The following is a 72,089-nucleotide window of genomic DNA, read 5'->3' as shown; positions in this document are numbered from 1 at the left end:
GAGCCAAAGGCCTTTATTGCATCTAACAACACTATTGCCAGTTCATCATCCCTTCCGTTCCCATGTTCAATGACTCTATGGAGCCTTCTAAGATTATTAGATATGTTTCTGTTGGGGACATAGCCAGTTTGATCCGGGTGTATCAGTTTGCTTATGACTTTTCTTAGTCTATTTGCCAAACAGCTGTCAAAATTTTACTGTCTTGATTAAGCATTGACAGGGGTCTGTAAGAACTGCAGCTGTGCTCTGGCTTATTAGGTTTAGGGAGCAGTATAATAATTGCTTCTCTGAGTGATTCTGGCAGACTGCCCCGCTCATGCGCCTCATTCAGCATGTCCAACAGTGGGGGGAGCACCTCATCTTTAAACACTTTATAAAACTGGCTTGGGAGTCCATCAGCCCCCGGGGTCTTACTCATTGGCAGCTGTCTCACTACCTCTTCAAGCTCCTCTAATGTAATCGGTACGTCCATCTCCTCCCTTTCTTCTGCACTAATTTGCGGCAATCCTATGTCCTCCAGGGTTTCCTCTATCATTGCGCGGTTATCCTCCCCGTCCTCTCCATACAACCGCCCATAATAGTTTGCAAACTCTTGATTAACTCCCTCTTGGGTATCCACCACCTCCCTTTCTATCAATCTGATGGGGGGTGTCACTTTTGTATAGCCATGCCAAAAGCCTACCTGGTTTATCACCTCCTGCATGTTGCCTCTCTATATACTTTTTGTAGTTAAGGTTACACAATCTTTCCCAATGCCCTGCACACTTCTGCTGCAGTCTCTGTATTAGGTCATTATCTTGATTGACGCTGTCTCCCCCGCTAAGTGCCCTCTCCAGTTCCCTCTCCGCTTCCTGCAGTTCCACCAGGATCCCCCCACCAATCCTTTAGATTTCGCAATAACCACTCCCCTCATCACAACCTTGAAGGCCTCCCACAAAATTCCTGCTGAGTCCACACTACCCGTATTCGTCTCAAAATAGCTAACTATCTCTTCCCTCATGTCTTCCCTAAAGAAGGGGTCCCTGAGCGCCTCTGCCCTGAGGCGCCACGTCGGAATTCTTGCTCTTGGGGGGCAATATTGCCATCCTAGGATCAGGGGCGAGTGGTCAGAGAGGACCCTCGCTTTGTATTCAATTTGCGTGACTTCTGACAGTATCTCTGAAGTGGCAAAGACATAGTCCAGCCACAAATAAAATATCATATCATATATCAAATATCAAAGCCTGCAGTACACTCCTCACTGCACTCTTGTCGCCACGCCAGTCGGGGCAACACCAAACTTAGATGTATGTGATTTCATCAAAACTATTTTACCTAATGGAGATATCACTGAATTCATTTCACTGAAAAATGAAATCTACTTTTTACCCCCGCAGCCACCCTCACCCCTCCCTACCCTAACGTATACCCTTACCCCACCTTTTATGCATTACACATATACCATTTCCCCTACCATTTTCGGTAAAATAAATTCAGTGAAATCTCATTAGGTGAAATGGTATTTGAAGACATCTACAGTAACAGCCAGATTCTAACATCGGTTGGGGATCCACACCGCCCCCTGCTATCCGCAGCAGCCAGTCTCAGCCACGCCACAGGCCGACCTAGCAAATCACACTCTCCTTAGTCCTAAAAGGTCTCTTCAGACCCCTGCAGCTCCCATGCCTCCCATCGATGGGAATTGCTCAGATCGAATCCTTGCCTGGAGTTTCTCTGATGCCAGGGGATCCTGCTGTGGCGGGTAATCCTCTAGTGCAGCCTTCACTCTGTGGGGCTGCGTAGCTCCTTCATGTAGCGCTTCTTTGGAGCAGGGACGTCGTTTCTCACCGGAAAAGCTGTTGACCCAGCTAACTTCAGCTCCACTACATCAATTAAGTCCAAATATGGACCAACTGCACTTCATTAATGGTGTGAGCGTATTCTAGATTCAGAACCACTCTTCGAGGTCTCTGGGGGGAGCTCAGATACCCTTTAGGCCCGTTGAGTCAGGAGCAGCAGTAACTAGGCTGCCATGCACTGCACGCCCCCTGGTGGTCTCTCACAAATCATTTTTAATTATTAAATGGTTATATGCTCCATGTCTGTCGGCGGGACCCATGGGTTCTAATCTGAGACCTTGAAAAAATAATAACTATTGTTTGCTTCTTACCAAACCAGCCTGGGCTTGTGGGACCTGCAATGTGTTGCCAGCCACTGCGGCTTTGTTGCAGATTAATAGAAAGTGAACACACGTTTGCTGCAAAGATATGCTATGAGGCCTATTTACTGTGTTATAGCCTACCTCTAAGTTTGGTTATACTTACCAGTGCCCCTGCAGTTCTTTTATATGTAAGTTACTTTTATTTTGGGCTTGGCTTGTGTAAAGATATAAAGATAAAGATAAAAAGGATCTCTCTCCCCTTTTACAGTGCTACTCCCGCAATTGATAAGTGCGCACCTTTTCACTGCGCAGAACTTTGAATTTTATTAGATACTTGACAGTACTGGGACGAAAAAGAGGCAACTAAGAGCCATGAAGACTATGCTCTTTTACCACTCTAGTACTGGGACGAGGAAGATGTGTCATGATTCATGCCCCCTGACACCCTCAAGCATAACAGCCCCCTGGTAACAGTGGTACTACAACTCTTAAAAGTGGCCCCAAGGGGATTCCAAAATGGCCGCCTGCGTAGGGAGTGGAGTCTGAATCGCGCTCTCGCCGGGCCGCTGAAAATAAGCACTTCTCTGAACAGATTCCGAGAAAGCTCGCATGAGAAAGTCAGCCGATTACCCCCAGAGGCAGCCGGCGCAGAAGTAAGGGGAGATTGCCCCCGTGGAGCCACCGGATGAGACGCAGCAGCAACGTGACACGGGCGCCCCTCCCCCTCAGTGAGCAGTGAGGCGAAGCAGTGGGGGACCGAGCAGGAGACGCGGGCGAGCCCAGAAGCAAGGAACTTGCGGATCTCCTCCGGAGGGAGGCGGCCAGAACACTCTCTGGCCCGTGGAAACCCCGCAGCCGCCACGGAACACCGCTGTTAGGGCTGGGAGGCCGGGTGGGCACCGCCGGGGAAAATGCAGAGGCTGCAAGGCACGGGCGACCCTCTCCCCCCCGGAGGAGTGAACGGCATAGCGCCGTGCGGAGGAGAGACCGGGGGCGGAGGGGAGCCCCAGGCAGGGACTCCAACAACATGGTGCGCGGCACCCGCAAGGCATGATACTCCGCACATAAAAGCCACGGAGACCCCGATTACGCTCCGGTGCTGCCCGACTGGGTTGGGAACGAGGAGGAGCACAGCGGGAGGAGGAGGCAGTGCTTCCCAAACGAATACTGTGAGGCACCGGAAACAGGCGGGAGGGGAACTTAAGGTGAGCGGCTCCCCACTTGGTCCCCCCCTCCCCACATCGCAAAGGGGACATAGGGGTGCATAATTCAGGTGGGGGACGTCCCCTCTGCCCCCCAACCCCCACCAAGTATCACATAAGAATCAGACCCTGAACTGGGGAGCAACCCCCCCTCATCCCCATCACTAAAACTATACGCAGAGGGGGGGCAGGGCAGATAAGAGTGGAGGAGCTATACTGTATATTGCCCGCAGATGAGAAGCTCAGGCCCGGAGGGGGCAGGAGAGACAATATATCCCCCCCACAGTGACACATAACTACAAAGCTTGCTACCCCATAGCTCGATCCCTATTCATCAGCGGGAGGAGGACCACAAAGGCTACACTCTGTGGACACAGCACAGTTGCCCCCCATAGGTCTTCAAGAAACCCTGCAGGATCACCACAACAATGGGGCAATGTCCAAGGCAAAGGGGAAAGGGGGTTTAAGCCAATCAATCTCACAATCTGCCAAACAAGACTCAAATTTGCTACAAATGTTGTCATCTGATACCCCGCTAAAAACCAAGGGAAGGCCATTGGAAGACCCCACAGCTGACGGAATCCCCCCCAACCCGTGCACTCTTCCCCCATCAAGGGATGACATGCATGCTTGGTTTGTGGAGCTGCAGGACAAGTTCATGTCAACGGTGCAGGACCAATTCACTACAATGAGGAACGAAATGAAGCAGGTAGTCCAGGAATTGAAGCTAGATGTGGCCAAATTGGAAGAAAGGACAGATACCCTAGAGAGAATAGTACAAAACGCAGAAGACGAAGCACGACAGAATAGTGAAACGCAGGAACACCTGGTATGGTTAACCCATAACTTAGAAATCCAATGTGAAGATTTGTAAAAGCGCTCCCGCAGATCAAATATCCGCATTAAGTATATGCCCGAGTCTGTGTTGGATAAGGATCTCAAGAGTGCGGTTCAGGAAGTGTTTAGAGACATTATGGAGGCGCAAGAAGCTAACAGCATTGGGATCGACAGAGTGCACAGAGTGAGCCCTAAAAGAACTGGCGCCCCAGGGGAAAGACCTAGAGATGTACTGGTGGCCCTCTCCTCATACACGCAAAAAGAACAAATCTTAAGGAGAGCGAGGCAGGCAGACCACATAAGGATGAACGGGGTGGACATTCAGGTATACCAGGACCTGGCATCGGTGAAACTATTAAAGGAGAGATGGCCCCACTTGTAAGAGAGCTAGTGGCGAAAGAAATAAGGTACAAATGGACGTTTCCATTCGGACTGCTGTTCGAGTGGGAAGGCAAACAAAGAAGAGTGACTACCTGTGAAGAAGGGCTCCACATAATGGACCTGCAAGTAGAGGAGGCAGTAACCAGGGGCACCAAGGCTAAGGGGGAACAGCAGAAGAGGCCGAGAGGATGGGAAGAAGTTTGCCAAAAAAAGAAACAAAATGGAAGAGGAAACACTAGGCAGACAGCAGTGGAGTAGTGGAGAAACTCAGACAAAATGATCGGTTAACAGTCAGTTCCCAAATACAGAAGGTTGGAGTGGTAATCATTGAAGGAGACTCGGAGAGCCTGATACCCAGCGGCCCGGCTGGGGACCAGGAACAGACAAGTAACAAGGTCTGAGGATGAAGCGGGGTTTAGGACTCCCTGCAAAGTTCACCTCAAGCTTTTCGAGGGCAGTGAGCGATAGGCGCAACACCCTAGCATCCTTAGGTACCCGGGCCCACCTCGGGTCCAAAGTTGGTTTAGTGTTATCATTTGGAGGGGAGTTAGGGAGTTTGGGTGGGGGGGACGAGGTGGGGTACTCCGGAAGAGAGATGGGATCACAGCACTCGGGATCTTAAGGCAGCCATGCTGGACTAGACGAGATGGGGAAGCTCAGAATTTTATCATATTATGTAAGGGGTCTGAATTCTCCAGTGAAGAGGAAAAAGGTAGAGGCTATGCTTAGGAGGGAGAAGCCGGACAACCTGCTGCTCCAAGTAACACACATAAGAGCCCAGGATAAAAGAAAGGTATGCCTCAGAGGGTACACTGTCTGGGCGCAAGTGAATGCTACGGAAAAAAGAGCCGGAGTATTGATAGCAGTAAAAGGGGAATGGACGTAACCCTCATAGACAAGCAGGCAGATAGGGATGGGAGGTTCGCATTTGGAAACGTTATGCGAGGGGGTCTTCGGCTCACCCTGGTGACAATATATGCACCTAACTCAGGGCAAGATGGCTTCCTGCGGGACACGGTGGGGAAATTAGAGGGGTTTGTGAAAGGAGAGGTAGTACTGGGAGGAGATCTGAATATGGCCTGGCAGCCACGTTTGCATAGGAGTGCGGGGGGAATCCAAAGCCAGGGTGCTCCATCCAAGCATTTCAAGCAAAAGATGGGTCAGACGGCGCTGTGCGATGCTTGGAGGGAGCTGAAGGGTCAAGCTAGTGGCTTCACATACTACTCGCACGTGCACAACACGATGTCGAGAATTGATTATTTCTGGGTGTCTGTGGGACTGATGGGCAAAATTCAAGGAATGGAAATAGGCCCTATAGCACTATCGGATCATGCCCCGCTATGGTTGGATGTTCTGACCCCAGGAAAGAAAGGGGGGAGGCCTCTGGCGGTGGAGGTTGCCACAAGATCTTCTTTCAGACCTGGTGACGGGAGAAGCAATAATGGACAAAATCATAGAATATTTTGAACAAAACGATACAGGGGATGTCCCATTGGGAACAGTATGGGAGGCTTTCAAGGCAGTGATCCGGGGACATATGATAGCTCTGAAGACCACCAAGGACAAGCAAAGGTACCACTGGGAAAGAGCACTGGAAAAGAAAATAACAGACATTCAAGGGGAGCTGGTGACTCACTCCACCAGAGGTCTCAAGAAGGCGTTGAGACATGTGCAAGGGCAGCTGGATATGCTTCGCAATAATAAAGGCAGAGAAATCCCTCCTGTATCTCAAGCAAAGATACTACATCAAAGCCAATAAGGCAGACGGATACCTAGCAAGACAACTCCGTGCAAAGCAAAAATCAATGACCATTCTAAACATCAAAAATGCACAAGGAGAGACACTAACACGCAACACAGAAATAGGGAAGGCCTTTAAAGTATTCTATCAAAAGTTATATGCGACGGAGCACCCGGATGAGGGTAACCAAGACAGGTTCCTACAATCTCTCCCCATTCCAAAATTTATGAGGAAGACAAATTGGCGTTGGAAACCCAGATTACTGAAGAAGTAAAGAGGGCAATCACAGGACTCCCAAATTGCAAAGCACCAGGCCCGGGTGGCTTTACGGCTACCTTCGACAAAAAATATGCGGACATTCTCACTCCAGTTATGACAAGATTATTAAGCACATTTAAGGATAGCAGAAACGTAACCCTCTCCATGAATGAGGCAAAGGTGCTGGTGTTTCATAAATCAGGTAAAGATCCCTCCCTCCCTGGCTCATATTGCCCTATATCCTTGATAAATTTGGACGCTAAGATATATACCAAAATCCTGACCGCCAGGTTGTCTCCCCTTCTGCCCACCTTAATAAACTCAGATCAATCGGGCTTTATTCCGGGCAGGCAAACGCATGACAATTTAAGAAGACTAATTCATTTGGTAGAAAAAATTGGCATTACTCACACACCAGCAATTTTGCTCTCACTAGACGCCGAAAAGGCTTTTGACCGGGTTGAGTGGTCCATTCTTATTAAAACACTAAAACACATGGGATTTGGAGATCACTACATAAACATGGTCAAAGCCAACTACAACTCCCCATCTATAAGAATAGCGATAAACTGGGAGGTCACAGACAGGGTAGAGATAACCAGGGGAACTAAACGGGGATAACCCCTATCCCCCCTCCTATATGCCATCTTCCTGGAACCACTCCTAATTCAAATCTGGGAATCTACCGGGGTAAGGGGGATCGAGATGGCAGGCAGAACGCTCAAAGTAATAGCTTATGCAGATGATATGCTGTTGGCCCTTGAAGACCCGTGGAGGACCTTACCACAAACCTTAAAAGAACTGGAGGCTTTTGGGGAGATCTCTGGCCTAAAAATAAACAGGAAAAAATCAGAGATATTGCACTTAGCAGGGGACAGAGGGACACTGAAAAAGGAGGCAGGTTTGTTAGGTCTAAAAATAGCAGAGGAGGGTATCAAGTACCTGGGTATAACACTCACACACGAGGTGGACATGCTTTATAAGGGTAATTATCCCCCGCTCCTAGCTCGAGTGAAGAGGGACCTGGATCGATGGTGCCTGCTACAGGTCTCTTGGTGGGGCAGAATTCAATCGGTGAAAATGAACATACCCCCCCGGGTGCTGTACTACTGCCATGCCCTCCCTATAACAGTCCCAAATTCTTTCTTTAAAGCACTGTCAAAGACAGTCTCGCCCTATATTTGGAACAAGAAACCCCCAAGAGTCGCCAGAGCCATCCTCACGGCACATATCAGAGCAGGGGGAATGTCACTGCCACACTTTAGGAAATATTATCAAGCAGTGCAACTATGGGTCCTGAAGGAATGGCTGGGGGAAGACCAACAAACGATATGGGTAACCAAAGATGGGCGGTCGCCAAAACTCCCTTGGAGGACTTACTATGGAAGTACAAGCAACACAGACACCCAAATCTCTGCATCAGTGAGTTCATGAAAACCACTTTGGATGCCTGGGACGAACAAACACGGAAGGGTACCATGACCACACCGCTAGCCCCTTTCATGCCCATCTGTCAGAACCCTCAATTCCCACCAGGACTAGAACGTGGGGCCTTCGAGAAATGGGAAGCCGCAGGGTGCAAAAAAATTGGGGAAATGTTCCAAGACAAAGAAATAAGATCATTCACCAAATGAAAAAAAGATGTGGAACCTAACAGAGGCTGACAGGTATAAATATGAGCAAATCAGACATTGGCTAGCTACCCCAGAGGTCACTCAAGCGGCCATAAGGGACTTAACTCCATTCGAAAAGTACCTAATAACCAATTCTGGAGCTAAGAAACTGGTCTCTTCACTCTATAACTTTATCAACACACAGGGTGAAGAAATCAAATGGGCATACATGAAAAGATGGGAAAGCACGCTTGGGGAAGAGATACCAAAACGGCAATAGACGGAACTGTGGGCTGGTATCCCAAAACTCACCCGAGCAGTGCAGACCAGATTAATGTGGTTAAAAATAATTACCCAATGGCACTACACACCAGAGAGGCTCAACACTGTGTACCCGGAAACGTCTGATCGCTGCTGGAGGGGGTGTTCAGAATCTGGCACGTGGAGGCACATTTGGTGGGACTGTCAAGGGGTCAGAGGATTCTGGATGGAAGTGAGAACGGAAATGAAAAAGATGTTCCCAGAGGTGGATCAGCTGGGGGAGAAAGTATGGCTATGCGGATTCAAGGATCAACAGGCCAAGAGCTTTCACAAAGCACACTGGAGGAGTTTTATGGGCCTGGTCATTGCGGCATGGGCAACAATCGCCCAAAACTGGAAAAAGCAAGACCCACCTATGGTATACACATGGCTGCAGAAGGTCTGGTCACAAATGACTATGGAAAAGATTATGCACTACCTACAAGGCTCGAAGGAATCCTTCATGAAGGAATGGGGGGAGTTTTGGAATATTTACAGTCAGACTATATGGAACAATGGTGCCCGCAGAATATCAAAATAACAGACTTATACTGCTCATAGACATTCCCGAGAACTAATGGAACATGGTGCATGTCTTCCGGGGGGGGGTGGTGAGGGGATATATGTGAATAACAATAAAAACATGTTTTAAACAAAAAAAAGTTGCCCCAAACCAAAGGGCCTTTAAACGGTATCCCTACAAAATATCCCCACCAAAAATATCGCCATACATATGGCCGTTTTTTTCTCGCCATAGGCGATATTTTTGGGGAGGATATTTTGTGAAAGCGGTGGTTGCGGGTGCGTCCCCCGCACATTTTAAAATAATTTGGGGGTTGCGTGGGTGTCCCCCACAGGGTCCATGGGTCAATATCGCCACAAAAATATGGCGATATATTTGTATCGCAATATTTGTGCTGGGATATTAACCCATTGAACCCTTTAAACACCTTAAAAAGAACATTTGGAGTCCGTCCTGGCGCCTCTGGTGCCAGGCTCATTATCAAGAATAGTATCAGTCATGGGTCTAAACCCAACATGGAGGCCTGTAGCACAGTTCTGTTCCTAGAACTGAACTATGCAGACCAGTGTTTTGGGTGTGGTCGGGGCCTTCAGGTGTGGCTGGCTATATAAGCCACACCCAAGCTGGAACACCCGCTTCGCGTTATTCTGCACTCCTGCAGCGTAACGCTCACCGTATCCAGATCCTGCTTACATGCTTACCTCCGGCCTGATCCTGAGGGCCTCGATCTTGACGCCATCACCGATCTGGAGGAAATAAGAACAGCATTACTACCAACACTTATCCGGGTAGCGGCGGATCTTGAAAACATTCCAGCGCTTCGCTTGCTCACCGCTCCGGAACATCACCGCAACCTGCAACTGTGGGAACATCACTGCAACCTACAACGGTGGAAGAGGAGAGAAAACAAAACAGCAGATTAGCAACTCTCGCAATAAATCCAAGAACAGCGCTGCGCTCCGTGCATCAATGCTTACCTGAAATCTTCACTGCCCGGCGCTGCATTCTCTTCTTCATCCGGCTTCTCGTCAAGAGCTTTAACTGCAGCCATACCTGCAAAGACAAAAGATATTATTAGAGAAATTGCATAGTCGGTAAAAACATCGAAAAGAAGGACAAAACGGAGGGAGGATAAAGGGACAGATTAGAGACTGGAAAAGACACTATAACTCATCTGAATACAGCGAAACAAGAGTCGGAGTCACAGCCGGTCGAGACCCGATACAAGGGCCCACGGACCAGTGAAGCAACTAAGTCCAACAGAACGCCTGCACTCACAACTGCGCCCCTGCACAGAGAAGCAGGCTGGAGAGCTCTACGCTTATCAATCCAAGGTGAGAAATAACCCCAGGGGGAAAAGGGATTCGGGATCAGAGGGAGGTGGGAGTTTCACCAAACAAGGACCCAAACCTAATTGCTCCATTCACCTGTCATAGGAGCTGCCCCCACAAGGCGAATAGCGAAGCAGAGAAAGCCTGAGCGAAGCAGAGAAAGCCCATCCAGCATCATGTGGCACCCCCGTGGATACCAGGTGAGCGTAACAGATGCCTGCTAATAGCAGTGAAGGTCAGGCATGTCCTATTAATGGTGGTCAGGCAAGGCTGATTGATCATTCACACCTGCAGCCTGTTGAAGGGCTGCAGGTTTATAAATGAAGCCAAACCCAGTGGAAAAGAGAAAACAAAAGGAGAAGGATCTGAAGACCGGTGCATTTAGCAGAGAACCCTATGGCATGGCGAGGGAGCTGGACTCCCTGGAGCACACTGGGACCTGTGAAGGGAGCTTTGCTGGAAGGCTGCCCATTGTTTTTCTACTCAACGTGCTAGTTCCCCTGTGGTGGAGGAACCCCCCGGAGTGTCTGAGGGGCAGGAACTGGAGCACTGACACTAAAGGAGGCAGGTTGTGTGATCTTTGCTGTAACACACATTTTGAAAGCGACCAGTGAGTTTTTGGGGATTGAGAAACATGGTGCGCGTTGTGTGTGAACTTGAGCAATTCCTGACCTGAATACTTTGTATCTGAGTGGTCGCGTGTGGCTAGAAACAAGTTTTCAAAGATCTCTGAAAAACGTTCTATTCAATTAAAGTGAAACGAACAACAATATTTGTGAATTATCAAAGAAAGGGGAATATCTTGTATCGGAGTGGTCGCGTGTGACAAGAAACACGTTCTCAATGGTCTATGAGAAGTCAACCATTTAATTAAAGCAAGACAAACCACTCTTGAACTATAAATGGAGGGAAAAATGAACCCTAAGCAAGAGATAAAATTATTGAATGCTGACCTGAAGTTAAACTTTGAAACCATTGCAGAATTAACATCTTTGAGGCCCAAAGAGGTAAAAGACACTTTAAATACAAGCCAATGTTCAACGAATATTACTAGTCAACCATTATATTAAACAAACAACAATATGCTGAAATCTAATGTGACTTTACAGATTATACAAACAAGAGATACAGTACTTAGAGCATTATGGGACTTCAATGTTTTTAGCTAGTTTAAACTAATGTATTTTAGTTTGCTTTAATGTTTTGTCAGATGTATACTAAGGTGAAGGTGTTAAGGAAACGAATAGTTGTTCCTTAACGTCACAATTCAAATATAATATAGAACTATAATTAGAAGTGGTATTAGTTCCTTGGTTTTTGCCTCCATGTTTATCATAAGGGTTTTCACTCTTCGTGTTCAGAGGACAGTAGGGAGGGGAAGTTGCACAATAACAACAAGCCATCAAATATTCAGGCACCAGTTAATCCTCATAGTGAAATTATGACTATCGTGGGTTTCTTGACCGTGTCCTCACATTCCCCTGATTGCTTTCTCCTCCCACGTGATCCACCTGGATAATACCACCCCCAGGTTCCGGATCAGGTAGCGGCTGCCTTCCCGTGGCTACATGGGAGGAGGCTTTAGGCTGGGAGTCTCTGAGGAGTCCGCAGGATTCATCCCAGGTGGTAGAGCCTCAAGGAAGGTAAGAGCTGCAGGGAAATCCTGGGGAATGGTTTAGGCTCCAGAAGCCATAGAGGCCAAGAGATCTCTGATTCTCCCTACGACCCCAGCCCCGGAGCCCACTTGCTGATGATTTCATCTTGTACAAATTGCATGTCCTTCAGAGAGGAACTGAAAATATAGCACTTCTTACTACATGCTGCTGCTGCTTGTTCACCAAGGAAGCATTTCCCGCCCCCTTTGTCTTTGCCATTGTTTGATGTGGGTGTTCCTAGTAGAAACTCTACAAGAGGGAATACACCGGTTGTGCAGCATGCTCATTCTTGAGTTCCTCATTTTCTCTCATTGGATCTCAGCATCGGATGTCTGAGCGCCGGCAGCGTAGGGTGCTGGAGGGTTCTCTTTTGTTCGGTTCCAGGCCTCTGATCTTGAAATGCAATATTGCGTGGCGTTGGAGGGCTGCTGTCTTTGCCAGTTGTACCCATGTCCTGAATGTTGACTGTGGGAGAAATTGAGGGAATCTGGCATTCATCTTGTTTTGGAGGCACTGTGTGAGACTAAAGGGTATTGCATAAGCTGGCAAAAGGGGAGGGAGCGTACAGGAATTGGGTCCCTCTCACCTGCCACCGTTGTCCTCGTGGGTAGAACTAGCTCTGGGTTTCTCCCTGGTAGGCCTCCCTCCTCTGGCTGGGAGGGGCTCCAGTGACCCAAGGAAAGGATCTTTATGTGGAATGAGCTGAACAAAATCCAGGTTGTCAAGTGGAAAGCAGCCAAATGTGGTTCCAGGTTGAGGGCTGAAAAGGTGCTACAACTTGTTTGATTAGTTTGGAAAGAAAAGGAGGGGGAGTAGATGGATGGCTTTCAGGAATTTAGAATCCAAGGAACTTTTTTAAAGAAGTGATAATGTGTATAGCATGTTTCAATGATGGATGTCAAATGCACCCTGCTGCATGCTCTGCTTCCAGCAGTACCTGCTTAATTCATCCCCCTTTCTCCCATCTAGGTCTTTGACCGGGCCGAGCTGGAAGTGATCGCTGAGCTGTGCACAAAGCACAACGTCCTGTGCTTTAGTGACGAGGTGTATGAGTGGCTGGTCTATGATGGGACAAAGCATACTCAAATCGGTGAGTAAGTATGAGAGTGGATGACATGGAGTGGATGGGGCATATGCGCTGAGATCCCAGGCCAGTGTGCAGGCAAAGGTGCATTGCACTAGACTGGTCAGAGCTCATGGCGGGATGCATTTTGGCACTGGTGGGTGTGTTTTGGCTGTATGGCTTTATTTTGGATGGTTAGCCTTTGACTCTTCTGTGAGTAGGCAGTGTCGTGATTGATTGATTGATTGATTGGGCTTTTATAGTGCAACTACCTCTTGTGACTGCTGACCAGGATTCAACCTTCTCTGTGAAAGAAGTGCTTTGAGCTAACGCCTAAAAATCATCACACATTAGGTGGCCCAGAAATCAGTGAGTTTGAATTTTGATTGGTGTGTCGAAGATTACATAGTGGAGAATAACTGGAAACTCTATTCGCGGGCGAGGTTAGTATTGTAGGGAGGTCGAGCAGTGACGCAAACATGTGAGGCCAACAGAATGTGGTTAAAGAAAGGGGTTTTATTAATCTGTATTTCATGCTTGGGGTTGGACCAGATACCTGTAGGGACCCAGGAGGTCTCTACAAATGAAAAAAGGCTGTCTAATCTAAATAGTGTCAGGAAAGGAGTAACAAAGTGAGGTTTACTTCCGGTAGCTACGACCTCCAGTGGCCTTGTTCCAATACATACATTTTAACCTATTCATACAAGCCCTTAACCATCCAGGAGATTCGTCCAACAGAAAGTTCCAAAATTCTACTTAAGTAATTAGTCTCTAGGCTAGTGCCTGAACTAAACTCAAAGATTCCAAGTCGTGACAAACAAAAGAGTTCACAAATCCTGCTCTACAAAGGCCATCACTATTCTCAAACACAAAAGCAAGAAGCTTCTCCTGGGAAGGCTCTTCCAGGGTTTATGCCGTCTGGACCCTCCTTCTTCTTCCTGCTTTCAGTTTCATCCTTCAGATCTCTCCCATGTCCTTAGCTGCACGGACCGCCCCCAGGTTCCGGGCTTCTCTGACCTCCTCCAGGTGTCGGGCTTCTGTGAACTCCCCCAGGTGTCCAGGCTTCTCTGACCTCCCCCTGGTGCCGGGCTTCTCTGACCGCCCCATGGTGCTGGGCTTCTCTGACCTCCCCAAGGTGTCCGGGCTTTTCTGACCTCCACCTGGTGCTGGGCTTCTCTGACCCCCCTGGTGCTGGGCTTCTCTGACCTCCCCCAGGTGTCTGGGCTTTTCTGACCTCCCTCAGGTACCAGGCTTCTCTGACCTCCCCCAGGTGTTGGGTTCTGTGACCTCCCACGGGTGTCAGGCTTCTGTGACCTCCCCCAGGTGTCTGGGCTTCTCTGACCTCCCCCAGGTGCCGGGCTTCTCTGACCTCCCCCAGGTGCCGGGCTTCTCTGACCTCCCCAGGTGCCGGGCTTCTCAGTCCTCTCCCAGTTCCCGGACTTCTCTTCTTGCTCTTTGTTAGCCTCTTTATCCTTCAGCTTGGCTTATCAGCCTCTTGCGCTGATTGGTCGGATTCATCTTTGTTAAGGCAATTTTTGTCCAATCCTCTGAATATGCTACAACCACGGACCTTAATGGAGGCCAACAAACCAGACAAGAAAGGAAAGTGAAACCTCTTAGCATACGTACGTGGACAGAGCGACAAGGCTTAACTCAGATAGGCGGTGTAGGCCAACGCAAGGGTGCATTTAGTCCATGCATTTATTTCCAGTGCAACACATTGATATACTGAAAAATGTATACTTTAAGTAACGTGTATAAAACTATAAGATCAATAACCCGAATATCTATATGCGAGTCTTGTACCACAGTTGAGCACCCAACATTAAACAACATTGGTGCGGGAAGGACCAAGAAATCATAAAACCTAGCAAGCACGCAAGTCCCCTATGGGACTGCACAATAAGGCCATACACCTGGTGACCAGCACGCAACACATATGAAGGCTGTGAGATCAAACAAAGTATTATACAATTTTACCAACAGGAACAATATGTAGAGAATTCCCTAAGGCCTATAAATCTACTCCAGTCATTTGGATTCGAAGGGCATTATATAAGTATTAATGGAGAGTCGCATATAATATATATTTTTTTTTGGCCACAATTGGTTTAGCAAATTGAAAACCTGAAGCCAAAACACAAACATATGAATAAAAAAAAATATTTTTTAACACAGTCATTTTCACATTCACGTTGTTGGTTACCAAATGCACTCCCAAGACTGCGTGTCTAACTATGCTTTCTCAGGTGGAATGTTCTGTGATGTTTTCTATTTTCTTAAAAATCATGACTATAAATCTGACCAGAGCCAAGTTAGTCGTGATTTTCTCCCCTTCCATGAAAACATTCTACCATGTGACTATGTCTCTGTTTGCAGTACTTATTGCTATGTCTCTCAAACATAGTTCTCTTTCGTTTAGCAGACCTTTACATTCTAATGTTAGATGTTTAAGTGATTCCACTGTGTTAGGTTTAAGACAAATTCTGCCTTTTAAGGTAACATTTTCTTTTGCTCTTCTTTGGATCACTTCTCCCGAAGGCAGAATATTTAAACGGAACCTCATCAGTTGTGACCTGAAAAACCAGTTTGGGAAGAGTTTTAAATATCCCGTGATAGTCTTCGTAACTGTTGTATCTGGTTAACTCCTCCAATGTCTGAATACAATCTTTTGTACACAGTTTCTGTTTTTTGTTTTTTAAGGGTTAGTTAGCAGGTCTTCGTTTGTTTCATTTAGTTTCTTCAGAAGTAATTCACATTTGGCTTGCCATTATTGTAGTTGTGTGTCCTTGTTGTTTTTCAAGACGTTATTCAGTGCCTTGAAACCTCCTGTTAAGGACTTTTCGTGGCATTTTCTGTAAAGTGAGATGATCTTCCAATCCACAATCGCTTTCAGTGATGTCAAGCCAAGTTCTCTTCTTATAGCTTGTATTGGCAGCGATTTTGGCAGTTGCAATACCGCTCTCCAGAACGTGCTTCATACTGTGCCCAGATCTTATCGGGTAAATCGGGTGTGGTTTCTGCTCCATACGCCAAAATTGGCATCACTTTCATTCTGTAGAAGATTATTAACGGTGCCATTAAAAAACTGCAATATTTCCTTAGGAGGATTCGTCCTTGGGCGCACAAGGTTTTAAACTTTTTGTATAGATGGTCTTTCCTGGGTGCCTCAGTGCAACTGTTGTTAACACATACTCCCAGGTTTATGATGGAGTTTACCTCTAGCAGTCTTTTCCCTTTGAGAAACCTAACAAACTCATTTTTTTATTGGTTTTTGTTTTTGACAGAGTCATTATTTGGGTTTTTCCAGGTTGATTCTTAGTCCATTTGTCTCAATATACCCATCCAAGGCCTCCAGTTGGCGTTGTAGTCCTATTGGCGTCTGATCAATTAAGACGATAACATCCGCTTACAGAAGTCTCCCTACCGATGTTCCTCCAATCTGCGGCGGAAATATCCATTTGTCACAAAATGTATCGTCCATGTCAGAAGTGTATAGATTATACAGTTCAGGGGCTAGTGGACAGCCTTGTTTTAATCCCGTATTAGTATCTATTTGGTCCGATGTTAACCCTGACTTGTCCAGTCGTATTTTTACAGAAGTGTTAGTATATAGTTGTTTTAGGTTCTCCAAGACTACCGGGGGGCACTGCCATTTTACCATTTTTTCCATAGATTTTCCCTATTGACCATGTCAAAGGCCTTTGATAGGTCCACAAATGCTATGTATGTTTTTGTCTTTGTTTTCTTTGATTTATTTTTTAGCAGATTAATTAGAAATATGTTAAGGGAGGTCCCTCTCCCCTTCACAAATCCTGATTGCAACGCATCTCTTCAGCAAGTTTCCATGCTCCAATATGTTAGTGATTTCAGCAATACTGATGCAAAGAGTTTTCCCAGGACATCAAGGAGGGCTATAGGCCTATAGTTCTCTGGGTTTGTCCTAAGACCCTTCTTGTATATGGGGACAATCACTGCGTTTTTCCAAGAATCCGGTACCTTTCCCCCTTTTATTACATGTTCCAATAAATGGTTCAAGAATGTCGCCCATTCCCGTGGATGAGTTTTTAACATCACGTTTGTGAGGCCATCTGGTCCAGGTGCCCTCGAATGTTTAACGTTCTTGATCATGTCCTCTATTGTAGCTGTAGAGTAATCCAATTGGGTGTCACGACCCTCAGCCCTGATCCCCAATGGCAAGTCCATTGGCCAGGTGGAATCAGGACTCGGATCGCTTATAAGGCCTGGAATCCACTTCTCAGGCCCTCTTGGGGCCAGTGCGCCAGGCTCATAAACAAAGATAGACATCTGCTTGTGGAACTACTTTTTAGGGCTTTCAGCCAACATGGAGGCATCCACATAGCTTGATTCCTAGAACCAAGCTATGCGGTCTAGTGTTTTGGGTGTGGTGGCCTAGGGACTACTTTACCTGGACTACTTTGCAGTGGCTATTTAAACCACTCCCGAACAAGACAACACGCTTTGCGTTACTTTGCTACGAGCAACATGATGCTCACCGTGTCCAGCTTTCTCACGAGCCTGACGAATTCCGGACCTGCAGAAAACAAAGAACATTGTTAGCAGCAGAATCTTACCTGCAATCTCCATCCTTCACTGCTCGCAGCTCCTGGGCAGCTCCGTTTGAAGAGTTTGCCGTCCGGATCGAAGGACCTGAAAAAAGGGTGAAAGACATTATTAAAAGGAGGGAAAAGAGACATTACAACCACAAAGCACTTAGAGGCTTACCTGAGTGGCTGATTTTCGACCGGCATAGCTCCGGAACTCCATCTGCGCTGGGAGCACACCGCGACCTACAAAAAAGAGAAAAGCACAGGTCAGTGAGGACAAGACATTGCTGCACTGCACAAAGCGCCTCCTTGCCTAATATAGTCTTCATTTCCAGGCGGAATCCCATCGACACCGAGAACCACACCAGGGAGTCATAGAGAAGGGCACCACAGACCAACTGGCTGGGTGGCGTCCCCATGGATACCAGGTGAGTGTAACATTGGGTGTCTTTTTCATTTGGGGTTAGTTCTGATGCTGTGTATGTGCATACAGGCTGCAGCATTTGTACGTAAAATTTGCACCATGTACCTGCTGTTATTGGGTGTAACATCAAAGCGTCTTGGGGAGCATTAATTTGGTTTATGATTCTCCAAATTTCATGGCTATTTTTACTGTGGATTTTTTCTAGCATGAATTTGGAATCTTGATTTAGCATCGATTTTTTTTGTGAATACGTAGCCAATTTTGATATTTCTGTTAGGCTTTCTTTATTTCCTCCTCTGAATTTAGGCTCTTTTTATAAATTAGTTTTTTTATTGTTTTCTTCAAAAGCTTTTTCCGATTAATAATTTCTTTATCGTATACATGCTTATGTGTCCTTTGTTGTTTCCTAACTTTTGAGTTGTGGTAAACACTTTCAGTAGCGGCAAATAGTCATTTGTGTTATTCTCTTCTGTTTGTCTCTTCTTAATTAAATTTCTCAGGTTAAGGTTCAAGTCGGGTAGCTTATCCACCTTAATTCTTAGTCTATTCCTCCCGCGTTCACAAACAATGAGAGATCTGCACCGTGTTTATTGTCACTCAATTTTTTACATGTCAGTTGTAGAATTTTATGGTCACTTGCGACGGTGTCAATTACCTCAAATTTTTCAGTTCTATGAGACAGGTTTGAGGAAATGTATATGTAGTCAAGGATCGCTGTAGAAAACATACCTCTCCATGTTGGCTTTGCTGGAACCTCCCCTTTCACTGCTCCGTATAATAAGAAACAGTCTCCTGAGGTTAGGGCGTTGGTCCATCTTGTGCCACGTGTTTGTTTGTTCGTACTGTTGGATAGTTCTTCATTCTTCATGGTGCCCAAATTTATGCATGAGCAGTTTAAGTCACTGACTATTATAAAAGTCGGATCTGGCCATTTTTACCTGGATTCGTCTATCCACCTCCCTACATCGTCTGGTAATTTTTCATTCACCGGTGATGCCGTATTCCAGTAAACATTAATAATTATCAGAACTGTCTGGGTTGGGCCCTTTGGGAGTCTATCGCTGTTTTTCTTTTCCAGGCTTCGCTTTTCTCCTGCGTTCCTACCTGTCATTTGTGGATCTTCTCTCTCTCCTGCGTCTTCTGAATCACTTTCATTAGTCTCCACGTCTGTTGAATTGTCTGATGTTATTTCCTGATCACTCTGATATATAGTTTCAAGTTCTTCCGTCGGATCTACCTAATCCGATATAGAGTGCGTGGTGAGCTCCAAGAGATTTTGCTCTGTTTCCTCATCTTCCGAACATTCTTCGATCTCAGGTATTTGTATTTCGACTGTTTTCTTTTTTTTTCTCTTCATTCGGGAGAGACTCTATACCCTGATTGGTGGTTGAGGGACATTGTAGTGGTGGTGTTAATTTTTTGAAGAACTCTTGACTTTTGTTAGATTTCTGATTAGGCGGTGATGGTTGGTTCTTTGGTTTTTTTATTGTTGTACTTCCTTTGCCTTCCTTGGTCTTGGAGTCTGACACTTTTTTTGGTTTTGCTCCCTGCGGTTTCTGCTTTTCCATTTGTTTAGGTTTTACAAAAATATCACAGAGTTTTTTTTTCTTTGTCCTCATGTATTTCACTCTGAGTCCTGTTGGGTATTTTGTGGAGATTTGGGGCCTGACGGTATTTTATTACCGCCGGAAAATAACTTAGCAATAATCACTCTTTGTATTCAGATTTGGCCATGTGCAACAATAATACAATGGGCATGCATTATTTCAGCACCCAGACCTGCATATTTGGTATACGCGGTTGGTGGTATTTTGGTGAGCATAATTCCCTTGTTTTATTTGTGGCCCCAATGTCCAGAATCCCTTATCTTCGCTTAGATTTTTCGTGTGATCACTAGAGAGACCTCAGACCTGCATTCTAGGGATACCACATTTTCCAGTGATAGTGTTGGTGCGCCACCATGGGCAAACTCACTGACTTATTTACGACAGAGAGCTATATGTGGTAGTCTTGTGGTAATTTCCACTACCTTATATACGGTAGGGAGCTATGTTCAGAGAGTCTCTCTTCCCGTTGGCTCATATACCTCCAACAAGCTATACTACAGTCACTCACAATTATTCATACTGATTCTGACATGCACACATCTGTCTTAAAATGACCATTGCACTGTTTAAAAATCTCCCCACATCATCAGCATTGTAATGATAAATAGTAAGTACACCATCCGTCTGTTTTCAAATATTTTTCTGTATTATAAAAGTTGTATTTAACACGATCTCATTCTTTACAGCAATAAAATGGAACAATCAAAGCATTTTCTATGACACACTGCAATTATAGTGGCGGAGAACAGAACTTAAATTGCAACATTAGCACTTGATTAAGACACGCACGGGACTTTCATTTTTCTACACTGACTGCATATTTCCGTGCACACACACAGCTCCCCCAGTTAGGTAATTACCTTATCTGTTCAGAGGCTTCTCTCTGTGAATGTGGCTCTCTTGGATTAACTCCAGCAAAAAGGAACGCTTGCCTTCTCAAGCCGGGGTCATTGCCTGGAATTCTCAGCTTTTTCAGATAGGACTGCCTCAGCCAGTGGACAGGTTTTTCTTTCAGCTCTCCCCAATGTCGACTGCAGCAGGACACAGGAATCTGCATTCAGTCAGGACCCCACAGCCAGGTCTTCTCCCCAGTAGTGCAGAAAGATGTCTGCCTGTCTTTTTCCCTGCTACTGCCCACTAAAACTTTCCTCTCAGCCCTCTTTATGACGTGTCCCAATGAAATCCATCATCTCTCATCCTCCTACTCTTCAACAATAGCTTCGCTTATACATTTGCAATTGTTGCAAATCTGACTTCCTCCTTCCTGCAGTTACTGTGCACAACAACACGGATAATCAGGCAGAGAAGAGAAGAAAAAAAAATCTGCACACTCATTTAAATGGTTTTCAGAGTATGCCTAATTCTGCAGTAGAGAACACATTTTATTAGTGGGTTATATTAAAATAAGGTTTTATTAGTCAGGTTAATGGTTAATAGGTTAGCTGTTAATTTTCAAATGTGTCTCTAGCAATATAGGCATTTCAGGTGAAAAATAGTGTGCATTTTTAAATGAACACGTGTGCTTTTAACTGTAAAAATAGATTTGCATCTTATATGTTAAAATCGTTTTTTACTGAATAGTCTGTCTTTCCTTGTTAATCTGCTAACCCATATAGCAATGCACCGCACCCTTGTGGTGGTGGTGCTGCAAAAAAATTGTGCTACTTGTGCAGTATTGCTGTACTGTGTACTGTAACACGCCAAATATCCTTACACTGCCCACTAAAACTTTCCTCTCAGCCCTCTTTATGACGTGTCCCAATGAAATCCATCATCTCTCATCCTCCTACTCTTCAACAATAGCTTCGCTTATACATTTGCAATTGTTGCAAATCTGACTTCCTCCTTCCTGCAGTTACTGTGCACAACAACACGGATAATCAGGCAGAGAAGAGAAGAAAAAAAAATCTGCACACTCATTTAAATGGTTTTCAGAGTATGCCTAATTCTGCAGTAGAGAACACATTTTATTAGTGGGTTATATTAAAATAAGGTTTTATTAGTCAGGTTAATGGTTAATAGGTTAGTTAGCTGTTAATTTTCAAATGTGTCTCTAGCAATATAGGCATTTCAGGTGAAAAATAGTGTGCATTTTTAAATGAACACGTGTGCTTTTAACTGTAAAAATAGATTTGCATCTTATATGTTAAAATCGTTTTTTACTGAATAGTCTGTCTTTCCTTGTTAATCTGCTAACCCATATAGCAATGCACCGCACCCTTGTGGTGGTGGTGCTGCAAAAAAATTGTGCTACTTGTGCAGTATTGCTGTACTGTGTACTGTAACACGCCAAATATCCTTACATATACCCTCCTTTTGTTTTTAGAACTTGGCTATAATCCAAGCCAATTCCTAAAAACAACTTGTTCTATTTTTTTTTACAATATAGCAATCCAACAAAATGAATATTCATGTGCATCAATGAAAATTTGCAATCAACATTTCATCTGAGTCCATCAGTTCATAAAATGTTCCACATTTGCCTTCTCAGTGTAAGTGGCATTACTTTAAGTTTAAATTTTCCAAGTCAATTAAAAACAATGAAATAAAACAACTAACTAAAACAAATAAGTAATATAACAAGTTAAAATAAATAATTAAAATAATAAATACGTGGAACTTCATATGCCGGAACTTTTGTTTTGTCTCTTTTGGTATGTCCCGACCAGCGATGTTATTCGGTTCATTCGAGTACTCTTTCATCTTGGCAATCTTGAATCCACAGTAGTCATCTCTTTTGGCATTCCGGTTATTTTGTCTTCACCTCCACCTGGAGGCAGGCATCTTTTGGTCTTCATCCAGGGGACTCCAGGACTCCATCGTCTCCCGTGGCCTCTGATCCCGGAACCTCCGACCAAATAATGTTAATTGTCTAAATCAAAATAGAAAATAAACAGATTAAGTACATAGCACAATACTAACTTCATCCTTTTGCCAAAAATAAAACATGCTTGGTAAAAATACTTCGTTTTTTTTTTTCTTTTTTCTGAAATTAAACACAAGTTAAAAGAAAACAAACACATATAAAACAGCATTCAATATTTAGCACACTTTCTCTCTGCACACCAACCACGAGCTTCCGTTATATGTGCATTTATTCATTTATTTATTTATTTATATTATATATTTTTACATATATTACAGTGTTTATGTGCCATCATAACAATCAACTTTTTTTAACTTCTTTGTCACTGCCTCCTGATTACACCCATTTATTTTCTCAAGGGACTCTATCCGTTTCCACATGCTCAAGCTGCCTGATCTCATGTCTGGGATGGCATGGTTTGATTTGATTTACATGGACAAACTGCTCTATTGCTGTTTCACCTTCATTTTTCAAAATTTTATACACTACAGGAGAGACTTTATCTATAATTCGAAATGGCCCCTGCCAGGCTGCCAGAAATTTAGAATTTTTCTGTTTACTTTTTCCAAAATGAAACTTGTACACCTGATCCCCTACATTGTATTCCTTTACTGATGTCTTTTTGTCATAATATGACTTAGCACTTTCAGCAGCTCTTTCCAGATTTCTCTGCACAAAAGCAAATGCATGTTGCAAATACCTCCTCAGTTCATCAATATATTCATGAACTGTGGATGCACTCACTAGAGTTTGCTCATGTGTTCTGTATAGTAGGTGTTGTGGTAACACCATTTTCTTACCTGTTAAGACCTCATGGGGGCTAACACCTGTTGCTTTGGCAGGAGTCGACCTGATTGCCATCAAAACCAATGGTAAACGCAAATCCCAGCTGGAACCTGCTTCTGCCACAAATTTCTTTAAAATATCCACAACAGACCTATTGCTTCTTTCAACTGTACCTGAAGACGCCGCCCGATATGCGATATGTAGTTTCCTTTTCACACCTAGTATTTGCCATACCTTACTCATTAGAGTACTTGTGAAATGACTTCCTCTGTCTGACTCAATTCTTTGTGGCAACCCAAACCTTGAGAACACATGGTTCACCAGCAATGTGGCTGCTGTTTGCGCACTACAATCTGGTGCGGGAATGCACTCAATCCACTTTGACATCAAACATACCACACTCAAAATATAGCGGTGTCCCCTGCTCGACCTTTTTAAAGGACCTACATAGTCTATTTGCAAATCTGACCATGGGAGAGTTAGGCCTCTTTTCATCAATGGTGCTCTATGCATTGGTGAAGCAGGTTTAAATTGGGCGCATACTAGACATCCTCTAGTATATAATTCCACATCTTGGGACATATGTGGCCAGTAAGCATAATCTTTTAGTATTTCTAATGTCTTTTGTGAACCTCTATGGCCTGCAGTTATGGCATCATGTGCATGGTGTAGCATTAGTCCTCTGAATGAAAGGGGTACTACCCACTGTATTTGCCCTGTTATGGACTCTCTAATCATGAGCCCATCCTGTAATCTAATTCGTGTTTTGTTCTTTAATAACACCCTCAACTCTTCTTTTCCCATACAATCATTTTCTGTTAAAGGATTTTGTTCAGGATCTATCAAATGATTATAATAGATTCCCAAAATTTGATCATTCTTTTGTGCCTCAATCAAATCTTGGTCTGGCGTGTCATGACTCCACTGCACCACCGGTTGATCTACCTCCTTTGGTGCTTTAGAACGTGTGACTGCATCAATTTGTATTTCACCCATTAAATAATCAATAGGTAGCAATTCTCCCATCACAGCCCCAATCTTAGCCAGATGGTCTGCCTTATCATTTCCCTCCTTATCCTCTCCTGGTGTTTTTAAATGCCCACGAATTTTTCTCCAGTATATTGTTAAATTATTTTCTGACACCAATTTGTCTATGGCTTGTATCATTTTTCCATGTTTAAGTGGCTTTTTGTTGTATGTAACCATGCCTCTTGCTTTCCAACCAGGCAAATACTCCACAAAGCTATTCCGTGCATAGTCAGAATCAGTCACCAGGACAATTTCACTGAACTTTTTATCAACTGCAGTAGCAATTGCTTTATAGATGGCTGCCAATTCCGCCACCTGACTGCTCCTATCTCCAATCCTCATCCCTATACTAGGAACGCCTTCACATTTCAACCAGACATTTCCTATTCCTGCCACTAATTGTTTATTACTGTCATTTTCAATGTGAAAAGCACAACCATCCACATATACAGTTGGCAAATCCTTGCATGTTTTTTCATCAAAAGCTTTGTGTGGTGATTGTTCAAATTCCTGTAAACTAGCTTCCACATCCATTTCATTTGTTATTTGTTCAGCTGCACAGTCATGTAAGTCAGCTAACCCTTGAGCAATTGGGCTCTTTTTATTTTGTCCATATCTTACTTCTACGGGAAAACCTTGTAATGCCAGTGTCCATGAAGTGATTCTGGATTGCGCTAGATTGCCTGATCTAATTCTTTTACTCTCTAAAAATTGCAAAGGTTGATGATTTGTTTCAATAATCACCTTTTCTCCCTGAACAATGGGGCGGAAATGTTGTAGCGCCCACACAGTGGTTAATAGGGCCTTTTCGCATTCATTAAATTTCATTTCAACTTGGGAAAATGCCTTACTTGCATATGCAATGGTTTTGTGATTCAAATCGTGTTTTTGTGATAACACTGCTGACATACAATGTTCAGAAAAGCCTATTTCTATAAAGAAATCCCTGTCCTTTATGGGGTATGCTAAACATGGTGCCTTTACAAGACATTCCTTCAATCTAGCCACTGCATCAGACTGCTCTCTTTCCCATCTCCAGGGAGTATTTAGTTTAAGCAGTTTAGTCAATGGTTGAGTGATTTCTGCATAATTCTCAATGAACTTTCTGTTATAGCCTGTCATCCCTAATAAACTTTTTACTCCTTTCACATTTTTAGGATCTTTTAATCTTTGTATGGCCTCTATTTTCTTCCTTTGTGGATTTAGCCCATGTTCAGTCACTTCATGCCCTAGAAAGTTCACTTTTTTCTTGCACCATTGTGCTTTTTGCAAAGATACTTTGGCGCCTGCTTTCTGCAATTGGCCAAGCACATGTCTTATTTCATCAAAATGGCTTTTAAGGTTTTCATTTTTTATCAAGACATCATCCACATAAACTATTGTTCCTCTTTCCGCTGCATCTGGCATGGCCTTTCTCAAAAATATGCCAAATTCACTCCCACTATTGATGTACCCGAACGGAGCTCTAAGCCAGGCATATTGAGTCCTGTCAAATGTAAAGGAAAATAGGTGTTGTATCTCCTCTGCCAATGGCACACACCAATATCCAGATGTGAGATCTAACGTGGTAAATACATTTGAACCATGTATCTGAGCTAGGCCCTGATCAATAAATGGTAGTGGCCATCTAGATACTGGTACTCTTTTATTTAACTCTCTTAAGTCTGCACACAGCCGCCATTGACCATTTGGCTTTAACACACCTAAAATAGGCGTATTGGATGTGCTATGAATGGGCCTAATTATTCCCCGTGATTCCAAATTTTTAATAATCTCTGCCAATGATTCTAAACATGCCAGCGGTAGTCTATACTGGCGTACAAACACTGGATTTCTGCTACAACCTTCTGGTAGTGTGGCCACATGTAAATCAGTTAAACCACAATCATAAGCATCTTTTGCAAATACATCCTTAAACTCCATAAATATTTCCCTCAGATTGCGTCGATCCTCATCGCTGTCACATGCATCCGCTAAGGAGATCTGCTCTTCTACCATTCTGGAAAATTCTGGAAACTCTTCTGGTAAAGGAATCTCAGCGCTTTCCTCTAACTGTGTGGCTGTGTCTTTTTGTAGAGCTGCCACTTTCAAATATTTTGGCAGATCAGCTTCCACTTCAATGGGCTGATTTCCTGTTTCATTTTCATTTAAATTAAATATTATGCAATCCTCTTGATGGCAGCACACTGTCTCATTTGAATCATAAGGATACACAGAATGAATTTTAAATATTCCTTTGGGCTGAGAGTCCAGGTGTTCTGGCAACTCGCCCTTGGCATCTACATATTTTTCAGGAATATTCCCAATCACCATGTTATTTAAATCTGCCGTATAATGTGATTTTTGTATGGCCATTCCTAATGGGGAGTTTTCCTCTAAATGAATGTCCTGACAACCTTTATTATTTACCATGATTTTTACAGATCCTTCACCAATGTCTACCAATGGAATGTATTCATAATCCAGGCCTTGCTGTTTTATGGATTCATTCAGGCATACAAATGCATCAGAGCCTTTCATCTGCTGTCCATTTTTGCATTTCAGTGTTATTGCAAACTGTTTTGTAAATGCAGGAACAATAGTATTTTTCCTCATCTGTAATTCGACTGCATAAGGAACTAGTTGTGCACAATGATAAGCCCTTCTTTTGTCTTCAAATTCAGGCGCCGGCCCACCTAGGCGTGACCATATTTTTTGATTAAGGAAATCTAACACCATACACATTCTGTGCATGATGTCATTGCCCATGTAAAATTCATTTTGTGCTCCACTCACTATCCATACATTATGGTAAATTGTTTTCTGCCCAATGCTAATTTTAAGCATGCATCTGCCTGTAATTCGGTTTTCAAAGTTTGGACTGTCCAACCCAGAAACATATTGGTTTTTAATCCTAAATTTCGGGATTTCTTCCCTCTCCATAATTTTTTGCAACAATTTCTCATTAATGAAACTCCTTTCATGTTCAAGCGCTAAAGTGGCTTTTATTGTTTTAAGATAATCATTTATACCAACGTGAACCCATGGTTGCTCATCTTCCATGTGTATCTCTGCCAGAGTGGTAATGTGTTTTTCTGAATCTGTTTTAGGAACAATATTCTGTTTGCATGTATTCTCTTTTAAGTAAAAACGTAATGTGTGCTCATCTATAGCAGTCTGCCAATCTTTCCTTGGGTCCAAGTATATTTGTACAGGTAGTTTTTCATTGTCGCTCTGATCTTTGTCTTGACACATTAATATAACAGTGACACTAGGTATGCAGCTATTCTGGAGATATACCTCCACAGCATCATTTGTTTTGGCAACGGTGTGACATTCTTTTATATTGCTGTTTTGTGATTTTAGTTTCTTAGGCCTCAATGGTTTTTTGGTTAAGGACCACAGCACTCCATTCACCCCATCTATGAGAGGAGACAATCTTTTCAGGCAATCTGTCCCCATCAGAAATGGAATTTCACAAATAGATGTGATCAATACCTCTTGTTTCATTCTGTGCTTTCCTATTTTTATGTCAACCTCAGTTACACCTATGATGGGCACCTCCTCCCCATTAAAGTTATGCACTGGGCCTTGATTTGCCTTCACTGTGATCTGACTCTGTGGAGGCCTCCCTTCATTGATACTCTTTACCAGCTCCTTGGACATAATTGTGGCCTGTGCGCCAGTGTCAATCATAGCAAAGGTGTGGCATTTTTCTTCTACAGTGATGGGTGCATAATATCTGTCCTCAACTTCCTCTAATACACATAAGAAATGTGAATTCTTACTGATTTCAGGGCTCACCTTTCTCAGGTCTTTTTCACTTTTGGCTAAGCACATTGGTAAATGAAAAGACATTTTTCCCTCCTTTTTACCCATTTCTGTGCGAGGTATTTTATTCATTTCTCCATGTTCAGAGGTTTTTTGGAGTGTGGCCACCGTTCGCCCATCCATCTGGGTAACATCAGAGACCACATTACAACCTTCCAACTGAACATGTGTAACAACATCATTCAGCAATTTGTCATTTTTTAATTCTGTGCATTTGTGATCATTTAGTGTAATACCAGCCCTTTCAGCCTCTTCAAAAATATGTGGCTCAAAGAATTTTTCAGGTGATTGACTTGTACCCTCCTTGTGAGTATTTCCTTTTTCTGTCTGTGTTTGGTCATTGTTTTGCTCGCCCAGGGAAGGAGCTATGGCATCCCCACTTACTCCCTGTTCACTGGTATTCCCCATGCATGAGTCATTTTTCTTAAATCTGTCCCTTTGTTCTTTTGGAATTCCTAATGTTTCTTTTTCATTTGTGCAAATCTTTACTGTTTTATTTAGCTCTAAGTTAAACCGTACCTCTTTTTTAGAATTATTTACACTTTCCATCACAATTTCATTTACTGGTACTTTCATTTTTAATCCATTAGTCATCTCAGAGTCGTTATGCAAAGTTATATCAGAGCAATCTGTCATTTTGGCACTGCAGTTATCATGAGTACTTAGTCACTTTTCGGAAGCCCCCCGGTCATTGCTATGGCCATCAGCCCCCTCTTTGGAAGGTTGTTTTTGCGCTGTATAGAGCTTTCCTATTTGCTCAGCTAACATTTTCACTTGGGCCTCAAGGCATTGGAACCTTTCCACCTCTCTAGGATCCTCTTTCTGTGGCCTAGGTCGATATTGGTTGTTTTCCCCCTGATTGGATCTATTCTGATACCTCTCAGGTGATTGATACCGGTTGGGATGGTTTCTGAAGTCTTGATTCATTTGTGGAGGGGAGCGGGTTGCACCCATCCTTTGATTATAGTCCCCTGGTGGGGAATCATTGTACTGGCGTGGACTGTAGTTCACGTTTTGCCTCATGTCCTGTCTCTCAGATTGTGGGTACTGGCCCCTATATTGATTTCCATTATCAGTAAATCGATCCACATATCGGGGCCTATCCTGATTACCATATATCATGGTGCTGGGATCAAATCTGCTCTGTGTCCCCAATGACTGGTAGGGACCATCATTTCTTTGATCTTGATTTTGTCTCTGGTTATTGTTCATACCTGCCATATCAGACCGGTATCTTACCCGGGGTCTATCTCCTAAATATCTAGGGCTGATGTAGCTCTCTCTATTACTAGGATCATGTGATTGGAACATTGGTACAGGAAATGGCGATCTTTGTTGATTACCCCTTTGTTCAGGTGTCACATTATTTTTACCTTGGCTTTGAGCAGACTCAAGGGACATTTTGGCTGACCTGATTTCCATTACTGTGGCTGAGGGTTCTTTAGATTTAGGCCTAGTATCTTTCATTTTATCACTTTCTCTACCCTGACAATAGAGTACCTCATATAGCTTGGTGCTTTGATGTACAATCCATTCAAGGGACTTGTCACGGTCAAATTCACGGACCAATTGGGATATGATGTCTTTCTGTAGCCCATAGAAGTATGCGGTTTTAAACTCATTGGAATTTGAGTCAAAAGATACATCAAAGCGAGAGAATGCTCTTTTTAAGTCTTGTAAAAATTGGCGAGGTGATGTATTAGGTCCAGCAGTAATAGTGTACGCGACTTTCTTTGCCTCCTGCAATGACTGAAAAGGAGAAAAATGACGCCTAATTTCTTTTTCAAACTCCAGCCATGTCATATTCTGCTGTTCATTTAATCCCCTTATGATGCTGGCCGTCGGGGCATCTAAAGTTAAATGAAAATATTGTCTGTACTGTTCCTTAGGTATCTGGAGTGCTTTAAAAATGTCATGCACCGCTTCTAAGTGATCCTCAATGCAGCATTCACCTCCCTTTTTAAATGGTTTGATCAGGGCTTTAATGGATTTCATTATTTTTATGGGGCTACTTGTTGCAATGCATGGAATTGCACTATTTTGTGAGTCAATCCTGTTTTCAGGTGTATGAGATTGGTGACTGCCCCCAATGGGAGTATCAAATTCCCCAAGGGCGCTGCAACCAAGTTCAGTCACCGGCCCTGTCACTGGGGCACTAGCTCTTTGGGCAGAGCTAGAATTCACCTCCACTCCATTGAATGTGGTACCCTGCCGCCTCTCCTGGGACCTGGGAATGCACATTTGCTGTTCTAAGTCCTTACACTTTTTAAGGAGTCTAGTTGCTTCATTCTGCAAATAATTATTTTCATCGCTCATTTTATTAATCGCCTCCTGCATGTCGCACATTTGCATTTGGCATTCATTGAACTCTTTATTTCTTTTGTCTCTTTCTTGAATCATTTTAATCATTTCTTGTTCTGCACTCTGGAGATCACCTTCTTTTTCACAATGTTCTTTTTGTAAAATCTGCATTTCTGAAATAACCTCATCTTTATCCTGCCTAATGTGATCCACTAATGCTTTTAAGTGTGTCAATTCTTGCTCACTATCTTCAAATTGTTTCTTGCTTTTGGATAACTGAGTATCAAAGTCTCTGCATTTTAATTGCATGTCTTTTTGGCATACATCCAATTCTGCTCTCAACATTTCCTGATTTTTACTTGTCCCATCTAATTCAGTCTTTAACCTGTTAATTAGCTGAGTATCATTCTCTTGCATTCGCAGGGACTTGTTTAAAATAAACCATATTTTGCCGCATAGCCGTATTAAACAGTCTTTCTCTGCACTTTTATCGGCTGCATTCAATAATCTTGTAAGGCAGACCTGAATTATGCTGCCTTCTGCAAAAATATTGTCTAGTTTTTCTTTCTGCACCTCACCTTGAATGCGGTTACTCCATTCTAACGTGGTATTCGAAGACCAATTCCCATGTGCAAATAACTTTGCCTCTAAATATTGCACTAAATCTGAGAATGTGGTTTCCCTTTGTGACATTCTGAAATTCGTTTTTAGTGGCACACTGCTATTATAAAATGGGTTCCCTTTAATGTGCAAATGGCAGTGTGAGACACGCTTGCCACGCCCAGTAGGTACTCTGTGATCACTTTCCCGGCCTGCAACGCACCATAAATATGTTGGGTATTTTGTGGAGATTTGGGGCCTGACGGTATTTTATTACCGCCGGAAAATAACTTAGCAATAATCACTCTTTGTATTCAGATTTGGCCATGTGCAACAATAATACAATGGGCATGCATTATTTCAGCACCCAGACCTGCATATTTGGTATACGCGGTTGGTGGTATTTTGGTGAGCATAATTCCCTTGTTTTATTTGTGGCCCCAATGTCCAGAATCCCTTATCTTCGCTTAGATTTTTCGTGTGATCACTAGAGAGACCTCAGACCTGCATTCTAGGGATACCACATTTTCCAGTGATAGTGTTGGTGCGCCACCATGGGCAAACTCACTGACTTATTTACGACAGAGAGCTATATGTGGTAGTCTTGTGGTAATTTCCACTACCTTATATACGGTAGGGAGCTATGTTCAGAGAGTCTCTCTTCCCGTTGGCTCATATACCTCCAACAAGCTATACTACAGTCACTCACAATTATTCATACTGATTCTGACATGCACACATCTGTCTTAAAATGACCATTGCACTGTTTAAAAATCTCCCCACATCATCAGCATTGTAATGATAAATAGTAAGTACACCATCCGTCTGTTTTCAAATATTTTTCTGTATTATAAAAGTTGTATTTAACACAATCTCATTCTTTACAGCAATAAAATGGAACAATCAAAGCATTTTCTATGACACACTGCAATTATAGTGGCGGAGAACAGAACTTAAATTGCAACATTAGCACTTGATTAAGACACGCACGGGACTTTCATTTTTCTACACTGACTGCATATTTCCGTGCACACACACAGCTCCCCCAGTTAGGTAATTACCTTATCTGTTCAGAGGCTTCTCTCTGTGAATGTGGCTCTCTTGGATTAACTCCAGCAAAAAGGAACGCTTGCCTTCTCAAGCCGGGGTCATTGCCTGGAATTCTCAGCTTTTTCAGATAGGACTGCCTCAGCCAGTGGACAGGTTTTTCTTTCAGCTCTCCCCAATGTCGACTGCAGCAGGACACAGGAATCTGCATTCAGTCAGGACCCCACAGCCAGGTCTTCTCCCCAGTAGTGCAGAAAGATGTCTGCCTGTCTTTTTCCCTGCTACTGCCCACTAAAACTTTCCTCTCAGCCCTCTTTATGACGTGTCCCAATGAAATCCATCATCTCTCATCCTCCTACTCTTCAACAATAGCTTCGCTTATACATTTGCAATTGTTGCAAATCTGACTTCCTCCTTCCTGCAGTTACTGTGCACAACAACACGGATAATCAGGCAGAGAAGAGAAGAAAAAAAAATCTGCACACTCATTTAAATGGTTTTCAGAGTATGCCTAATTCTGCAGTAGAGAACACATTTTATTAGTGGGTTATATTAAAATAAGGTTTTATTAGTCAGGTTAATGGTTAATAGGTTAGCTGTTAATTTTCAAATGTGTCTCTAGCAATATAGGCATTTCAGGTGAAAAATAGTGTGCATTTTTAAATGAACACGTGTGCTTTTAACTGTAAAAATAGATTTGCATCTTATATGTTAAAATCGTTTTTTACTGAATAGTCTGTCTTTCCTTGTTAATCTGCTAACCCATATAGCAATGCACCGCACCCTTGTGGTGGTGGTGCTGCAAAAAAATTGTGCTACTTGTGCAGTATTGCTGTACTGTGTACTGTAACACGCCAAATATCCTTACAGTCCCCACAGGTGTTTCTTGTATGTATATTAGTGTTTTTGTCTCCTCCGCTGTAGTGTTCGCCTCACTGATGATCGTTTTGGAATTTTGGGGCACCTCTGTCACTATCTCCGTGTTTTTTCGGTATTTAATGGTTCGCAAAAGGCCTCAGTATCTTGGCTGGGTTCACTGATGTCCCAGTTCATGTTGTTTGCCAAATTCCTGTCTGTTTTTGGTTCTGGGGCCATTACACTTGATTCCCTCCTTTCTGCCAGTTTTCTTTCTTTTCTATCCTTTACGATTGGCTCAAGTATGTCCTGTAACAGTTGTGCCACCCTCGCATTGCTATTGTCAAGGTTGGTTTGTACTGATGTTATGAAGCCTTCCACAAAAATTGTCCTCGAGTGGAGCATCGCTAATAGCGTAGTTTGGTCTTGTAGTTTACCAGGTAGGTCCTCGGAAAGCTTCATGAAGGGTTCTCTGATGGCCACCGTTGTTGAGACTAATAAGAATTTTTCTTCTGGATATCCTTGTAAGTTTGGACCTTTTATTATTGGGTCTTTATTAAAGTCAGTCCATGTTTGGCGTTCTCTGTTTCCATCTGTTTTTCTGTTTTCCAGTTTGTTATGTCCGTGTTAATTAAGGGTTCGTCTTTATTTGGAGACGTTTGCAAAGCTTTGTCGTTAAAGAGTTTTTGGTGTTATTAGTACGAGGCGATGTCTGGACAGCCTTGTCATAAATTGTTCCTGAGGATGAAAGGTTTTTTTTTTCCCTGCTCATTTTTTATGGCGATTTTTACCTTCGTTATTAGATTTACCTCATTTTCCATAGATCTTGAGGTCTCTAATATGACTTTGTCTGGAATTTCGAGATGATTTTTATTAGCCATTCTTTGTCCTGGCTGTTTTTGGTAGCTAGAGAAAAGGCAGTTGGGTTCTGTTGAAAACGAAGCGGCAGGGTCTTAGGGCGTCGGTCAGTTTCTGGGGTTTCCAGATACTCTTTTCTACTATTTTTGTTGTTGTTTATATGTGGGGATTCAGATAGCGTATTTCGACTCTGTTGTCTTCTGTTTGGTAGCCACATTCTTGGTTCGTTGATTTTTTTGTAAAGTGGAACTCTTCGTCTGGATCGTGTCTTTAACCCTCTGATGGTCTGTCAACTCAGGTTCCTTCCTGTTGGTTTCCTCCTTCTTTGTTAAGATGTTATCTCTAGGGTATTGTTGTTCAGGTTCCTTTGCCTCTCTTCTTTTCGGTGTTGATGAATCCAAAGCCTCTTTTACTCCACTTTCCTCAAACTGAATATAATCTGTCTCCTGATGTTTAGTAGTTATAGTGTAATTTTGTTCTGGTGGTCCCTCTTCCTCGTGCTCCCCTTTACTGTTACCATTTTTTTCTTCTAGTGCATTCTCTTGGGCTACGGGGGGCTGCTAATATGCCCTATGGGGTCCTGTTGATGTCAATGGCACCTTTTCGTTGATTGATACGGGGCTTTTGGTCTCCCCACACGTTTCCTTTCGCAGTCAGGGGGTAATTCACACTTTACTGGCTGGAACAAACTCTGTTTGTGTGGTTCTAAATTGGCTACTTGCAGCTGAGGTAATGGGGTTACTGGACTGCGTTCACCCTTTTGGTGTAGTCTCAATTCATTTTCATGTTTGTCAATAAAGGAGGCCGTACTTGCTCCTATATTGACTGTGACATTGAGTGGAAATGTTGACAGTATTACCCCATTTGTACTGTCATGTGGTTTTTTGTATGGATCTGTCGGTGTGACTATCGAGTTTGGTTTCGCCGCCCATGACGGCGTAGAGGAGTCTACTGGTTCTAGGGTTTCGTTGTGTAACTTCTCGTTGTCTCCATGGGGGGCCTCCATGCTTGTAAGTAGTTTAAATCTCACACTGTTGTTTTGGGCAACTATACTTACCTTGGTTTTGGTCCTTCACGGGTGATCGCCTTCCGCTATCACCTGACACCGGACACTCTGACCACACTCCGCTACGCTTCGCTCCCAACCCGCTATTTGTCCTAGGGCGAGCGTCGGCGTCAGCGGAGGCTGGCAGTCAGAGGCGGGGCCAACAGGCAGCAAACAGAGAAAGACTTCACAGCGTCCTTCAGCTCGGCTTTGTTTCCCTCTAGGCTGCAGCATGCACTCCTCGCCCTCGCGCCTCTGTGTTAGAAACGAGACCTGAGGGCTTTGGCTATCAAGTGATGCTTTCACCGCTGGCTCCCTTCTCTTCTGGCAATGTCAGGCTCCCTTGCAAAACATCAGGCTCCTTCAGACTTTCACCGCTTGAAGATCCCAGGGGAAAAACTCAAGATCCAGAGGATGCACAGACTGCTCCAGGTAGCGGCGCTTCAAAGTGGACGTGTGCTCTAAAACTAAGGGCACGTTCTAACAGCAGGTCTGTGTACTACACGCCAGGATGCAGCCCCTTGGGGGTCCTACCGCAACCTCAGTGTCGAGCCCCGTGCACGCTCTACCGCTGGATTCTGACTCGGGTCTCCCTGCGCGGTGGCTAGAGAAAGGGCAGTTGGGTTCTGTTGAAAACGAAGCGGCAGGGTCTGGAACCTAGTGCCGTCCCTCCCTGCTGACTATACAGCACAAGACACAGCCTAACTTCTCCTTTCCCGACGTTTGAATATAATGACATAATCCTAGAGAAAATGTGTTGGCCTGCCACAGGTCTGGCATTTCGTTTTCCTGAAGCTGTGGTTAGTTGTTAAATTTTCTGCTGCATTGGGAGTTGATCGATGGTAATATCTGGGTCTTGTCGTGGTGGTGTCTCTCTCGGTTCCTAGTGATTCCATTGACAAAAAAGCAACTTTAAAAAAACATCAAATTCATTTTTAATTTTTTTATGGGGTGGTTCCCCCTTAAACCACCTTTTTTTAAAACATTAACACATTTTTAATAAACTAAACCCTTTACCATTTAAAAAAAATGCATTCAATGTTTTTTTCGATGCGTTTTTTTTCAATGGTATGGTCTGTCGATGCTTTGTATTCGATGCAATGACAGGATACCGTCTCTCTCACCTTTCGTTTCTCTCCAGTTTTGCTGCTGGGGAAATATGGTACTTGAGGTTCCAAAATACGAAAGAGAGAACTCTGGCTAGAAAATGTACTGGGAGGTATCGTGTGACAGAAGGTTGTATCAGCATTTTTATTCAATTAGCCATCAGCCAGGGGAATTCCAGTGGGAGCCGCCGACCATCCAGGCTCCCTTATGGTGCACAGTGCACCCCCCACAGCCTGGTGCAGGGCTGGCATTCTGAATGAGTGCCATGCCTGGTTTTAAAAAGTGTGCCACATATGATTGGCGTGCTGCACCACACAGGACAGTCGCGGCTGGCACTCATTCAGAAAGCCAGCCCCGCGGGAGGCTGGGAGATGTACTGGGGGCCCTACTCACAGGATTGCCATGGCAAGCACGTCTGTGTTGTGGCCTGCGTGGTTTCAAGTCCTTTTCCGGGCATGCCATTCAGCATGCTGTGTCGTCGTGTTTGCCTGGCCCGGCCAGAAAAATACCTATGGTAAGTGTATTTATTGTATGTATGTGTGAGCCGACGACAGGCTCATGGACGATACTGAGTTTGAGGGAGGAAGCAGAGCTAGACTGGAGGTTGGCATCACCGGCTGCGGGGCAGTCAGCACCTCAGTCTCATGAGAGAGAAGGGACCAATTTGTCCTATATGCTGCCTGAGGTTGCCCCCGTATCATGAGGTGAGGCTTTCCAGCCTGTGTAATCCCTACCAATTAGTCCTATATGCGGCCTGAGGCTGCTGCTGTACCATGAGGTGAGGCTCTCCAGTCTGTGTAATTCTTACCAATTTGCCCCTTATGCTGCTTGATGTAGCCCCCTCAGGTCAGGCTTTGCCAGTCTGTGTATACATGTGTATACACGCCAATTATATCTGTAACCATATGTGTCTTCTTGCACTTCACCTCGTACCAAGCACTTTCTGTAACTAGCGCCTAGATGCCTCAGGGCTTTGTGCGCTGAAATAAATGCAAACATAAAAATAATAATAATAATTGACCCAGCCCGGTACACAAAAGTCACGTCTCCGGCACACGGAAGCAGCACAGGATGAGAATCGGTGCCGCTGCCGTACGCCAAGATAAGGAAAAATACAGCGAGGAGCCAAGAGACAGCATCTCCAATGCATGGGGACGTGAGAAGTGACCTACCACCAACAAGAGTAATCCACGAACAGGTCAGTCCTCCCATTACCGCAGAACAGAGACCAACAAGCGTGCCGACAGGGTAGATGGAGGTATCATGGTGGCCTCCAGGCGAGGGATCCGAAACAGGGGGTGGGGCTTACCAGTAAGACGATATTGGTCCAGGGAAGGAGAACAGTGGTGATTGGTTGTCTGTCCCAACAAGTGACATAAAAGATGGCTAAACTGATGCATTGTGTCATTGGACATTTCGCCACTCTAGGAAGAAGACGGTGACGGCAAACCCTCCAATTTCTGCTGGACTTATTGAATATGCAAGAAAACGAGCAAGGAGTGTTAGAAGACTGCAGGGATATCCCCATCCTATTACCAGCCCAGAGAGGCTGTTTTGATACCTTGTTTACTGTTTTTGTTTTGTTTGGTTTTGAATTTGGATCCAAAAGAATACTTGATACATAGGATAAACTAGTAGTTACAAGCAATTACCCCTGTATCCGACTCGCTTTCACCCACAAGCTGTGGCAGCAGTTGGATTGAGAGCATCATGCAATCTCTCATTGAAACCCTGTCAGAGGGGCAAATGCTTCAGGTGCAGCGCCACCAGGCCCAGTGGGGACACAAGCCTTTCAACAGGCGATGAAGTTGCAAAGTGATAGACAACTCATAGTCCAAGACAAGAATCATGAAGCTCTGTGACAGATCACTGATGTCATTGCAGCCACTCGAGCACATCCAGTAGTGCCTCCATCCATCCTACAGAAGTACCAAGTGGGTGAAGACCCTGTGTTTGTTCAACACATTTTGAAAGAATAGCCCCGGATGCACAGTGGCCACAAGAGCGTTGGGTACACCTCTGCTCACGGGACCAATTGTCATGAAACCTGTTTCCACTCTATAGTGGTAGCAAGGGTCTTACGCTAACCTGGTCTCTGTGGAGGTTTTGGGACACGGTTGCAGCCCTCCCAGGAGTTAGATCACCCCCGTCTGGTATTTCCCTCTGTGGATAAGCTGTGAGCGGCAGCAATTGGTGACACTGCTCCTGCATGGATATGAGAAAATGTGAGTGCACTGATCAGTGACTATTGTCCCTCTCAAACCCTTGTACCCAGGGTGCGATTTCTGTGGGCATGTAACGGTCCATAGGGCTCACCTGTTAAATATTGAGGGTAAGCTCTCCGTCCTGCTACTTCTGGCAGGGGCGCTTGTCGATGGGATCTAGTTCCTTCACTGATCACTGGTAAGTAATAGTCCAGTCCAGCTGCGACTATGCTTCTCATCTTGTCTCTTTTCCTTTCCGTTTCCTCTTTGCCTCTTTTCATTTTCTGTCTTGGTATTATTGCTCTCAATATTGCTGTTAATTCCTGAATAACGTTTTCTCTTCTGTTTTCTTCCCAATAGGTGGAAATGCGGTTCAAAGGCACCTGTGGGGCGAAGAACGCGGCCAGGAAGAAGATGGTTGAAACGGCAATGTCCGACAACAGGTGACTGATGGTTTAAGGCAAAGCGTGAGGTTCAGTGGTAGCGTGACCTTAAACTGAATTTCTTAAGTGTCTAACCTTGCCTTTCGTTTTTACTTGCAGGTGCTGCTGTCGCTGACAAAGCATGTCGTGTTGCGGTGCCAAGATGAAGATTTCAGAGTCCCAGAACATTTGAAGATGAGCTGCTGTGCCAGGATGAAGATGTAAGCGTTCTGCAAGGCTTGAAGATGAACTGCGGTGTCAAGAAGAAGATGTCAGCGTTCCGGAAGATTTGGAGAAGACTGTCAGGATGAACAAAGATGCGCACAGGTGAGAGCAGGTTCCCCAGTTGGTAAGTATGAAAGTAGGAAGCAGGATTTCTAAAGGTAAGTTTAATTCCCGGCGGCGGTGAGCGTTACGCTGCATGGAAGTGCAGAATAACGCGAAGCGTCTGCCTCAGGGATCGGAGCAGCTTATATAGCTGTGATCGTGGGCCTGCCCACTAGGCCTCGTTTGCCTGCCACACCTTGCCACTACTAGAGAGTCAGCCCGTGCAAGGCAGCCCAATAGCAGCAGCAGCCACACCCAAGAGTACATGTGGGGCTGCTTTAGTGATGGACGTTCCCATGTTAAATGCACCCTGCACCGGAAAATGGGTGTTATGTCCAAAATAAATGCATTCTTGTTCACAATAAATGTTCTTGCTTATTGTTATTCATGAGCCTGGCGCCAAAGCGCCAGGACTGTGTCCATCCAGGGACCATGTGTATGTGGCCCTTTAATGTCTGCGTTCTTGGCCCGATGACCATGACAGCACTCCCCCTCAAGGCCCCTCTCAAGGGTGGTTCCCCTCCCGGTCCTGGTTTGGTGGGATTATTGCAATGGAACTGCCTGATTAAACGTGGAGCATGGACGTGTTCACTGGGTTTCCATGTTCGGTCTTGAGGTCCGTAACCTTTCCAGTCTATAAGGTAATACAATTTGGAGCGAACGGTGGTCAGTCATAATTTCGACAGTACAAATGTCGACAGTCAACATTTCGAAAAATAAATGTGGAAAAAAATAATGTCGACAAACAATAATGTCGACATTTTTTCAATATTTTTTCGAAATGTTCTATTTATTGTATAAATAAATAAATATATATATAACTAAAATGTGTTGAGTATGAGGGGTGAGAGGGTGGTGGGGGGTGTGAGGGGGTGGCAGGGGGTGTTGGGTGAGGGGGGTTGGGGGGACACCCCCATAATAAATGATACTCTTTTTATTTATTTAATTATTGAATACATAAATAAATAAATATATAATTACTATGTGTTGAGAATGAGGGGTGAGAGGGTGGTGTGGGGGTGTGGGGGAGTGGCAGGGGGGTGTTGGGTGAGGTGGGGTTGGGGGGACCCCCCATAGTAAATGATACTCTTTTTGTTTATTTATTTATTGGAAAAATAAATAAATAAATATATAATTAGAATGTGTTGAGTATGAGGGGTGAGGGGTGTGGGGGGTGGCAGGGGGGTGTTGGGTGAGGTGTTGATAGTTCTAATTGACATTTTTTTGTCGACATTTTTTTTTCTAAAAAATGACTTTTTACATTACATGTATAGGATGTCGACATTATTGTTTTCTACATTTTTTTTCTACATTTTTGTTTGTCGACATTTTTTTTTCGACATTATGACTATAAACCGGAGCGAACCACCTTGGAGTCCAGGATGGATTAAACTTCATACTCCGATTCCCCATCGAGTAATTCGGGCTCTGGTGGAGGGCTAATCCGTGTATTTGGTTTCATTGGTTTGAGTAGAGTGACATGAAATACTGGGTGAATCTTCATGTGCGATGGTAACTCTAATTTTATGGCGGCAGGATTGATTATTGCTTTGATAGTATAGGGGCCCTAATATCTGGGGGGGAAGGCCGTTGGTGGTCCTTTCAACGGTATGTATCTGGATGCTAACCAGACTTTATCCCCAGTCTGGTAATCGGGAGCTTCTTTTCGGTGCTGATCAGCCAAACAGTTTTTGTCTTTCTTTGGCCTTAGTCAAATGTTCTGTCGCTTCCTCAAGAACCTGAGTGATGGTTTTATGCAAGGTGTTTATTGCTGGCATTTCCAAAGTATCGAGTGGATCAAATACTGATGTCTGCGGATGTCTTCCGTGCACAGTATAGAATGGAGTTTGCCCAGTACTTGTGTGAACAGAGTTGTTGTATGCATACTCGGCTAACCAGAGTATGGTTTTCCAGGAGTCCTTGGAGTGCTGTAACATACACATTAAATATTGCTCTTACATCTCATTAATTCGTTCTGTTTGCCCATCCATTTGGGGGTAATGGCTTGTGGACAACCAGAGGCCAATTTTGGCCATTGTACAACACCTTCTCCAAAAGGCGGAAACAAATTGAGTTCCACGATCCGATATTAATATTGATGGAAATCCATGCAATCGGACAATTTGTTCTAAAAACACAGTAGCGAGAGTCGACGCATTTGGGAGTCCCTTCAGAGGGATGAAATGGGCCATTTTGGAGAATAAATCCATAATGACTAAGATGGTGTTGTAACCATTGCAGGGTGGAAGATCCGAGATAAAGTACATTGACAGAGTATGCCAAGGTGCTGGTGGTACCATCAAGGGATATAGTAAGCCAGCAGGGCTTTGTTTCTGAGATTTGTGTTGTGCGCAGACACCACAGGTTGCAATAAACTGGGCAATGACTTTTCTCCAAGTTGGCCACCAATAGTTTTGCTTTATTTTAGCCTGAGTTTTGGCTATTCCTGGATGTCCTTCCACTAATGAATCATGATAGTGCGTGATGATTTGATTTTGCAGTTTCTTGTCCTGGATATATAAGCGCCCTTGAAATTATGGTAGATTGTTTTCGGTGGTGTACCGGTCTCCCTTTAAAAGCCATTCCTGTTGTGTTGACTGATTCATCTGGGATTGCAAACTGGTTTTTAAGTCATCTACACACATGGTGGCGGCGATCTTGGTTTGGATTCCTTCTTCGGGAATGATGGCCACAGGATCTGATGTTGTAAAAGCCCCTTTTTCTTCACTCATGCGTGATAGTGTGTCTGCCTTTCCATTCCATACTCCAGGTCTATAGGTGATAATAAAGTCATATTCTTTGAAAAAGAGAGCCCAACGAAGTTGACGCGAGGATTGTGCTTTGGCTGTCTTCAAGCATTGTAAGTTACGGTGGTCCATGATGACAGTGACCGTGTGTCTTGCCCCAAGAAGATAATGTCTCCATGCCTTGAATGCTGCTTTAATCGCCAGTAATTCCTTATCCGTGATTGCGTAGTTCATTTCAGGGGCAGATAACTTGCGGGACCAGAATGCAACGAAATGTAACTGTCCTGTTTCCGGGTCCCGTTGGGACAATACCACTCCCATTGCTACGTTTGACGCATCTGTTTCAACCACGTATGGCAGGTCTGGTCGAGGGTGTCGAAGAACTGGTGCTGTGGTAAATGCTAGTTTCAGCTTCCAAAAGGCTTCTTCAGCTTCTGTGGACCAATGAAATGTCTTGTTCTTTCTCAGCAGGGAAGTAATTAGGTGTACGATTTGTGAGAAGGAACAAGTTACTTACCTGTAACTGTTGTTCTCCAGCATGAGTCTGGCATGGATTCACATGCTCATGAATATTCCCCGTCGTCAGGCTGGGAATCCTCAGTAAAGAAAAAATCAGTATCAGTTTCGTTTCTGATCTGTCTTTATTAGTAGTAACCAATCACTGATCTCTGGGTCCTACTGCCCCCAGCCAATGACTGCCCTCTCCCTAAGCCCCGCCTCTGGCAGCCATCCTCAGATTTGGTAGCACGCCAAGTGGCAGTATGACCAAGTGAAGAGCCGCAGAAGGGTAGGAGGGAGGGTTCGCATGTGAATCCATGCCAGACCCATGCTGGAGAACAACAGTTACAGGTAAGTAACTTGTTCCTTCTCCAGCATGGGGTCTGGCATGGATTCACATGCTCATGAATAAAAGAATACATAGCAGTATACACATGCACAACCACGGGAGGTGTCAACAGGCTCAACATTAAGCAATACAACAACTCAACATTAAGCATCTCTTACCTCCTCACCAGGCTCACCTTAAGCGAACAGATTGCGCAGCACTGCTTGGCCGACCCTGGACTCCTCCCTGGAGTCCCGATTGACGCAGTAGAATCTTGTGAAGGTGTGCGTCGACCTCCACGTAGCAGCCCTGCAGATGTCCAGCAGGGGCACACCAGACAGGAACGCCGTGGTAGCAGCGATCGCTCTGGTGGAATGGGCTCTCGGACGGCCGGGCAGCGGTTGGTTTGCCAACTGGTGACAATGCATGATGCATCCGGAGAGCCATCTGGAAATGGAAGTCTTCGAGAGAGCCTTCCCTTGATTAACAGACCCAAAGTTCACAAACAGTTGTGACGTCTTCCGAAAACTCTTCGTGTGGTCCAGGTAGAACTTCAGCGCTATAGCTGCATCCAGCGAGTGCAAAGTCCTCTCGGCCGGCGTCGAAGGCAACGGGAAGAAAACTGGTAACACCAAGGGCTCATTGAGGTGGAAATCCGACGGCACCTTGGGCATGAAGGAGGGGTGCGTCCTCAGCACTACCCTTGTGTCATGAAAAGTCACGTATGGAGGCTTGCAAGATAGGGCCTGAATCTCTCCCACTCGTCATGCAGAGGTGATGGCCACGAGGAACGCTGTCTTCCATGACAGGAACTTCAAAGGCGCCGAATGCATAGGCTCGAATGGGGCTCCCATGAGCCTGGTCAGCACCACATTAAGCTCACACGCCGGGGCAGGGGCCTTCACCGGCCGGAATGATCGGAATAGTCCCTTCATAAATTCCTTTACCAGGCGATGAGACCACAAGGACGCCCGTCCCGTAGTCCTGGTATATCTGGAGATGGCAGCTAGATGTATTTTTATGGAGGCGTGAGCCAGTCCAGCTTTGGCTAGCAACAGTAGGTACGGCAGCACTTGAGGGACCGTAATCCGCAGAGGGTTAATCTTCTGTGCACGGCACCAGACAGAGAACCTCTTCCATTTATGACTGTAACACTTGAGAGTTGAGGACGCCCTGGCCTTTGCAAGAACCTCTCTGCAATCAGCTGGGATATCGTACCCTCCAAACTCTAGTGCTGCAGGAGCCAGGCCTGCAAGCTCAGCGACTGTGGGTCATGATGGCGCCTCCTTCTCTGGAGAGAAGCTCCGCGTCTGCCGGCAGCTTGACTGGTGGGGACGTTGACAAGTCCAGAAGGTCCGGGAACCAGATCTGCCTCGGCCACACCGGTGCGACGAGGATCATCCTGCACCTGGACTTCTTGAGCTGGTTGATGAGGCGGAGCAGCAACGGCAACCGAGGGAACGCGTATAGAAACAGGCCGTCCCAAGGGAACGAGAAAGCATCGCCCATGCTCCTTGGCTGTGGGAACCTGCTGGCGAACCTCTGGCACTTGGAGTTCGTCGCCGTCGTGAACAGGTCGATCTGGGGTTTGCCCCATCGTTGGAAGAGCCGACCCACTTGGTCCTGGCGTCCCACTCGTGGCACAAGCGCAGCTCCTTGCTGAGTGAGTCCGCGATGGTGTTTTTTATTCCTGCCAGGTGGAAAGGAACCAGAAACATCCCCTGGGCGACGGCTCAGTGCCACAGATCCTGGGCCTCCTTGGATAGGGCTGGGGATCTGGTGCCTCCTTGCTTCCATATATAGAACATCGTGGTGGTGTTGTCAGTGAAGATCCTCACCACTTTGCCCTTGAGGGACGGAAGGAACGACTTGAGAGCCTCTTGCGTGGAGGTCTCTGGTGTGGGCCCCCAACCCTCCAGAGAGGCGTCCGTCGTCACCGTCTCCTGAAACGCTGGGATTTGAAATTCCGTGCCTGTCGAGAGGTGAGCACGGATGCCCCACCATAAGATCGCCCGACGGAACTCCTCGTCGAGAGGGATCCTGTCCTCGAAACAGCCCCTCGCTTGAAGCCAGCGGGCGTCGAGGAACTCCTGCAGCAGACACATTCGAAGTCTGCAAAGGGGTACAAGATAAATGCATGAGGACATCATCCCGAGGAGGGACTTGATGGACCTCACCCTGGCTAGCAGGCACCGCACTTTGCCCAGGATGGTCTTGGTCCTCTCCTCTGAAGGGGAGGCCAATTGCCCCACTGTATCGAGCTTCGCTCCCAGAAACAGTGCTATCTGCGATGGAACCAGGTGGGATTTGGGGTAGTTGATGGTGAACCCCAGCTCCGTGAGCAACCGGACGGTCCTTGCCGTTTGTTTGACGGCGAGTTCCCTTGTCCTTGCCCGGATTAGCCAGTCGTCCAGGTAGGGGTAAACGTGGATCCCCTGCAGACGCAGCCGCGCCGCCACTGGTGCCAAGCACTTGGTGAAAACCCTGGGTGCCAACTTTAATCCGAATGGTAGGGCCCTGAATTGGTAGTCGCATCCCTGAACCACGAAGCTGAGGAACTTACTGCGCGTTTTTACAATAGGGATGTGGAAGTAAGCATCCTCCAGATCCAAAGACGATAGGAAGTCGCCTTCCTCCAGTTGTCCCAGCACGTGCTGGATGGTGAACATCCTGAATTTCTGCGCCTTGATGTACTAGTTTAAGCGACGCCAGGATGGGGCGCCAACCACCTGTCTTCTTCTTCTTGATGAGGAAGTACCTTGAGTATACTCCGGAGCCCCGGAGCCCTTTGGGGACAAGCTCGATGGCACCTTTCTTGAGCATCGCCTTTACCTCCAACAGTAGTTGAGGGACGTGATTATCCTTCCTGTTCACAGGAGGAATGCGAGGGCACTTCTTTTGGAATTCCAGCGAGTGCCCGTTGGCCAGGGTGTCCAACACCCAGCGGTCCGTGGAGATGGACTCCCACCCGCTGACGAACTTCGTCAGCCGGTCTCCCACTGGGGTGCTTTGGTGGGGGCCTGACAACCCGTCCGGGTCAGTCCTGCTTGGAGGCGGCCTTGCCGCCTTGGCCTCCTTGCCGACGGCGGCGGGAACCCCCTTGCTTGCCGTGACCTCTGTAGGCCTCCTGGGAAGAGGAGCGGGCCGCCTGGCGGTAAGTGGAGGAGCCACCGCTGGATCCTTTGGAGGCACCCTGTCTGCCTCCGGAGCTCCGAAAGGGCCGTCACTGTTGAAGCACCCCCAGGGCCCGGGCCGTCTCCGAGTCGGTCTTGATGGCCTGCCGGGACTCATCCACCGCCTTACCAAAAAGGTTGTTGCTGTCGAACGGCATGTCCAACACCCTGGTCTGGACGTCCTGATGAAAGTCTGTCGCCTTGAGCCATCCTCGTCGTCGGAGGCAAACTCTGTTGCCCAGTTGGCGAAATCCGGTATCGGCAATGTCCGTTGCCTCCGTTATGGCGTGATCTGACGCCACCTCGCCTTCCTGCAGAATTTCTAGGGCCTCCGCCCTTTTGTCATCAGGCAGGAAGTCTAGCAGGGAAGCTATCTTGAACCAGAGCTCCCTGTCGTAGCGGGCCACGATCGCTAAGGCATTGGCCGCCTTAATCGTCGTCGCCACCGACGAGATGACTCGTCGTCCCATAGAGTCCAACTTCTTGCCCTCGCTGTCCGGCGGGGAAGTGGAAGTTGAAGCTGCCGCACCCGCTGCCTTCTTCTTAGCCGCTGCCGAGTCCGGCGTGGGATGGGCCCTGAGGCACAAGGGGGCGGCATCTGGGACTCGGTACTTCTTCTCGTACCTGTCCCTCTTGGCTGATGTCGTGGAAGGGTTCTTGAGGACAGTGTCTTGATATTGGGCAAAATCTTCCTCGGGGCCAGCCCTTTGAGAGCAAAAATACCCAATTCAGCCCAAAATACAGGTTCTATTGTGCTGAGCAGTGATCTCATGCTAGTGACAAATGACACCCTCAAAGCTTTAGCATATTTATTCTAAGCAGTGAATTTCATATACATTTGGGATTCAAGTTACAGAATATTACAAAGCATAACACTTAGAGCAATGCAAAATATAGTGAAACATGGAACTTAGATAAACATAGAGAAACATAGAGAAATATAGAGAAACATAGAGAAACACAGTCTTACGTCCCTTTAATCAGCACTGGGGAGACCTTGGGCCCTCATAAGCTAGCTGTAAACAAGCCCCGCTCAGAGGACAATGCTGAAGGACACCGTATGAGCCAATGCCGGGCACCTGTTTCTGCACGAATCAAGTCCACAGGCGATCTCCCCCTGATCCATGTGTGCATGGATATTTTATAACTTCTTGCTGTCAGTCACCATGACGCACAGTTCCAGAACTTTCCCTGTGCAACTGGCTCATGGAAAAAACCCAGCTCTCTCTGAGATGCTCCCTGCTCGCTCCTACCCCCTCCCTTGTTCCCATCTGCGCTGGCTGAGGAATGTCTTATCAGTACCTTCCCAGAGAAAAGGAAGATTAGCTTGGAGCCAGGGCTAACGTTAGTGAGGCTGAATATTCTAAGGGAAGCAGGGATGTATTAACCCCATCTGCAAGCTCTAAAAGGCATGCACTCATAGCTTAGTGTTTATAGCGCTTAAGACTGGCTATCTAAGCGCTATATAGGTGCCATGATGTTCCAAACACTCCAAAAACCTATTAGCTACATAGCTGGGGGCCCTCCCTGCCTGTCATATTCCTTGTAGCTCACTACTGCATAATGGAAGTGCTACAACAGACTACTGTCAGCATTTTTAGCACATACTTTGAATACACTATTGGCTTTCAGCGGCTAATGCTGTCATCTAAAGCCCTGATTGGCAAGGTTGCAATTTCGTGTATCACTACATTCCACCCCTATTCAACGTGTGTGCGACAAAATGCTGACTAATACCTATCAATATAGTATTTAGTGCAGCGATAAAGACCTTGGGGCTTTGCAAGAGGTTTAAGCAAACTATCTTATAGCGGTTAGTTAGCGTGGCATGCAAGGTAAAACACTACCTAAACAAAAATGTACACAAAGTGAACAGTGACATATACCCTTGCCAAAACCTGGCCTACACAAAAATACCTACACAAAGTGAACATGGACATTTACTCTAGCCAAAACCTGGCCTACACAAAAATACCTACACAAAGTGAACATGGACATTTACTCTAGCCAAAACCTGGCCTACACAAAAATACCTAAATCAATTTTGTATAACTGATTGTCAGTTAAAAAGCAGCATGCAGTTAAAATGTCAAGGCAATCCAGTGTAGTCTAATCTACAATGCACTATTGCATTTATGTATGGTTACCAATTCTAAAACCTGGCAGCCTTTCACCCTAAGGGCCTACCCTCCCCCTGATCCCAGGGCATTCAAGCGTGACTATGGGCTGTGTGACTAGACACTTCCCCCAGGTAGGTGGAACCCAACCAGAAACCATCTAATTTCGTGAACAAGGTGAACCCATGGGCACCAGGTTGTCTAAATAAAAACAATTCTACTAATTTACATCAAAGCATGGCATGTGTTATTCATGCAATCAAAAAGCAAGCAATTCAATCCATATGTATGCTGGTAACTGTAGCTCTGCGTGCCAGTGTGTGGAGGATGGTTGCCCCCACCCAGTAAAAAGCCAACACCTGCTGATTTAACAATGTTTGCCATACAATGCATTGTGTGTATTTAGCAGTCTTGTTGACCTGCCCTATGGCAGACAAAAATGTCTACATGTCTAAAATTCTGTCATCTTCAATTGGCTGTCAATACTTGTAGCAGTGCTGGGCATATCAATGGGCCCCACTAGGCCAGAAGTTCTATAGCAGAGCTGGCATCAGAACCCATAGTGGCTAGCTTATTGTGCACAGTTTCTATGTCACAAGCATATAAAGCACCTGCAATTAATGAATCTAGCTCCCTAGCTACGCGCACTCTAGTGATGGGCCATAGAAATGGACTCCATTTGTAGCAGCTTGGTAGTACTAAGGAAACATTGCCTCATGATAAATCTATGTCTAAGTGTAGCACTGTAATAATGAAGGTGTGCATTACCAGTCTACAATTTACATGTTGTCTTACTACTGGAAAATCTAACAGGTTCACAGTGTCTACCTTCTGTGACTTGGAGAATACCCTTCTTCAAGTGGGATATCTACCATATACAATATTAACTTTAGCCACAAACACCATACTACTATCCGGCAGTGGCTGTTTCATCACACCATGGAAAAAATTCATTTAGTCAAGTTATAGTTCATAAGATCTTGGCGAGAACACTCGCTGCAGTTCTTGGTCAGAAAAACATCACATTAGACAAATTAAACAAATGGTATCCATTCAGTGACAAAAGATGCCTGACAATGTGCCAGGCCAGTACACTAGCAATTCCATGTGGATACTCATTTGTAGCGCTTTTCCAAAGAATTATTCCAAATGTGTACAATCAAAAGGTGACTCTTTGCATTAGTGTGCTGGAGACAGCTGTCCCCACAAAAACATGAAACTGGTTGGTTTAACAAAAAACCGTGTCACACTCTGTGTCATAAAATCAAACATCAAGTCAGTCATGGTTTCATTTACCTGCCTTAAGCTGGCTGTAAAAGTATCCAGTGTTTCAAAGATTACCATTTCAAATTATAGCTCATACACTTGGCAGCATTACTTCAATTAAGAATCTTAACCTACGCACAGGTGACTTTGATGTGCGCACTCATCTTATCTCAAAATAAATTACGCTCCTGCTTGCATAATTCTGCTGCCCCAACAGTTCATAAATCATTCTCCTGCCTACGTGCAATGTAGAATATTTTTTTTTTTCAAAAAAAAACAAAACATCTCTGGTTAAAGCCATTCAGTTGGAAGAGTAAAACCATTTGGTTTTTTCAGATTCATCTCAACAGTGCATTTAAAAACCATTTTTCAATGTGTTAGCATTCAATTGCTGTGTCACACAGCTGTATGTGGTGCCTGATGTTACAGTCCACAATTCATTGTCCATAGTCCTTTAAACAAGAAAGGGCAAAACATGTCATTTAAATGTGTAGCATCAAATACTTGATAATTAGCCAAGTCTGCATCGTGCCAGTTCAGCAAAAGTTATTACTCTGTTGGACACTATTCGCAGGTTACAGCATTGAGTGCGGTGCAGGGCACGTTAAAGTTGAAATAGCATGTCGCAGTGGCTCGCTTTCTCTGAGAATGCGTCTGACCCTTCTTTGATCAGTGTCACCCACAAACTGCATATTAATTTTTGATATTATGAAATGTCTTGTCGTGCTTTGCCTAGGCAAAATACAAACAGAAATGTTAGGATTTCATCAAAACTTCAATATCAGCGTTATCCACCCCTTCCCATAATACCACCCCCATCTTCAAAAAGTCTCATCAGGTAACTACACACTTTGTCATTGCTACTGCAATTATTTATCACCTTTCTGCATGTTTCTGGGGGCTTATTTACACTCAACCATACGGGGTGTAACTGCCTAATCACAAACTCATTTGTGCAATGCAATCATAGCTGGTCAATGGTACCTCAGACTGATCTGTGCTTTTACAAAGCCATATAGTAAGTACCCAGGTCGCACAATGCTTTTCTTTTTTCACCAAAGCGATCACCAATGCCAGGCGCCAACTTGCTTCCAGTGTCCCATGATCTTGGTTTAGGTTGCCCTGCTGGCATCACTCCATTTTTCAAAGGTAAAGTCTTTAAGTCCAATACCGCTTGCAGTTGTACGAGCAGCTTTGTTTATTTATCTTTCTTTTCTTAGCAGTGTCTTTTCAAGCCTCTGGTTTTTTCACTTGTCATTTTTTCAAAGGGCGTTTGCTGTTTTTGAACCACCCCTTTGAGTGCGATAGTCTAAGCCAGTTTCTTTTGTTGCTTCAACAAATCATTCATTCTTGCACTAAGCCGTGTGGCTTCTGGATCATGGCTAATGTGCAGTGTTCATGTTGTACTTCAAAGCCCCGCTCTGCATGTTGTCTCTTGCAAAACGGCTAAGCACTTTTGTCAGTTTTGCTTCCATCTGGAATGCCATAATGTCTTTGTCAGTTACTCCATCCCCTGGCAATGTAGCTTGCAGTTTGCCAGATGTGTATTTTCTCTTCTCAAAGCGCCTAGAGGTTTCTTCTCCAGTGCACAGCGCTTTACTTCAGTTCACATCACATGGAGCATTGGAATGCAGCTTGCACAGCAATAGCGCTTTACTTCACTTCACATCACATCACATGGGAATGCGGTTTGCACAGTAATGTCTGTTGGAATGGGCAGCTGTCTTTTCTTGGCCCATTCACAGATGCATAGGTAAATGTTCAGATGTGATGTGCCCGTCTGCCATCCTGCATGAAGCCTTTGCTCCGTACCACAGTTTACTGGGCAAATTCTTTACTTTTTGAACAGCTCTCTGTTTTTGCTCCCCCTTCCTCAGGAATGCAGGCATGTTTATCTTTCGTGTGCACCTGGCAGCGCCATTAGCACGCAGCTTATCTCTTTTGCCTATAACTCTTATACTGTGGCGGCTTCACTCGTTTCAGACAATTCATCCAGATTAACTCTTTCTTGTACTGTTTCTGCTTTTGTTTGCCTTCACGCACCTCGCCCAAGACAGCTTCAAGGCACAAGCTCTGCACACACAGCAAGACTCTTGTTTTCAAAAGCGGCACTTTTCTTGTCATGTGCGATCTTTCAAGAGAACTCGCAACCCATTAAATCTTTGTGCTATCTTATCACACACAGATGTTTCATTCTGTTGTACCATTGCCAAACTATAACCACTCAGTTCAGTGCATTTAAAAAAAAATAAAAATGCCATATTTAGTGCAGCTCCCTGCACGTTTTTTTTTTCTGCAAGAACAACCCACACTCTATTGCTTGTGGGCTGTTTAATGTGTCAACAACATTTTTCCCCATGTATCACAGTCAACAGGTCACTATTTCCAAAGCATACATCACTTTTATAAGGCAACAGCACAAATCCATGGCATAGCATGGGATCAAAAAATACTCCAGGGGCAATTTAGAAAAATATAAATTGTTTTTCCCCCCAACCATTGCAAACTGATTCTGCAATTTCAAATCAGTACACAAAAATCGAAAATCCAAATAACATTCACTCACTTTCCTTTTAAGTGAGTCTCTCACCCAATATAAGCATGGCACAGCCTAAAATGCAATATAACCATTTTAGTGTGTTTCCTTTAAACAGAATTTGCCACCATTAGCACATGGAATTTTACAGTTGCCAAAAGAAAGAAAAAACTCTTTAGGCTCTCAGCACAGATGTTACTCATTCTCCTAAGCATGGCTCATTCCCCTTCCTCATTATTCAGGAATGCCAACCCTTCAAAAGCATATATCAAAAAAGACGAACCTTCGCCTCCGAACATTACAGCCCCCACTCGCTAGCACACTGGGGCTGAGTCAATGGTTAAATCACTATTCACAATTTGCATGTCAAATTCTTGCAATTATTTTTCCTGCCCTCATGACAGAATAGAGATGAGAACTCCGTCTCATTATGCATTCCAAATTACAACTTTAAACTGGGAAACCACATGATAAAATTCTTTTTCTAATTGAGCATACATCTTTCTTAACCATTCATCGGAGTGCTTTAAACAAAGCCATTTCCCGCTCGTTTATTGCCTTGTACTCCCTGGCACCAATCCCATGCAATAAGTCAGTCACGACTGATTTACTGAAGGGAGTCTTAACCACACAAGCTATCGGCCACGGCAAGCCGACACAACATTGCTGCCTTTTGAAGTCTCAGAGCTGCAGTGAGACCATCAAGGAAATGCGACAGCCTGCTCCCCACTCTACACTGTGTTCTCTCACACCATTTGTCATGTCAGCATGGCACTGCTCTTCACAATCCCACAAAGCTGCCACCAAATGTCTTGATATTGGGCAAAATCTTCCTCGGGGCCAGCCCTTTGAGAGCAAAAATACCCAATTCAGCCCAAAATACAGGTTCTATTGTGCTGAGCAGTGATCTCATGCTAGTGACAAATGACACCCTCAAAGCTTTAGCATATTTATTCTAAGCAGTGAATTTCATATACATTTGGGATTCAAGTTACAGAATATTACAAAGCATAACACTTAGAGCAATGCAAAATATAGTGAAACATGGAACTTAGATAAACATAGAGAAACATAGAGAAATATAGAGAAACATAGAGAAACACAGTCTTACGTCCCTTTAATCAGCACTGGGGAGACCTTGGGCCCTCATAAGCTAGCTGTAAACAAGCCCCGCTCAGAGGACAATGCTGAAGGACACCGTATGAGCCAATGCCGGGCACCTGTTTCTGCACGAATCAAGTCCACAGGCGATCTCCCCCTGATCCATGTGTGCATGGATATTTTATAACTTCTTGCTGTCAGTCACCATGACGCACAGTTCCAGAACTTTCCCTGTGCAACTGGCTCATGGAAAAAACCCAGCTCTCTCTGAGATGCTCCCTGCTCGCTCCTACCCCCTCCCTTGTTCCCATCTGCGCTGGCTGAGGAATGTCTTATCAGTACCTTCCCAGAGAAAAGGAAGATTAGCTTGGAGCCAGGGCTAACGTTAGTGAGGCTGAATATTCTAAGGGAAGCAGGGATGTATTAACCCCATCTGCAAGCTCTAAAAGGCATGCACTCATAGCTTAGTGTTTATAGCGCTTAAGACTGGCTATCTAAGCGCTATATAGGTGCCATGATGTTCCAAACACTCCAAAAACCTATTAGCTACATAGCTGGGGGCCCTCCCTGCCTGTCATATTCCTTGTAGCTCACTACTGCATAATGGAAGTGCTACAACAGACTACTGTCAGCATTTTTAGCACATACTTTGAATACACTATTGGCTTTCAGCGGCTAATGCTGTCATCTAAAGCCCTGATTGGCAAGGTTGCAATTTCGTGTATCACTACAGACAGCAAGCCCCTCCTCCCAGATGTCGTCGAGTAAAGGTACCGCGAGGACTGTCTTCCTCTTGGTCTCTCGTCATTGGTACAGAAACCCCTCCTTTTTCTGTTCTTCAGGGCAGAGCTGGAAGAGCTTGGATGCCCCGGTTTCGTCGGCTGGAGACGCCCACGGGGTAGGGGGGTGACGACAGGATATCCGCTGTGTCATCGCCGCCGGCATCGTCCGTCCCCGTCGCTGTATCCGTCGCCGTATCCTCTCTAGGGTCCGGCGAGGGGGATGAGGGGTCCACCGGTCTCGCAGGCACGAAGGGCGGAGCGGGGTTGACTCTCCTCCGCTTGTTCGGAGGGCTTCCCGATGGGCCTGGTTCTGGATCCTCCATCGGGGTCTGTGGTAATCTCGTCCTTATCTCGGTGCATAAGGATTGGATTGCCAACAAAATGGCTGCAAGCTATCCTGGGGCTCGGGCAATGGCTACGACGGACGGCATGGCCGCTCCACTGGGCCCTGTTCGTCGTCGTCGTCGTCGCTATCTTCGATCAAGTCAGCAGGGACCGCCCCCTGGGATCGAACCTTCGCAAACCTCTCGGTGAGGCGTATGAACCTCTCGTTGAGACCTAAGGACCTCTCGTTGAGGCCTATGGACCTTTCGTTGAGGTCCTTCTCGGTTTCCACCAGTTCCTCCTCAGAGGCTGATTCCGAGTCTGTAATGGCCACCGGCCCCCCTCCCCTCTTTTTCAGCCAGGGGCTTCACTGGGGTCTTAGCGATGGGCTGGAAAGAGGAATCCCTCCACAGTGGCAGGGATACTCTGGGCCCGGAGGGCGTTTCCACAGGCGTAGTCTCAGCCGGCTTTGCCAGGGTCGCAGCAACCACTTCGGTAGAGGCCTTTGCCGGGTGGATCAAAGCCCTCACCACCTTAGGTGCGTCCTGGGCCTTCGCCTTGGGGGGAGGGTCAGCGCCTCGCTCCCCCTTCGAGATCGACCGGGTCCGCTCCAGCGGCCTACCCGAGTTCTCGGACTTCCTCTTCCCCGAACCAGAGCGCTGGCTCGTGGTCGAACGTGCCGGGGAAGTAGCGCCCTGCTTGGCAACCGAAGAGCCCGACCTTTCGGCGCTCCCAGTGCCCGCGGTCTCGCGGTGCTTGGCCTTCTGTTGGGCCCCGTCGCCGGGGCGCCCTCACAGGACTTAGAAGCCTGCTCAGACTTCTTCGCCTTCTCACCTGCTGTGCCCTTCTCCAGCCAGGCGGCAGGGCAGGAACGATGATCTTGTTTGGTCCGTTCCGAAAGGTTCTTGCAGAACGCACAGTCTTTCTCCACGTGCATCTTGTCCTCATGAAGGCAGTAGAGACATCGCAAATGCTCGTCCTCCCTGAAAACGTTCTGTAATCAGCATCCAGGGCAGCACCTGAACAGCTTGGATCCGGGCGTCGAGCTTCCCTTGTCCTGGGCCATGTCCGTTGAGGTAGGCCGCAGATCTTCCGGAATCCTCCAAGAAGTATAAACTCGACGAACACTTCACCCTTGAGGAGCGTAGAAGAATTCCGAAACGGGTCCCCGTTATCAAAAGTAGAAACAGTGGAGCTTGAGGCTCGATTAAACCGAAAAAATGAGAAAATCTCCTGAAAAACCGTGAAAACGTAGGAAAAAACTTGAGAGCTAAACACGAGGATTCCCAACACTTGAGTGTGCGGTAAAAATCTGAGGATGGCTGCCAGAGGCGGGTCTTATGGAGAGGGCAGTCTTTGGCTGGGGGCAGTGTGACCCAGAGATCAGTGATTGGTTACTACTAAGGAAGACAGATCTGAAACGAAACTGATACTGATTTTTTCTTTACCGAGGATTCCCAGCCTGATGACAGGGAATATTCATGAGCATGTGAATCCATGCCAGACCCCATGCTGGAGAACCCAGGTATAAATTGACGATAGAAATTAGCGAATCCAAGGACACTCTGTACTCCTTTCGTGGATGTTGGTGAAGGCCATTGGAGGATTGCGTCCACTTTTCGCGTGTCCATATGTACGTCTTGTGGTGTGAGCATGAAACCGAGAGATTCAACCTCGGTCACATGGAAGAAGCATTTTTCCTGCTTGGCATACAACTGGTGTTGTCGAAGCTTCTCTAGAACTGCCTGGACATGACCAACATGATCTTCCTTGGAATTTGAGTAGATGAGAATGTCATCTATGTAGACAAGTGCGCAAACGTCCAACAGTTCACGTAGCATGTCATTCATAAAGAATTGGAACGCTGCAGGGGCGTTAAATAACCCGAAGGGCATGACCTGGTATTTGAAGAGGCAATATTTTGTGAGAAAGGCCGTCTTTCACTCGTCTCCTTTTTTGACTCTCACAAGATGGTAGGCCCTTCGTAAATCCAGCTTTGTACAAATCTGAATGTGTTTCACCTGATCCAGGAGTTCTGGTATAAGTGGAACGGGGTATCCATTTTTTACTGTGATCTGATTGATTGCTCTGTAGTCGATACAGGTTCTTAAGTACCCCTCCATTTTAGGCACGAAGAAGAGGGGCGATGAAGCAGGGGACTTCGATGGACGGATAAAACCATTTGCCAGATACTGATCCAGGTAAGTTCTAAGATGTTGGTTTTCCTGCTCTGTTAGAGCATAAATCCGACTGCAGGGAATCTGGGCTCTGGGTACAAGGTCTATTTGGCAATCATAGGGTCTGTGCGGGGGCAAAACGTTGGCTTGCTCTTTTTGGAAGACATCCTGGTAATCCAGGTATTCAGGTGGTAAAGAGCCAGTGAGGCCCAGCACGATTCCTTTCTTTGGTTTCAGGTTGACGACTTCTTTGTCATAACAGGTGTCGGCACAATCTTGAGGAAAGGTCAGAAATCATTTTCGCTAGTCGATCCTAGGATTATGGGTCTCCAGCCAAGGCATTACCAATATCATCTGGAACTGAGGAACACCAATGAGATCGAAGGTAATGTCCTTTTGATGCCCATCCTGCAACAGAAGCTTGACTTTCTCAGTGTATTGTGTCACCAGGCCGGATGATAGCTGAGAACCATCCACTGCAGTGACGTTTTCAGATTTCTGCTTTTGTTGGAGAGGAAGGCCTATTCGGATAGCCAGATCTTGGTCAATGTAGTTACCCACAGCTCCACTGTCAATGTATGCCTCCAAGGCATGTATCTTTGATGGTTCCTTGTGATTCACCAAAAGTACCAGAAGGACTAGATGTGAAGTCTGCACATATTCCTTTTTCTCGCTCCCTATGCTTGCCGGGCATTGGAGTTTCCCAATTCCTGTACTACTTCTTCGTCGTTTTTGTCAGTTGTTCCATCTATTTTCTTGGGTGGTTTTACCAGGCATTCACAGAGGAAGTGACCTGTTTTTCCACAATATAAGCTGTTGCTACCTTCTTTTCTCTCTCTTTCCGCCTTCATCAGAGGACTTCGTAAACCACTGATTTGTATTGGTTCCGACTGTTCGTGTGGTTTGGTCTGGTTCTCACAGGGTCGCACATAAACTGACCTTCCCTCTGTTCTGGCTCGATCCATTTTCCTATTCTGCAATATATGATTGAGTTGCACTGTCAGGTCTTTGTAGTGCGCACACCCCTCAGGTGGGTTCACAACTTGAGCCAACACATCCTTAAGTTATCCACGTAACCCACGATAATAGAGCGTAGTTCTCTTTTCTTCTGGCCAGTTGGTCTGGGCTATGATATGATTGAATGTTGCAATGTAGGTTAATAGATCTTGATTCCCCTGTCTGAGTGACAACAATTCGTTGTCCAGAGCTTCTCCTTGAGTATGTTGGGCAAACAATTTCTCCAACTCATGCTAAAAATTCCCAAAGTTCCGAAGCAAAGAATCATCTCGAGTGACCAATGGTATTGACCAGTCCGCCGCGTTGCTTCCTAGATATGAGAGTACGAATGCAACTTTGGCTTGATCGTTAGGAAAGGCTCCTGGTCTGCATAAGAAATGAAGGCGACATTGGTTCATGAATATGGCAAACTTGTTGTTAAGGAGAATTCTCTGTATAGGCTAATTTCCCAAACCTAGTGAGTCCCCCAGCAGCTTTGCTGGATTTTTGGGGTTTAATGTTTTCTCCTGCTAAGAGTGAGACTCTTTTACTCCCACTCTTAGGCATGATTTGAGAATGTCCTTTGACTTTGTAATGTGTTTTATGGGCTATGGGGTCTTTTACTCCATAGGGCTTCATGTGTTTTTGGTAAATGTGTTACCCAGCACCCTCATTGCAGTAACACAGGGGTGTCATAGTTGCCCCCAAACATAGACTCCATACCCAGGGACTGACTACTGTTTCCCAGGGCATGTAAAGTCACCATTGACTTTACTAGTCTTAAATCATGAACAGAACCAGTACAAACCATCATATTGTGGAAGTACTGTTAGGGGTAATTCGATTGCCCCTGGGTCTGTTTTTCAAGGGGGCACTGTCCAGTCCCCCCTTGTCGAGTTTCTGGCTGGTGGCAGTGGTTACCACGCAAAATATTACACCAGAATATTTCCTATGGGATATTCCCATTCATTTGAAACGCACCACTTTTTTGGTGCAATGTTAAAGATACCGCCGGGTTATTTATTTAATATTTGTTCCCCGGTTGGGTCTTTTTGCCAGGACTCGGTTTTAAAATGGCGTTTGTGTTCGCCTCTGTAACTCCAACCCAAGTCGAGCCCTTTGTTTCACTTTTGCCGGGCTTCTGCACAGAAGCCTCCTAAAGTGGTGCCACTGTGTCTGGGTCTACAGGATGTGTGGGAGGGGGGAATAGGCACCCTGGACTGAGTTGCCTCGGCAACTCAAGTCGGACTCTTGTGTGATTGGCCCAGTGGTGAGCCACCCGGGTCACCACTTAGCATGTTTGAGTGACAGCTAGGACTGATGAATGGGGGTTTTCTGCATAAAAGCAGGACTTTGGGGACTGGAACTTCAGAAGTCGCCACAGGACATAAAGAATCCGAAGAGGGAGAAGCTGAGCCGACCTGCAATGACGACACCACCGGTGGAGCCCTGCTGAACCGAACTCACCACTTCCCAACGACAGAGAAGATCTTCTTCCAGGAGAGTCTTCTTCCTTTGAGCTGGTGGGGTTAACCAGTTTCCTTTTTACGCCTTCCTGGATCGTCTCGTGGTCGAATCACCTGTGCCAAGCACCCGGGCGGCCAGATAGCCAAGCTCCACCACTACCGCAAATAAAAGGGTAGTGCCTTTTAACCGGGAAACTCTGCGGCTGGTTTCTTCCCTGGCAGTGCAACGACCTCCAGATTTCCTCCACGTCGAGATCTTCTCTTCCCCTGGATGAAGCACCGACTTGCACCCGCTGCCAGGAATAACTGCCCCCGCTGGAGCTTTCTCACCATTTCAGGTACTGTGTCCCGCTTGGTCTCCCTTGCAACAGACTGTTCAAGGTGTCCCGTAAATCCTTGACTCTCTATCCTGGGGTGACCTCGGACCTGTTAACTAACTTTTCTGAACTGATCTAACTCCTTTTTGAACTATCTGCAAAGACTTTTAGGGGCCGATTCATGGAACAAACGTACGCCGAAAATCCATGCGCAAGTAGGCGCAAGGGAGCTCAAGCGTGAGAAACGCAGCACACGCACATGCGTGCGATTCAAGGAAGACGCTGCGCGTGTTTCCCGCTGTCTGTGCGCCCAATCCAGCCATGGTGCACGCAGGCATATACGACTTGCGCTACGCGCACAGCAAAAGCGCACATAGCGCGGCGCACACAACCAAAGTGGGCAGAACAGTGGCCGTAACACGCGGAATGGGGAATAACGAGTGAAAAAGAAGGCGTAACTGGGGAAGTACTGCAGGGAACTACACGGAACGCCCACATGCACGCGAACAACCCGTATTCATGGATCCGAATACGGGAAACCCGCGCACGGCAAAAGACGCACACAGGCATCAACGTGTCCGAGACACGAAGGCAGGCGGAAGCGTCCCCGCGCTCAGTATAAAAGTGCGCGCAGACAACAAAGGCGTATATACAGCTACGATGAATGCCCCATTTGTCGCAGCACTGATCGTGGGACACCGCAGGAGGAGGAGAATAGCCAGGGCACGCATTTTCGCACCACGGGCAAGCCTTTTTGGGATGCCTGACGACCAGGTCTATGGCAGGTATAGGTTTCCACCCCATATCATCCTAGACCTGGTCAGGGAGTGGGAAGATGACCTTACATCCCCCACCCTTTGCTCCCAAGCATTGAGCCCCTTGGAGAAGCTGCTCAATGTCCTGCATTTTTTGGCCTCTGGGTCATCTCAGCGGACTACTGCCATAGTGGGGGGGGTCTCACAGGCCACGCAGTCACGCTGCCTACACCAGGTACTGGCAATCATGACAGCGCGCCCCACAGTCCGCAGGCACATATACATGCCCAGAACACCCGCAGAAAGGCAGGCCGTTGTCCTGGATTTTTTCAGGGTGGAACACTTCCCCAAAGTGCTCTGTGCCATAGATTGCACCCATGTGGCCCTACGTCCACCTAGGGCCACTGAGCACATCTACCGGAACCGCAAGCACTGGCATTCCATCAATGTACAGGTGGTATGCGATGCAAAGGGAATCATCACCTCTGTCTATGCAAACTACCCTGGCTCCACCCATGGCAGTTTCATATTCAGAATGTCCGCCCTGAGCCGGGCCCTGGAAGCTGGGCAGCATGGCGACACATGGCTCCTAGGTCAGTACAAATGCCCATGCCCTTGCACATGCATGCAAGTCACACACAGACAAATACCCAAACCCTAATAATCTCAACTATTATCACCTCCCCAGGGGACAGTGCCTACCCTCTGAGCAACCACATGATGACGCCAATCCGGAACCCCACCACACCACCCCAGGTAAGATACAACGCCGCCCATATTGCAACCAGGGCCATAGTGGAGCGCATATTCGGAGTGCTCAAGTCACGTTTCCGCTCCCTTGACCGCTCTGGCGGGCAACTACTCTATGCACCACCAGTAGTGTGCAGGATCATTGTGGCAGCATGTGTCCCGCACAATGTTGCAACACGGCAGGGCGTCCCGGTGGACATGGTGGTGCCCCCACATCCCCAACCACAGGCACAGGCGCTGCCCATGGGAGGGGACAGGGCACGTGGCGAGGAAGCCCGGACCCAGCTTGTGGCCACATTTTTCACCTAAACTCCCACCCCTGCGGAGTGCACACAGGCCTGGCACATACCAGGTGACAACCGATGATGAGAAAGAGACAGTCAACTGTCACAACCCTACCACCCTGAGATAGTTGCCATTGAAGTGCCACATCGTCTGCATCCCTAGCTACTTAAACACAAGCTATCCCGTGTGTCCAAAAGGCACACATATGACATATGACATGATATGGCATATACACAAGTATTTCAAGGTGCGATGAGGCAGGGAGGGGGTAACAAGGGAAGACAGACAACGGTACTACTAGGCCAGGTGTCATTTAGATTGTGCAAGTGCAGGGGTAGGGGGAAGGGAGAAGTGCAAGGGGAAGGGGAGGGGGGGAGTGCAGTACAGGGGAAGTAGACCAAAAAACAAATACATAGGTCGGCTGGTGGCAACTGCAAAGCTAAGTGCAGACAAGTGCTGGGAAGGGTGGGCTGTAGGGATAGAGAGACAGTACCGCAGTGCAGGGGTTGCCAGGGAGGCAGTGCAAGTGGAGAGTGGCTGGGCCAGGGACCGAGGTCGGTGAGAGTGGCCCAGTTGACAATCGATGATGACAAAGAGACAGCCAACTGTCACAACCCTACCACCCTGAGATAGTTGCCATGGAAGTGCCACATCGTCTGCATCCCTAGCTACTTAAACACAAGCTATCCCGTGTGACCAAAAGGCACACATATGACATATGACATGATATGGCATATACACAAGTCTTTCAAGGTGCGATGAGGCAGGGAGGGGGGAACAAGGGAAGACAGACAACGGTACTACTAGGCCAGGTGTCATTTAGATTGTGCAAGTGCAGGGGTAGGGGGAAGGGAAAAGTGCAAGGGGAAGGGGAGGGGGGGAGTGCAGTACAGGGGAAGTAGACCAAAAAACAAATACATAGGTCGGCTGGTGGCAACTGCAAAGGTAAGTGCAGACAAGTGCTGGGAAGGGTGGGCTGTAGGGATAGAGAGACAGTACCGCAGTGCAGGGGTTGCCAGGGAGGCAGTGCAAGTGGAGAGTGGCTGGGCCAGGGACCGAGGTCGGTGAGAGTGGCCCAGTTGACAATCGATGATGACAAAGAGACAGCCAACTGTCACAACCCTACAACCCTGAGATAGTTGCCATGGAAGTGCCACATCGTCTGCATCCCTAGCTACTTAAACACAAGCTATCCCGTGTGACCAAAAGGCACACATATGACATATGACATGATATGGCATATACACAAGTCTTTCAAGGTGCGATGAGGCAGGGAGGGGGGAACAAGGGAAGACAGACAACGGTACTACTAGGCCAGGTGTCATTTAGATTGTGCAAGTGCAGGGGTAGGGGGAAGGGAAAAGTGCAAGGGGAAGGGGAGGGGGGGAGTGCAGTACAGGGGAAGTAGACCAAAAAACAAATACATAGGTCGGCTGGTGGCAACTGCAAAGGTAAGTGCAGACAAGTGCTGGGAAGGGTGGGCTGTAGGGATAGAGAGACAGTACCGCAGTGCAGGGGTTGCCAGGGAGGCAGTGCAAGTGGAGAGTGGCTGGGCCAGGGACCGAGGTCGGTGAGAGTGGCCCAGTTGCAGATCCAGTGCAGTTCCAGTGAAGAATTCCGCAAGGGAGAGGCAGAGAGAAAGCAGAAGCAAAGAGGAAGGTCTTGAGGTGCTTCCAGAACTGGAGATGGTTCCCCTCAAGTTCAAGTGAGGCAGGAAGGCTGTTCCAGAGGGAGGGCCCTGCCGCGGAGAGAGATCTACCCCCAGCTAGTTGCTCTGAGAAGCAGATGACCCTGACATGCAAGGTGTGCATCACACACACCTGCAAAACAGGCCATGGCCATCACTGTCATGTCACGCAAACCCTCCCAAACCACAACATGACATGGCAAGCAATACCCATACACCAACACAGTAATGATAAGGTACACATTGCCATGTCCAAAATCTACAGTGGCATCAGACAATGATGCCTGACCTGGAATCAGATGAAATGACAGACCAACAAAATCTCCCACCCAAAATAAGTCATTTCCAAATGCATTACAAGAGTTGTAGACGTAACACATAACAGTGAATGCTTGACTACATGCACATTGTGCATTGCAAAATCAACACTGCAGCTCATGTGTGCTGTGTCCTACTCCTGCAACACACTGCTCAGCGCACAGCACAGTGAACAGCCATTGTGTGTGATGCACACCCTGAGCATCACATCTAAGTGACAGACCACATCAAACAGCAAATTAGGCATGTACAGGATCCATAATCGTTCACAGAACATGTGCTGCAGGGACACAGTGGGCACCAGAAGGCAAACAGTGTACACGTGGATATGCAAGGGTGGGAGTACATGTAGTGCATCAGAGTGCAAGTGTGTGGTTCTGCAAGGACATGCACTCCACATATGCATGTGCACTCAAGTGACCATTAGTGTTCTCTACACATCACATGTGAACATTTACCATGTGTACACCCCAGCATGTCAAACCACAACTATCCCCTCGCACCTGAAAGGTAAACACAACACATGAACAGGCATTGATCAGCAGAACACAACATGTACATAGGATACCACCATTACAATGTCAGAGTTCCCATCACACTGCAGGGCAAGGCAACTATCAACAACAACCCCCCCCCTCCCTCACAAATGACCATGACCCATTGAACAACTGCACCTGGGTCATGGAGCCTTCAACCCTCAATTCCACCTGGCCACAGGATCACCATTACCCTTCATCACCATCTCCCACCTTGTGTGTAAAAAGGTGCCTGCACCCTCAGAATCCACACTCATTTCCAAAATCACAAAATCCAAGGCATAAAAACAAACCAGAACACCCTCCAGTAGATGACTTGATGTAGCAGTACCTCACAAAGGCCAAGTACTACCACAATGATGCAACAACCAAGGTAGCACAGTAAAACAATGTCACAACAGGATGTGAAACATGTGTGGTACATGACATAGGATGATGCACCATGAACGGATGTGTACTGTCACAGGTCCCCTGTACAGGCGCGGGAGTGTCACGAAACAACCACCCCCACCGTGTCCCGGGTGCCTGCAAGGTCAAACTCACACAGGCCCCTGAGACCCTGGTGGGGAAGGAGGTTCAGGGATATGCAGTCGGGACAGGTGTTGACACACTGGATGACTGGAATGAGTGGCAGGAGAGGGGAGGAGGAATGACACATGAAACTAGGGAATGCACGAAAATGTACTACCTGCATGAACACATACACAATCCAAACAAACTTGGACATCATTGCCATGGCCTTCTGTAGTCCAGGCTCAGGAGTGGTATGAACCAACCACCCCCTCTAGGGTTTTGGCGCCTGCAAGTTCGGGGCTTACACAGGCATCCGCAACCCCAGCGGGGAAAGAGGTTCAGGGAACGTTGCTTGGATAGGTACGGGAAGCAGGAACACCGGGTAGTTGGCAGTGCATTTATCATAAAGTACATGGAAAAGACATGCACTGCACCCGAGTATGTCCCTTGCTGTATGTCCCTGTGAGCTGCCCCTTTCCATGTCTCGGAAGGCTACATGGTTGATACAAGTGCCTCAATGGACCTTGGTGTACCGGAGGGTATGTGCCACTGCCCCTGCATGTGTCCCAGACAACCTTACAATCAACAGCCATCAGTCCACCAACACATCTGAGCTGCATTGTGTGCTTGAACACCAATATTCGTCTAAGCTCACCCTCAGTGCTGTGACTAAGCCTGCATGTGCAACTCGCCTGGTGCAAGCTTTGCTGTGTCGTGGCCCCCCTGTGCTGCTCACCTTGCCTGGAGTTCCTTGGAACATGTCAGCAGTTCTAGGATGTGGGTCTGCAATCCCTGTGCCTCTGCTTGTGCACACATGTGTATGTGGGCACCAACAAACGTGTCCAGAATTCCGTCGTCCAATGGGCCATGTCTGCTGGCAAAGGTGCTCTGGAGGCTCATCCCCCTGCAGAAAGGGCATGAAACACACGATTAATGCTTCAAAGTCATCTGTGTGTGTCTCATCAGGCATCTCATTACTTGACCATGTCAGAGAGTCACATCACAAATCACACCATCAGTCTATCTTTCACATCCAAAGTGTGGAACACTATCTACAGCATGAATTGCAACAAGCACGTGTACAGTAAAGATATGAAACATATCTAGCAAAAGCTGAACAGTGGACAATAACACCAAAATCATCCCCACTAGGGGTGTCAACACAAGTCACACAGCACCAGACATGCCACAGATATGACAGTCCAAAGCCCTTGTGTAAAATACTGTAACACCAAACCATCCTTGCGAGCCCATGGATAAGGGAGGCAGGAGTGGCATATGTGAGTAAAAGGACCACAAGCAGCAAACACATACACAAGCCTGAAGGGCCCAGCTGGAACAGACAGTGGATGCCTTCAAAAGCCACAAAGCACCGCACCGTCACATGAAAGCACAATAGACTAGCAATTTTAAACTAAATCAACTATTAACTAATTACACTAACAATGGAAAACCTACATTACCTAATTAAACTAACTATCAAACAGAAACTTAACTAACTAAACTAAAAGAAAAATCAAAAATGGCCACATACGACCCGGGGGGAGGGGAGGCACCCAGGAGGGGGGAGGTACAGGGTGCTGCTCAACATCCACATGCGATGATGCTGAGCCAAAAAAAAAACCTCCATGGGCTAAACGCCTGCACAGCCTGACCTATGTGGGAGATAGATGGTCGTCCGAGTCTGGCTCATCCTGTAAAGGAGGACGTGGCACAGTAGCCTGGCCACGCCTAGCCGCAGCTTGCCCCTCGTCGGCAGCAAGTCTGCCGGACGGGTGAGCCTGGTTCTGTGTGGCGATGTGACGTAGGTCTGCATGCAGAACCTCACGTGATACACGTGCTTCCTCTTGCAAGGTAGCACGTGTAACACGGAGTTCCTCCTGCAAGGCCTGGCTAGACAACCGCTGCACCTCCCGGCAAGCCTGTAGCTCAGCCGAGATGGTATGCTCAAGCTGTGCAAACCTCTCCTCTGCCTGCTGCCTCTGGGACATCATAAGGACACCCAGAGTGGATCTGAGGGAAGCATACTCCTCCCTCAGGGCATCCATGTGCGCCTCTGCGTGAGCAGCAATTGCTTGACGCAGAGACGACATTTCAGCCTGGCGTGCCCTGTCTGAGGCCGCCATGCCCAGCCTGAGCGAGCGGGCCGTGGACCGTGCCGCCTGCTGCTGGAGAAGCACCTGCCTAGCAGGGGGGAGCACAGATCAGGCCACACGCTCCATGCTCTCAGCGATGTTCTCCATTGCTGCCCCCTGCCGTTCGGAATTGGCAGTCATGTCTTGCTCCCACTCAGTATACAGCGGTTGCGCGCGGCGACCGCATTGCCGGGCTTGACCCCTGCGGGACCCAAGGACCGGGGGTCCTCGCTGTGTTGGCACCGCCCGCGGCTGCACGACTACATGCCCCCGTCGACGTGATGTCCCAGGCACATCAGTGACTGGTGTGGAGGGTGACCCTGTGTCCCGATCCACCACGGGCGGAGGAACCAAGACTGTCTGATCCCTCAGTGCAGGGGTCGCAGACAGAGGAGTGTCCACATCAGAATCACTCACCCCTGACACATGGATTTGATGCTCATCCAACTCAACATGGACATCAGAGTCGTCATCAAGGCTGGACTCATAGGCAGCCAGAGACAAGATGGACTGCAGCACTTGGGGGTTTTCGTGGCCTACCACCCCACGACCCCCACTAGTGCCGGGTTGATGTGGTGGTAACAACCCTGTGTCTGGCATGACAACACCATCCTCCGCCTCCATTGCGTCATCATCTGAAAAATAGAGAGAAAAAAGGTCAGAAGCACACAACACACACACACACTGACAGCAAACGCATCCGGCAGACATGTGACACACAACATATAACCTGGCATGCATGCTGGGTCAACTTTGAATAGCTTCTGTGATCAGACCTGTTAAAAGGTGGCAGTTTCCATGGAAGTGGGTCTATGCAGTGCAGAAAATGTGTACGCCACTCACTACCTACATGTACAAGGACTCCATGGTGTGTGCCAGGAAATGTGAAGGCAGTGCAATGTCAAATTCAGACATCACGTGCATTGTGCATTCAATGTGTACCATATCTAGAAGCCAAGCACCCCTCCACCCCAGTACCAAAGCAGGGATGCCTAGCATGGTATCAAAAGGCTGACCATACACCTGTGTATTGACAGGCTGTGTTGACTGGCATTAACAGCTTAATGTGATTCAAGTGACAACACTGCAAATGATGCTGGGACAGTAGGCAGGACACATGATGAAAACTCTGGAGGCCGCCCACGTGTGAAGAAGACACAACAAGAGTTGGACAGATTCATTGGCCATTTAACAGGCTGAGGCCTGTGAGCCACACAGATTGTCAGAGCCTAAACATGTGTGCAACGCAGGACTGAGCCACAGTTGACATGGGAAGGCTGATGAGATGGCAGGCAATGTATGTAACCAAGGACTTGTATTACAGTGATCATCCAGTCAAGGACACATAGGGGCATGCGTGCAATGCACATGGAGCATGAATGGGCACTCATGTCCCTGCGGGACATCTGACCCATACACAGTACAAGTGAGATACCCTGCATCGAGTACTAAGGCTGTACCACACGGCATATGTCTGGCAGATTCTACGCTGGAAGTTAGCATCTACACAGGACACATGAACAAGAAAGTACTCATTGGCAAGATTGAAGCAGACCAGTGCAAAGGTGGAACTGGGGTGCAGAGTGGCAGAGGAGGGGCAAGGGAGCATGCCTACATGGAGTCCCGCATGCAGGCAGAGGAGACATGCATGACGGAAGCATTGCATTACTTACACATCAGAACCATGTACACGTCACATGTAGCGGCAATCATACACAACACATCCCACAAGTGAAACACACACGTCCTCAACAAACACGCATCAACACTCACTGGACTGTGCATCAAAGTCCAGCATCTCTCCCACTCCTTCGACCAATTCAGGTGGTATGAACTCCGCAACGAGAGCCTCGTGCGGAGTGAGCTCTTCCTCCTCTGGTGCAGGCCCACCGCCAGTCACCAGAGTCAAGTTGTAATTAGAGGCACGCTTAGCCTTAGTGCTGCACTTGATGTCATTCCAATGATTTTTGCACTCTTGCGCCGTGCGCACCTCATGGCCGAATGAACTGACATGTTCCGCAACATGCTTCCAGTGGGTGTCACGTTGGGCAGCCGTAGTCTGACTATTGGCACCCACTAGCATGTCACGGCTGTGGCCCCGCACATAGTCCACGAGGAAGTCCAGTTCCTGCTTACAGAAAGGCTTCTTCCTCGACGTGCAGGAGGTCGTGGCTGTGTGTGGGGTCCCAGCCTGTGCTCCAGGTGCAACCTTCCTCCTCTTGGACTGTGGCACACACCATGGCTGGCTAATGCCGCCCTGACCAGTATGGCCAGTGGGTTCGGTGGATTGAGCCAAGGGAGTGGCAGGTGGAGGGATGACCAAAGGCCTGACTTGTGTCAGTGGCAGCTGGGTGCCCACTAATGGACCCTGCGCAGCAACATCAGCTGTGGCAGGGTCGTTGACCGCAACGGTCCTGGTTGGCAGACTCACAACCGGGGTGCTGTTGGGTGCATCTGCCCCTGCTCTTGCCAACACCTGGCTGTTCGGGGCAGCAGATGACATGACTGACCCAGGGACACGTGTCTTGGTCTGAGCAGCCCGGCCTGCCCCTATGGATTCCCCCCTGGCCTGTTGGAGATCTACCAAGGGCTCTTCAAGTGCCAACGCAGCCTGCACTGGCAGACCCTGAGCCTGGGTGGCGGTGTCCACAGCTGCACCTGCAGCTAACACTACCCTTAGGCCCGTGGCAGTCGATGGAACGGACTGCCGGGTCAAACGGGTGCCAGTGCCAGATGCAGGAGCTGCATCCCCCGGAACCACAGGGGGTGGTGGCATGACTGGACCGACACATGGCACAACATTGTGCTCAAGTGGCGCACCCCTGCCTCTTCCCCCTCTGTGGCCGCCCTGGACACCCTGGAGTCCCCCTACTCCCTGGTCACCACGGCCACGTCCCCGACCACGCCCGCCACGAGGAGGATGCCCAGCTGAGGCGCCCCTCACCTTTGGTGGCCTCCCAACCATGGCACTGATGTAGTAGTGCTGGCACAGATGGAGTGGTGCCAATGGGAGGTGTACACCACAATTGACCTGGGCAATTGGGGTGAAGGGGGTGGGAAGCAAGATGTTAACTGCCCCCCTGCACCTGCAAGGCTGTATGTGACCCCGGTGATGTGGTGATGGGTCACGCAACGCTCAGGCACCCCAAAACTGCAGTAAAACCCTGCACGCAACCCTGCAGCCTACGTGCGTGGATTCAACCTCCCGCAGTACGCGGTGGCACCCAGTAACACGAATAACGCGTACGCGTGGGACACGCAGGCTACTATGACATCGAAAATGGGTGCGATACACAGGGGCACCCGCAGTGGGAAAAAGAGCGTATGCGACTCACCATCTGACTAGCGCGATGCAGAAAAACACACGTAGCCAATACCCCCGCCAAACGAAGAGATACGTCCTTGATAGCTGTGAAGTTGTGATGGCGCGCGAAACAACAGGAAGCAGCAACACACGTCGGTCTCCACGAAAGGCACGTACAGCGAACTGCTGGGCCCGCTCACCTTTAACCCGTGCTGAGGGAAACGCACGCGCGTGTCACGTCACTTACGCGCATGGGCCCTTTCCTCGTATTACACGCGGACGTGCAGTTTTTCATGCGCGCTGAAATTCCCATGCACGCCTGTGCGCGTCACGTCACAGGGCCGCTTGCGCTTGAGGGGCCTTCTGTCCAATGAAATTGCGTATGCGTGCAGACGCGCTTACGCGCTAAGGGCCTTTCCTCGAATTACACGCTGACGTGCTGAATTTTCACGTGCCAAATCACTCCGTATCAAGCTGGCCACTCGTAAGCACACGGAAGACCACGCTCCTGCCCAGAAGGCCGAAATACTGCCCCCCAGAGCCCCGAGCACGCTCCCACCTGCCATCTGCTGCTGCCTGACTGCCTGCTGCCCACGTGCTCTGCCATTTGCTGCCTGCACATCAGCCAGGGGTGCTGTTGCTTTGACCACCCCTGCTGGAACCAAAGACTCCCGACTGGGATTCCATCGCTCCACAGCCCAGCCCCAGGACCCAGTTGCCCACCCACTCCTGCCTCTGGGGTTGTCATGTTGGGGCAAACACCATCTGAGACCACTGACAACCCCCGGCCAGAGAGGCAGAGGGGCACCAGCTTCAGTGCCACCGAAGTTGGTGTCCTGGTGGAGCAAGTCCTGGGGCAGTATGATGCCCTCTTCGGAAGTTCCCGCGCCGACAAGGAAGGACGGACTCGGATCTGGACTGACATTGTGACCGCCATCAACGCGGAGGGGGTGGCAGTCCGCGACTTCCAACATGTCAAGAAGCGCTGGGAGGACTTCAGGTCCAGGACCCTGAACAAGGCCCGGCTCCTCTTGAAGGCAGCGGATGCCAAGGGGCGCCAGGGCCACTTGTCGGAAGAACAGATGAGGGTCCTGGAACGCATATCCCCAGCACTCCACGTCCAGGTCCTTGAGAGGCAGACCCGTCTGGAGTCGAGTGGTAAGTGTACATGCATCCTGATTGTGAACTGTGCGTGTGGTGATTTTTTAGCAGTGTGCTGGTTGCACATCTGTTTGTATGGGGTCGAGTATGGGTGGGGGTGTACAGGGCCATGGGGCTAACACATGCAAGGGCTGGAATGTGTGAGACATGGATGGTGCTTGTGTCTGTAGGCTTGCATGCCAAATGCAGTTGTGTGGGCACACATGTTTGGATGGATGTGTATGTAAGTAGACATGTCCGTGATGTCACGCATGTATGTTGTTTTCAGCTGCATGTATCAGTACTGTGTACATGTGCATCTGTGTGTATTTGACAAGGGTGCAACAGTGATGCAACATGGATGCATGTGACAGCGGTATGTGGAAGCCTGATTTGCAGATGTGACATGGATGCCCATCTGAACACTGCGACACTTGGCAGAGGTGTACACATGCATGCAAGTGTGGTGGTGTGTGTACATGTGTGGTGCACTTCCTGTGTTGCATGTGATGTCTGGCTCACCTTTGCCTGCTCATGCTGTTGTATGGGTATGGATGGTGCTGGCAGTTGCGATATGGCTGTGGTATGGCTCATGTGTGCGAGTTGAAATGACATGTGTGTTGGGGATTGTGATGGCATGTCTGAGGTTTGCCAATGCCACTCATGTACAACTGTCATGTGTGTATGTGTCCATTTTACAGTGCCCTGATGCCTGTGTTTTATTTCTCCCTGTCTGCAGCGTCAACTGATGAAGAGGGCGGAGAAGGTGCTGTGGAGCACAGCGGCGGGGATCCCACCACCAGCCGGAGACGCAAGGCCCGGCTCCCCTCCCATGTTGTCATCTCGTCGGGGAGTGAGGAGTCCGGTGCCGCGTCCCAGGCCGCAGCTGCCGGGGGGAGGTCCAAGAGGCGGAGGTTGGAGTTGGACTCCTCAGCAGCAGAAGGGGCAGCTGGGACCCCACAGGGCCCAACGGGGGAAGATGGCACGGAGTCATCCAGGTTGGTGGGGGGTTTGGTGGAGGAGGAGGCCGTGCAAGCAACAGAGACGGGGTCTGGAGGTGGGGATCCCACTGGTGCTAGTGGTGCAGTGCAGGACCAGGGACAGGAGGCAGCACAGGCCTCCGCGGAGGTGCCTGTGTGCAATCCTGTCCCTGATCCTGTCCCTGCATCATCTTGCACCAGCAGGGATGCCTACGTCCAGACCCGTTTTCAGGCAGGGGATGAGCAAACGACAACTGGCCTTCCTCTGCCTGCGGACGTGGCTATCTGGGTCCGGGTTGAGCCTGTCCTGACTGGTGTGGCGTTGCGTCAACGGCCCATGCGAGGTGACCTGCAGTCTTTTCATGAGGAGACTGCACGTCATCTCGAATGGCTCGTTGACCACGTCAGCCTGCTGGGACAGGTCACCCAGGCCGGATTCCTCCGTATGATGGGGCTTGCTACGACCCCCTCCTCAACTGAACCCCCTACGCGCCAGTCGTCCTCCATGCCATCTTCCCACCCATCAGTCACCTGGGTGCCCTGTGGAGCTGCCTCTGACGGTGCGGCCAGGCTGGTGGAGGAGGCATCCCTGCCACAGTCGGGAGTCGGACGTCCAGCAGGGGTGGCCACATCAACGACTGCACCCCAGCTGGCGGAGGATGTGCAGGCAGCAGGAGGCAGTTCATGGGCAGAGGCACAGCAGCAGCAGCAACGTGGCGGGAGCCATGAAGGCTCGGGGCCTTCAACATCGGAGGGGCAGGCATCGGCCGGAGGGCAGGAGGACCCAGGACAGAGAGTGTCTTCCGTGTGGCAGCGGTTGGGCCACGCCATAGATGCGGAGTGGCAGCGGGCGGAAGAGGCACGGCTCACAATGGTCATGGCAGAGAACTCCATGCGGAGGGCCCTGTGGACCCTCGGGGCCATGGAGGATGACCGCCTCCGGGACATTGAGCAGGAG

This window comes from Ambystoma mexicanum, chromosome 8 (assembly GCF_040938575.1).
Source record: "Ambystoma mexicanum isolate Mex_15411 chromosome 8, UKY_AmexF1_1, whole genome shotgun sequence".
NCBI lineage: Eukaryota > Metazoa > Chordata > Amphibia > Caudata > Ambystomatidae > Ambystoma > Ambystoma mexicanum.
Note: the sequence above shows the minus strand (reverse complement) of the source record.